The sequence below is a fragment of the Melozone crissalis genome, unplaced genomic scaffold (genome assembly GCF_028551555.1).
Source record: "Melozone crissalis strain CALT ecotype California unplaced genomic scaffold, PUWL_Pcris_2 ptg000005l_1, whole genome shotgun sequence".
Taxonomy (NCBI): Eukaryota; Metazoa; Chordata; class Aves; order Passeriformes; family Passerellidae; genus Melozone; species Melozone crissalis.
This window is the reverse complement of record NW_026535783.1, coordinates 36,978,950-37,051,038: the sequence shown is the minus strand read 5'-3', so window position 1 is coordinate 37,051,038 and position 72,089 is coordinate 36,978,950. Positions and strand designations below refer to the sequence as shown.

Below are 72,089 nucleotides of genomic sequence, written 5' to 3'. Positions count from 1 at the left end.
TCAACCCACTGAGAGGCAGTGTTTTTCTGTGCTGTGAACAAAGCCCCATGAGCCCATCTCTGATGATAAAAGAGACCTTTGTAACTTATGCATTGCCAGCAATGGATCTGACTGATACAGACCTAGCAGTGGGCCACTAAATCTTGTCAAAAGCAGATTATCTGATTGCAGCATATGGTTTTACCAGCAGTTGAGGACTACACTGCCCAAGTAACATACAAGTGTAACACATTCATACTCTTGCTTAGGGAAAGAGGCCTGTCATATTTGTATTGTGCTCTGTGTTGTATTATTAGTGGCTGCTTAATTTGTACTGACTTTATGGTAGCGCTTCTATGATCACCATTGCATGCACAAGTGTCTGTTGATGCCTTCAGCTCTGCACATGTTCTTCTGTTTGCTCCATAAAAATCAGATCAAAAGGTCTCTGTAGTTTGGTCTATTTCTTTCCATACTGTAGACTAAAAAGGAGGTTAGTGCCTGTTTATGGTCCCTGATAAAGTAATATGCTCAGAATTATACCAACTGTGTATTAGAACATGTTTTGCCGGAAACAGTGCCATCAGACAGAACAGGTACCATCAACATAGTCTTATTTTGTCATAATCAGGAAAAAGACACCTAGTAGCAGGTGTTTTGGTGTTTTGATTTTTGTTTTTTCATTATTTTCTGTGGCATTGTTGTAGTTTAAGCCCGGATGGAAATTAAGCAACACAGAGCCACTTGCATGCTCAACCCCTAATCTCTCCCTATGATGGATGCCAGACCCCGTTCCACACACAGACTCCTGGCGTCTCCCCCAGTTTGTATACTGGTGTGGAATATCCCTTTGGTGAATTCAGGCCACCTGTACCAGCTGTGCTCCCTCCCAGTTTCTTTGGTGTATGGCCTAAGTGGCAGAGCATGAGAGAAGAAACAAAAGGTCCTTGACTCAGGATAAGCATAACTTAGCAGAAACCCAAAGCATCAGTGTGTTATCTACACCACTCTTATTCTGAATCCAAAACACAGCACTGTAACAGCTGCTGAGAGCAAATTAGCTCCACCCTAGCTGAAGCCATGTCAGGCATGTAAGCATAAGAGAATCTTCCAAGAATTATAAATGAGATCGGTTTTACAAAGACAACAGTAAGGGTTCCCAGAGTCACCATAATTGTTCCTCAGTCACTTGTATCAGCACCTTAGGATTCAACTTTCTCTCTTTGAAATGTCTATATTTACAAAGATAAGCTGCAAGTGGAAGATTTCTTGTATTTTTAAAAATGGTTTCTTCCATCTCCCCTACCAAAATAAACCAAGAGAAGAATTAACATTCTCCTCTGCTTTGGACAGCATTATCAAATTTGGTTCAATGGAAGGTTTCTTTGGTAGATTCATGCTTGTCAGATAATGTGGAGGGGTTTTTTGGGTTTTTTTTTGGGGGGTTTTTTTTTTTTTTATTGACTACTAGAGCAGCTAAGTCAAATAGTTCTCAGGTATTAGGCTCTCTCTCTGTTTGATGGCTAAGGAGTAAACTACCTGACTGGATTTGTGTAGAACTATAACAAATGTGTCTGGGAAAGCATAAAGCATGAAAAGAATGCAGTTCACCAATTGTGGTCACCTAATGCAGTTTTGGTTGGGAGTCAAAGACTTTGAAAAATACTTTTTTGCCTAAGCACATGCAAATGAGCATAGTGCAGAAGCCATTTTTGCCTGATTTCTGTGTTCTATGATTTTGGGAGATGTTTATGCAGACCAAAGAACTTGTCTCAGAGAAGAAATAAATCTAGATGCAGCTGAAACACCTATTGCTATTTAGGGATTGTTTAAAGAATAATGAGGGGGTGAAGGTAACTTGTAATGCAGAAACAAATGTGGTACGTTTTTAGCATTCTTTGAATCCTTAAAGATCTACAAAGGACAAAGTCTTTATAGATCAGAATAGCAATGGCTAGATAAAAAATTATATTTTTATAGTTATTGCAATATACTCAGATGTGGAAAAGGAATTCTTCCCCTTGGCATGAATAATTTGGAGGAACCTTAGGGAGCAGACTTTATGGAAAGTAAATCTACTTCTATTTAAAATCTAGAATTTCCCTATTAAAAAAATAGAAGAAATACTATTTAAAATAGAGAAAATACTATTGGTGGATAATATCAACATTTTAGTTTTTTTTCCTTTTGACCATTATTTGAAAAAGTCTTCTTTAGAATCAGTCAGGTTGAGGTTACCAGGAAAAAAAAAGGACCAAATCTGGGTGATGCTTGTGATACCTTAAGTTTTATCTTTCCTGTTTTTCAGATTCTGTGTTGCCTTGGTGTGTAACTCTGAACTTCATATTAAGTGTTAGCAGGTTCTCTTCACAGGGTAGGCAGACAACACAATCCTTTTCCAGGTTGAGACCAAGGACAACTGCTACAAGCCTCGAGCTCAAAAAGCATAAACAGTGAATTGAAGAGACCAAACGAGGATGGGACTTCATAACCTGAAGCTGTAATTGGACAATTAACTCCAATATGTAAATAGATCAAAACCTATAAAAGTCTGAGACCCCGTGACTGGTTGTCCATTTTGTGACCATGTTGGGTCCATCTTGGGTGTAGTCCTGGTCAGGCTCTTGTACTGCCCAAGGTGTATCCATTGAGGCCTTTTAATAAATACCTACTATATTCTTTTAGCTCTGTCTAGTCTTCATTCCAGGTCAGCCTCCTAAGGCATCACTAGTAAGAGCAAATCCACCACCCGTCCTGTACTGCTCCCAACAGCTTCAGTTCATTCTGTTGACAAACATACACACCAGACTTTATAGAATTACATAAGGAAATATGAAGAAAAGCTAATGCAAGAAAGCCAAATCCATCTAGGCTCTTAACAGTACATTGTTGTTGAAGGACTTTGAGCCCTTCAAGTTTTTTGAGAGTGTTTTTTGGATGGTTCCTGAGGAATATGTGCCCTTATCTTCTATATGCCTTTCCTGAAGTTCCCATTAACAGTCATAGATCTGAGAGAGGAAGAACAGCCCAAAGTCAGTAGCTGCTCTCTCCTGTTGTTAGATGAAACCTTTTACAGTTGGAGTGAAAGTAATGGTGAGACATTCTTATTTAGGTATTGAGAATACTATACCCATCCAATCTCTTTTAAGGAGCCTTTTAAATTCTGTTGAAGCTCTTGCAATGCACTGTGAACAGGTTACTGCTCTGAAAAGTGGATTACTTTGCTGTATTTAGAAGTATTTAAGCTCTTGAATAGTGGCTCTAGTACCTCTGGAAGGCAAGGAAGGCCCATTGTTCTCCCCTCTTCCTTGTAAACAAAGAGTTTGCCAGACACTGCAACAATCAATACTCCAGAAACAAACCATTTACTTGAGTAAATGAGTACATCTCATAAGGATGCCTTGTCATTATTTTCTCCACAATGAGTTTCCCTCTCCTTTCCAAGGGCACCATTTTCTAGGACTTCTACTCAAGGTTTTGTCATTACTAGTATGTTTGTCTGAACCCTCTCTCCCACAGTGAGATGATTGCTCCTGCTCACCCTTACATCTACAAGACAACTAAGGAGAACTTTATTGTTGCCTGGAATAAAACACGTATCTTTCCCAAACAGCATTAAAATGATTATATATAAGCAAATCCTTAATTGAAAGGCTTTCAAGGTGCACAATATGGCAATATGCATACATAGTGCTTCTGCAATTTTTTTAGGCCTAGTTGATTTGTATACCAATATTGTCCAATTAGAAGAACAGTTCCCTAGGTAATTTCCCCTGCATTCTGCCCCAATAGAGTTGTTGCAGGGGCTTTCTTGTTTTGTCTTTTAAGTTCTAGTGGAAAACAAAGTGTCCTGGCTAGTCTAAAAAGCAAGACTAAGCAGAATTCCAAGAAGAATTCCATATTATCTTGGAAAGTGCAGTTACTAGGTTAAAGTGACAAAGAGTTAGAAACTATACAGCTACACGTTAAAATCTGTAAAACTACAGATATGCACAAAATGCTAAAATCTTTAGGCATCAATATCAGCTTGCAAAAAGCCTTATTGTTTCCAGCAATCCTGAAGGCAGAGGACAAGCTAAGAGGTGCACTGGTGGTGGGGATTACAATAAAATAGACTTTGGAACAATTATTGCTGTTGCTATTCTAGGCCATGCAAAATTTTTAGAAACCTTTAGCCCTGTATTACCTGCAGGTAAAGAGAATGAGGATTTTTTAGCAGGACACACAACCACCCTCTTCACACCTCCATCTTCTGCGAGTTCTTTCAGCATTTAAATTTTATGTATTCCATAATACATTCATTCTACTACTTTCTCTAAGGTTACTACAGACAGGCACTAAACAGAACCTATAATGGTAATAAGAAATGTAGGGCAATCAGCACACATCATTTTAGAAAAAGATGATCTTCAGGAATGCCTGTGTGGCAGTCCAGGAAGCGGAGCTGTAAGGTGCCCAGAATGGCCCCTTAAAAGCAAACCGCATTAGGCTAAGCATATCACATTTTTATATGAAAAAAAAAATCCTGAAAGCAGGGTAAAGAAAGTATTTAACCTTACATTTTGAGCGACAAAAACCCCAAGGGGACCACCCAATAAGTAAAAAGGCTACATGTATCCCTACCTATTTTCTGGGGAAGAGGTTTTGCTGGGTCTCTTCTGCCATCTAGTGACCGAACAAAGGAAAAATTCCAACATTCCCGTGGTGGTGCGTGAAATCAAAATAAAGGCGATCAAAATTAACAGGTACAGAAAGCAAGATGGGAAGAATGCTTCTGTAAAGCCATAGAATGATCAGAGTAAAGAAGAAGGGAGGGAAGCAAGATGCATGGGAATTCAACAGCTACCTGGAAAAGGAAGTCAGTCTGGGCTCTGCTGTGGTTCTGTTATGGCAGTAAAGTAGCATAGGGGGCAAAATGATTGTTATGGCGAGATCTCTTGTTTTTCCTACATCTGGTTTCAGGTGAATCCAGGTCCCATAATCACTTATGAATGGAAAATGTGCATAGTACAGAGGGTACCTTAGCTGACTTCAGCTGAGCAGTCTGCAAGAATAGCACATAGCTGCAAGGATCAGTTCCTTTTCTGAAACACCTGAGCATGGTTGTTCAAAAAACTGTACAGGGTGAATGTCTTCCATGTGGTATTCCTGGACTGAAAATAGAGAAAGTCTTTTTTTAGTGGCTCTTTGGGGAAATACCTTTAACAAAAAAAAAAGTATTCCAAACAAAGACACAAGATACTCCAGACTTTTCTTATGTAATAATTATTGTAATATGGCCACATAGCCAGCTAGAGTCAAATGACAGTTTTGTAAGACAATTTCTGTTAGCAGTTAATGAAACTTGGATTATTTAGGGCTATGAACAAGGTGGAAGACAGGTGAGATTTTGTGATGTAGCTAATTGTTTGGTATGGACACCAAATTTGTGTCCCTGCTGTTACTTGAGCTAAGATGCTGCAGCAGTCAGAGAGTTTTTCTTCAGAGAGAGGAAATAACACTGGTATGAACCTATCCATGGTCTTGTCTCTGAACCAGAAACAACAGCTGTTAGCTCAGGCAAAGTACTCTGCTGGTGAAATTATCTGTTTCATGTATAAAAGAAGAAACTAAGAGTGTAATATATAGTTTCTCCTTGTTTTCCAGCATAGAATCAGGCAGATGGATTTCCTGGGTGTATAATCCCACATCTGCAAAATTCCACTCTCATTTCTGATAACAACTTTTGTTTTAACACGACTTACAGCAATACACCCAGGTAACTGCTTCATTTTACAGTCAGGAGCAGAGATGAGAAACTTTCCCAAGTGAATCTGGGGTACAAAACTCACAAGTGGACACAAATTCAGCTTTATTATATTAGTTATAGGGCTATTCTCCCTAACATGGGGATTCCAAACATTGTAATGCAATTAGTGTTGAGGTAGGAACACCTCCCTAGCAAGTGGAAAACAAGTTAACAAGAAAACCCAAATTTGATATTTCTTACCTGTGTTTAATTCTGGTAAAAAGCAAGATTTTGCATATAAAATTTGAAAATTTGCTCATTTCATCTAGACAAATGTGATCCTTAGCTGCCATGTATATTTGCTGTCAGGGAGCAAGCAGATTGTCATGCAGGGTGCTCCCATCTCCCTCATATTTCTAGCCACCTGACATCAAAGGCATCAATCAATATAGCCAAAATTAAATGTGGCAGCCATGGCAACACATGTATTCTGATCAATGTCTTATGATGTAATGCACTGGTTGCTACAGTGAATCCCTATGCTGCAGAATACCGTAGCAACAAGAAAATGCTTTGATTCCCCCCCCCCCCCCCCCCCCCCCCCCGTCTAGAAAACCGTTAAGATCCAAAGAGTGAACTGGTTTTCACCAGTTACATTTTCTAGTTTTGTATTCTCATGCTTCAGATGCATAGCTTCACAAAGCAAAACAGAAGCTGTACACATACAATACACAATATTTTATCAAGTACTTTCATTGGGGAAACAACTCCTGTCTGATTAATGTTGTCATAAGTGTATGATAACTCCAGCTTCAGTGAAGATCCACCAAGTTTAGATCCACACAAATGAGAAGAGAATTTGATTCAGCCTCTCATATATGAAAGTTTTGTGACCTGATGGTTGGTTTTATGTTGATACTAGAAAACAGCCTATGGTTGCAGCAGACCTAAATATTTTGTGGGTCTGCTTGCAGAATTGAGATGGTCTCACATGGATGAGAACTGTGGCCACAATTGTCACACACCAGCTGCTCCCAGGGCAAATTCAGCTGTGCTGGTGACTGCAAAGAGGGCTGGGTCCCCATGCCATGTACCTCACAAGGACAGGGACCTTCCCTTGCCCCGCACCAATGCCATTGACACACATTTGTCTCCTGCAACAGCTGGTGGGGTGAGGTTCACAGACACCTTCACATCTCTATGGCAATGCTAAGCATTTAATGAAAGCTGTTTGTAGTCGAAATTTGGAAGTCTGTCAGTAATCTACAGACTCAACTTCTAGCACCAATGAATTTATGGCACTGTACAGAGAGAAGCAGACTGACTGCTGCATAGCAAAAAGTTTCAGTCTGTAGAAGAACAGGGATTAATATTCTCTATCTTTGGCATCTTGCCTCATTCTATTCATGACTTTTGTAAGAAACAGGTGGTGCTTATTTTGGAGAACACTGATTTGGCTTCATAACTTGCTGTGTATAACATGCCTCTTTGACTGTGTCCTTGTTTTGGCTAGGATATTTCTCTTCCCAGCAGGTGATAAAGTGCAGTATTTTGGATTTAGGATGAAAATTATATTGATAACACACTGATGTTTTAGTTGTTTTTAAGAAGTGCTTACCCTAAGTCAAGGACTTTAGCTTCTCTTATCACCCCAACAGTGAAGAGGCAGGGAGGAAGCACAAGAATTTGGAAGAAAACAGTCCTGGTTCCAGACAGGAGAGAGTTCATTTTTGCTGTAGCCAGGAGAGGGTATGTCCAGGACCTGGTGGTTACTCTATACCAACTTACTCTGTACCACCTCCTTATTTTATACCACCTCACATGACTGCAGAGGGACAGAGGAAGGGAGTCTCTGCTGAGGTGTTGAGTAAGTGTGGGAGTAAGTGAGGAGCAGTAGGTTAATGCTGATTTCCACACAGAGGGAAAAGTTGGGTGGTTCTGCTTTTGACACTGACGGAGCAGTTGGGGTAGTGTACCTGCACGCAGGTTGAGCTCTGTAGTAATGGTATTTTTGCACGGGACTCACTCCCTCCTTTCGTACATTTTTGCTCTTCATATTGCTGCTGTTACTCTTTGTTTTCTTATCTCATTGCTGTTTCCAGTAAGTTGCTTTTATCTCAACTGTGATCTTCACCTTTTGTGCCTCCAATTCTCTTCAGCCACTCCCAGGGGGAAGGGGAAATTTGTGGAGGGGAAGCAGGAGGGGAAGCAAGCAATTTGTGGTGTGTTTTGGAGGGTCTCAGTGAGAGCACTACATTGAGGAGTACCATTCCTGAACCATGAGCCACACACAGAGCCAGAACAACTGACTCAAGCTGTTTGAAAGGTTATTCCATGTCACATGGTGTCATGCTCAGTTTACAAACTGGGGGAAAGGCTGGCTGGGGGCTGCAGGCTACGGACTGAGTAGCCACTAGTCAGTGGATAGAAAACAATTGCCTTATGTGTTACTTCTTCTGTATTACTTCTTCTTCTTCTTCTTGTTATTATTATTATTATTATTACTGCCTAAAGCTGTCTTTACCTCAACCCACAATTTTTACCTTTTTTTTGCTTTGAATTCTCTTCCCTGTCCCAGGTAGCAGCAGAGAATGAATAGGTGACTGGGTGTTGTTTAGCTGCCTGCCAGTTAAATCACAACATATAGTCAACTACTCACTTGTTCAAAAAGGTACATAGGTTGCAATGGCTGCTGTGATATGTAGAATTGCAAAAAGGTTGTTTCTGAAATGTCCTTGTTTTTTCCATCTGCCCCTTATCTTAGCCAATTAAAATAGAAATATTCATGTTACCTACCAGACATCCCTAATTTACATATTTCAGTACTTTTCTAAATTGGGTCGAGAGAGAACTCAGTCTTACTTTAAGGGTAATTTTCATTGATGGTACATGTTCTGAGCATGATAAAGGCTATACAGTAGATTTCCTGGAACTGTTGCACACAAAACTGCGTAAGTTTTCCTGGAATTATTACCAGTGACTTTTAGTGACTAACATCCTGTGAAAGCTACAGAACAAAGCTATTAGGTATGTACTGACATCCAGTGGGTAGCTTGTGAGGGTGAGAAATTGAGTCATGACACTAATGCTTCATTCACTTGTCACCTTCATTAGTTCCATCCTATTGTGCACTGCCATTCTGATAATTTTAAAGGAAGTTAGACTCCTTTTTTTCAAGACCTTTGAAACAGAGCTACCTCCACATAGACTTCATTATTTATGAATTGACAAAATATTCATTTCCATCTTAGAGCCTATAGGTGTAGAGTGTGTGCTGGGTTTGTGAGGCCAGGTTTGGGTAGTGGAGGAGGAGAGGGAAGTATACTACAGGGTGGCTTCTTTGAGAAATTACTGGAAGCTTCCTTCATGTCCAATGGAGCCAATGCCAGCTGGCTCAGAGGTGGACTTGCCACTGGCCAAAGCCAAGCCCATCAATGACAGTGGTAGTGCCTCTGTGATAACTATCTAAGAGATGGGAAAGAATCTCAAACAGATGAGATTCTTCTCCCAGGCAAAAGAGAAGAATGAGCAAATGAGAGGATAAGTCTCCCAGGTCAGTGGAGAAGAAGGGCCAGGAGCTGGTCCAGATGGAGAGCTGAGATTCCCCTGCAGCCCATGGTGCAGCCCAGGGTGAGGCAGCTGTGCCCCTGCAACCCAGGGATGTCCATGGGGATGTAGAGATCCACCTGCAGCATGCAGAAAAGACCCACCCAAGACCAAGTGGATGCTCAAAGGAAGCTGTGATCCTGTGGGAAGCCCATATTGGAGGGCTCCTGGCAAGATCCATGGCCCCATGGAAAGAGGAGTTGGTGCTGGAGCAGGGTCCTGGTAGGTATGTGGAGAGAGGAGCCCACACTGGAGCAGGTTTGCTGGCAGGACATATGATCCTGTTTGTTGGGGACTAGCAATGAAACAGCCTGTTCCTGAAGGGCTGCACCCCATGGAAGAGACACATGCTAGAGCAGTTAATGAAAAACTGCAGCCTATGGAAGGACTCAAAGGACTCACATTGGAGAAGTTTGTGAAGGATTGTCTGCTATAGTAGGGATTCCACAATGGAACAGGGGAGGACTGTGAGGATTCCTCTTCCTGAAGAAGAAAGGGTAGAGACATGTGATGAACTCACCACAATCCCAATTCTTCATTACTGTGGGCTGCTGGGTGGTGGGGATGGAGGCAGAGAAAATCACGAGTAAAACTGATCACAAGGCACAGAGGGAGATCAGGGAGAGTGGTTTTAAGATTTGGTTTTGTTTCTCTGTATCCTACTCTGAACTGATCAATAACCTAAATTAATCTTCCCCAAGAGGAGTCAGTTTTGCCTATGATGGTACTTGGTGAGTGATCTCTCCCTGTCCTTATCCCAAGCCATAGACCTTTCATTGGATATTCTTTCACCTGTACAGCAGAAGAGAAGAATAGAGCAACTTTAGTGGCACCTGGCATCCATCTCACCACAAGGTCAACCCATCACATGTGCTAGCAAGCATTTGATAAAATCAAATGTTTCTTTTGAGGTCTGTGATGCAGATTTGTTGCTGCTGGTATCGTCAGAAATGTGTTCCTGGGCACTGATAGTTCAGGGTCCAAGCTGCCAGGGTAACTCCAAGCTGGTGAACTCACTATTCCACTTTTTTTTGTTGAGAGAAACACAAAGAGTTCTACACTGGACTCCTAGCACCATCAGAAAGACAGAGAGAAGATAGTCACCGGAACACATGATGGTACTTGGTAGCAATTCCCTCCTGCTTTCACTGCTGTTTTGCTACACTTAAGATGTAATGTCCCACATATATTGTCTTTAGATCAAGCCATCATCAAACCAGGTGGGCAATCTCTTTGAGCAGGTATAGAGAACTATCATATATATTCTGCAAAAATTGCCTTCCATCTAATCCATCTATAGAGGAGTCTTAAAAAGGAAAAGAAAAACACCACATCTCTTCTGTGGGAGGAAGGCTTCAGCTCTATGAAAAGCTTTTTTAGCAGTTTATACATGATTGTATTTACTACCCCAAGCAGCCCTTTTACCCAGCATACAATTGTGAAATGGAAAGAGCAGCCATTTCAAAAGACTGATATTAAATAGGGCATGGTAGGGAGTAGCAAAGAAGAAGAGTGCCTGTGATGGTTTGTAAACAGAGCACATGGGGTGTGCTCTTTTTGACAGCTAGAACTAATGTTTCTGATTAATTTTCCTTGAAATAATATGTTACTTGGCTTCAGACTCTAAACTTACTTGAAATCCAAACTCTGCTCTAACCAGCATGCTCATGGACGAAATCCATGCATTTTCTTTAGGATGGATTCACATTAAATATATGAGCATATATCTGACCTAATCAGCATTATCAGCATCCTTTAAAACCACTGAAAATTAAGGATGACATTCCTAGGTGGATGAGGCCAAAGAAAAACACCTAACAATATAAAACCAGAGATAAAAAAATCACAAGTAGTAGCAATGCTGACATTTATAACTTTTCTAGGGATTAAGTTAATAAACTGAGCTTTACAGGAAACTAGCGCTTTCACAGCAAGTTCAAATAAATACCCCCTGGAAATAACTGTACTGGCAGCTGTCTAAGTTAATGAACTTGGATTTCCTGGAAAGGATTCTGCAGTAATTAATGGAAGCTCAAAAAATTAATAATTGCTTTTCCTGAATAGACCATCTGCACAATTTTTATTTGCAGAATGTGTCAGAATTTTCCAATGTTCCTGTAATTTAGTTCTGACCTTTATTCCCAAGCCTTTAGCATTAACAACATCATAGGCTAGTAATCACTCTCTCTCCCTACCTCTGCACAGAACTTACCAGTTTTTGAGTCCATGAAAGTTCTGAAGCTTAAAATCATAACACACTTTCTTCTTCAAAGGGATCCTGTGGAGGTGTCCTAAATTAAGCTTGCTTGACAGGGAATAGTCATGGTATGGACCTGATTTTTCCTGCATTTAACAGAGGTCAAATGTGTATAAAATTCCTTGTTGGTGACTTCATGATCAATTTTCACAATGGTTAAAAACATAGATTTAAAAGAATTAATATAGGAAATTTGGAGGCTGGACATTTTCATTCATATGAGTTAACTGTAAAGAGCGACCAACTTCCTGCACTCTCCTGTGGGCAGAAGGAGGACTGTGGCAGAGTTGCTAGCTCCCAGTTTGGGTGCTTCAGTGGCCAAGCTGATGAGGTAGAACAGGTTTGCAGTTCAGTTCATGGGCAGCTATAGCTACCTAGGTATTGGTAGGAATATATATATATGTATATATCTATATATGTGGATGTATAGAATTATGTCTGCACAAAATGCAGATCTCTCTGCAGAAAAGTAATTTCTCTGCATTTTCTTTTGCAGAAAAGTAATTTCTCTTCATGCAGTAAAGACTTCTTTGCCATCAAAAAGGGCAGAAATAGTATTAGAAATTGATGGTAACTCTGAATATTATTTCTAGTTCATAGCTATCTGTAAGTGGCAGCCAAATCTTCTGAATCTGATTTTCTTCATGTTTATAGCAATTTAATCTGGCAAATTAGTTAGTTTTGGGGTAGAAATAAAAGCAGGAGACTCAGACTTAGAAATGTTCTTCTATTCTGTTTTGTAGTGGGAGAAGAGTTCTGCAGCAAGAGGTGTCTTCCATTTATGCCAGTTTAATTTATAAATAATTCCAGCCAAGTAGAGGAATTGGGCTGGTAAGAGATGAAAAATAAAGATTGCATGGGGAAAATTCACACTCATTGTAGTAAAGCAATTTCTTTATTTCCTCTCTTCCAAGGAACACAGTTCTTATTTATGATCAATCCTGTCAAAAAGATTCAAACTTAACCTAAGTGCAATGAAAAGCAGGTTGACCGAGTATTTGGCAACACACTTTCCAGGAATTGAGACTGTAGTTTCCTCTGGGAAAGATCTCCTCCGAATGATTTGCACTGGGGGAGAAATAAAGCAGAAATCAGATAAAACTCCTTTTCACAGAATCACAGAATTTTGTCATGAGAATCTCTCTCTGCAGTATATGTATGTACACACATACACGTACATGGCAACACAAGCTTTCTCCAAAGCAACTTTAGATGTGTTAAAATTTTCATGAGAAACAAAATAGAGAGAAGACTTTCCCAACTCCAGCCAAGTGCCACATCCAGATGTTCTGCCTTTCTATCAGGATAACTTTTGGTTTTTTGTAGCAAGTCCTCATGCCTCTGGTACATCTACCTAGATAACTGAAATGATTGAGTCCTTCATTTCCCTATTCAATATTTTTACATTTTCAAAGCATCTGCTTAACACTGATTCTGCTAAAAATAGAGCAGGTTCTTGCCTTTGTAGCAACATGGTAGACCTGAAATTAGTGTTATGAGGAAAAGTTGTAGTAATGAAGAAATGACAATGATTGAATGTACCCAGACCTGATATCTGTTGTGTAAGTTCTTCTATTTTCAATAGCAATAAAAAAGGATGAATTAAAAGCATTTATTTCTAAAGTAATTAGTTTTGAAAATAGAAAAAAAAGGAGAAAAAAGAAAAAAAGGAAGCATACTAGGACAATTTGAAAGGTTCTTGCCATAACCTAAATACATAGACCTTTGGTTCATTGTGAGATAGTGCTAGATATATCTGAATATATTCCTTTTTTAGTATCAGTATTTCTTTCTTCTCTGCCTTGGATAGAGAGTTGTGAAATACAATTTATCTTGAAATATTTTTCTACTTTAAATGCATGTAAAGTTTTCAAGATAAACAAGCCTGATTATTATTATCTTTAGTCACATTATAGACAGAAGAGGGAAGGAAGGGAAAGGCTCCTGACTTTTTTTCAGCTGTTGCTAACCTCAAATACTAGGTTAACTTTATTTTAGTTCAAATATTTGATTTATTTTCTTGTTAGTGTTTGAGATAAACCAAGAATCATCGAGGGCCAACTCCTGGCCCTGCACAGAGCATAATCTCCAAGAGTCTGAGAGCATTGTCCAAATGCTCCTTGAACTCCATCAGGCTGGTGCTGTGACCATTTCACTGGGGATCCTGTTCTGTGCCCAAACACTCTCTGGGGGAAGAACCTCTTTCTAATACTCAACCTAACCCTCCCCTGGCACAGCTTCAGGCCATTCCCTCAGGTCCTGTAACTGGTCACACCAAAGAGGAGAGATCAGTGCTTGACCCTCCTCTCATGAGGAGATTTCAACAAGATTGTTGGTTGATTCTGCGGGTGTTTGTCATGCAACAGAAAAATGCCCCAAGAAGAGGAAGACAATTCAAAAGCACTAAAACAGCCATTCCTCTAAAAGACACTAGTTCACTGAAAGCAGATGCCTAAGAAAAAAAGCCAAATACAAAAAATAAAAATAACATTTGGTTTTCAGAGAAGATAGGAGCTCCCTAAATTTTACTCCCAGAGGATAAAGGGTTCTCAATACCTGGTGAAGAGTTGCTGGCAGCATTCAACTAGCTCTGTGCTGTTGGCAGGGAAATCTGTGAAGTTGGAAGCATTTCCCAATAAGATGTGGCAAGGAACTTCCAGACTAGGGACAGTCAGCATTCCTGTGAAGTAAGTTACAATTTTCTTAATGAATAATGAAGAGGAAGATAAGATTTGAGAATGTGAGTCATGAAGCCATGATCAAACAAACCATTCTGTCTGACGCAAAATCACCAGTTGAGGTGGTTATGTAAAGGTACAAGGTCAAAACCTTTGAACTGCAGGACTTCTAATCTGAATCATTTTTAAAAACTGAATTAAGTAGCAACCACAACAATTTATCTACTTTTTATATGTAGGAACTAAAGTACAGCAATGTGTTACACTTGGATACATTTTGGTTTTCTGCCTCCTTTAATGATATTAATATTGTGTAGTAATGCCTTTCTCATTGCTGGGTCAGTGTGTTTTCATTAATTAAGATGAAGCTATGCTGCATTTATAGAAGTGCAAGTAAATACAGAACCTCTTATTTTGTTTTAAATTGAGTTTGCTTTGCTACATATTCTTTAAAATTTCCTACTAAAACTAATGTCATCAGTCACTGGAATAATGGAAACACAAAAGTATGAAAGTGATAGCTCCTTCTATATGTAATGTTGTAGAACTTGGACATGTTTTTAATACATTCTTATCTTAACTGGGGTAATAGATATTGCTTGGCTTTTCTACTTTCTCCTGAGCGTAAGAAAAGCATTTGCTGTGGCAGGAGTGGGTGGAATGCAATTTTCATTCCAAAGCAGATTCTATTATTTTAGAGAGATTTTCTCAGTGGCTGTTCACAATATTATTCTTAAGATCAGTATTGTGAAATGACATTTTAGTAGAGCTTCCTTGTTCCCCAGTTATGCAGAGTAGTGTCATGTATTAAAATATTATGGACAGCTATGAGACTAATGTTATTTCAAGTTTGTTTGTTCTGTAGCCTTCAGAAAATAGTGTGGGCTCATCTTTAAAATCTGTATGTTTCTGTTGCTACCATGAACACCAAGGCACAGAGAAGTTGGGGTAGAAACGGACATAGTGGTTTTAGCTACATAAAGTACCAAGATCTTTCTTCACTGTTGAAATATGAGTCCTTTAACTTTCATCATTCCATGTCATACCAATTTTGTATACCACATGTTCAGGAAAGAGAGCTGGAAAAGGGATTGTGAAATACTGAGGATAAATTTATAATCTACTGAAACATATCAATGAATTAATCTTCTGAACAATTACTTTGTTCTTTTTAATTTACTCCCTTAAATGTCTGTTGCATTGTGACTTTTCACTCAAATTAAAGCTGAAGTTTTGAAAATAATGATCAGCTGTGGAGTCCCATTTTAGGACCATTTCACAAGCCTAAGTGCTCTGTGGAAATATTATCCCCTCAAAATATTGACTTAACATTATGACAAAGAGTTGTTCTCCTTTGCTTACTCTTTTACACTCTTTCATTCCATTTTCCTGTTTCTTTTCCAAATTTAGTTCAAAAATTTCCAAAACTGGTTCTCTATTCCTGTGTCTAGTGGTGCGGAGGAGGGATCGCAATTCATCTACAAATTGCTTTGTTTATGAGTCACATGTTCTGCACAGACAAATAAATCAACAAAAAACCCACAAAACAACAACAACAACCAACAAAAAACCAAAAAACTCCCCCATTAAAACACCATACCCCCGTCTCCTAAAAACACAGACATAATAGAAGAACTGAAATATTTACATCTTTTCAAATTCTAGTTTTCAAGAAACTTTTGTCTCATATCAACTTTTAATCCTGCCGAGCAAAAAAAAATTTGTGTCTGAGTGAACTGAGGCAGCCTAGAATGATATAGTATGGTGCTGGTGCAGTGCCCCATGGTGGTCACTGGCCATAGGGGACACCAAACCTGAGCACTGTACCTGCCACACAGGCTGTCATGAAACAGGCCACCGTTCCTGCAATCATCGCTCTGAAAGCCCCATCGGCTATTTCCTTCTTTTTTGAGGGAGCAATGCTTGCTAGAAGAAATACAAAGTGTATGTCAAACAGAAATACATATAAGGAAGGTGAATCTACCAGCTTCTGCCCCTGCAGGAGTAATTTCCCACCCTGCAGTTTAAACTAAGGGAAACATGGAGGAAAAATGGGACATTTTTTAGTGGGTTATTTGAAGGCCAAGTGTTGGCTCTCTCTGTTAAGAGGATTGCTTATATTTAAAATTGTAACTTTTGTTTTCTTTGGCAGTTTGCACATCAGTGCTGGATGATTGAGCCCTTCAGAAGAGTCTGGCCCCATAGCTGGGTTTTGCTGCTCTACGCTGCCCCACTGCTGAGCCCACTGTGGCTCCAGGGCAAAGATGACTGGCAGCAATTCTGGCTGCCTGGTGAGGAACTCACATGGTTTTTCAATTTTTCTTTTTTCACTGAGATCTGAAAACCTTCTTTAAAAATTCTTTCCCTGTAAGCTTACTGCAGATATGGGATATATTTACAGAAAATAACCAAATTCATCTGTCTCACCAGCATGCTATGGAGTTGACCTGCTCATGGGCAATAGTGGCTCAGGTTCATGTTTGAGGTCTAAAGAGGGAAGGCTATGAGAAGGGCTTGGTTCCTTCCCCTTGTCTTCAGCACCTCTCCCAGTACTTCCCACCAAATCCTGTACCCCCCACTCTGGGTGGCCTTACATTCACAATTGAGGGCTAGGTTTTGGCAGAGCAGCTGCTCAGCCCCTAATGCTGCTAAGCTTCACCCCCAGCCTTTTCCTTTTGGTGCTTTCTTTGGGATTTGCTCAACAAACAAATTGTCTGTGAGAGTGGTTCTTACTCAGGCCTCCTATTACCAGTCCCAGGGAGCCAAAGTTGGCAAATCCACAGAGAGCATAGGTAGCAATGACTTCAGAGCGAACCTGAAAAACAAAGACACACCTCTGAGTGGTTTGAAACAGTTCATTGTGATTTAAAGGTCTAAAAACATGGCACTGTGGCTCTGAGTACAAAAATAACTGTTTTGCTTGGTTGCTGCCCAAGGTGTGGCTTTCAGAAAGGTAGACTTGTTCCCTTGTTAAATGTCACAGGCTTTTATACCCACTGCCCATGTGAGGACTGACAAACTATGCAATGATTTTATCTTTCACATATATTGTTGTGCCTTTTTGAAGTGAGTAGTAGTAATTAAAGGCAAAAAAATCTTATCTTACTAGTGGCAATTTAACTGCTGTTTTCTGAAAGTATGAGTCATAGAGCAATAACTCAACTTATTTTTCACAGCTGGATGCCTCTATAAAACTCTTTTGAAACCTCAAGTTTTGGTATGCATCCCTGAATTCTTTGACCCTGAAGAAGCAGAGGGCTCTGTACAAAGCTACTTTGTGCATTCTCCACCCCATGCAAAGAAGACAAATTGGTCTCCTAGGAAGCGCGTGTTGACAGGCAGAGATTGACATTATGAATTTGGAATCCCCATTAACAGCTTATTTCTGTACTGACTTCTGCCACCTTTCTCCCCTTGGGTAACACCAACTAAGCCTGGACCTCAGAGCAGATACAAGGTTGGCCTTTGCCTCCAGGGAGGGACCCTTCACAGGACACAAAATGGTCCTTTAGGTGAAATCAGAAGGCTTGCAGAAGGTTTGTAGGCAAACCTTGCAAGCCTTCAGATAAATGTAGTTCAGACATTTTGAGAAAGGAGGCAACATATCTCAGCAAATGGATTTTTGTCCCCCTGGCAACTCCGAATTCCTATTTACTGTGGTTTAGGTTAAAATGAGTGAGTGTTCTAGCAGGTTTCCTGTTTATTAGAAGTTCCTCTGGTTTAATTCCTCTTTTATGAACATCAATTTGTAGATACTTTCAATCAATCTGTACAAATGCAGGAAAATGTTTTTCAAGTACCCACTCTACCAGCTTTTCCTAGAAAAAGCTCTGTGTACCCTGCTTTCATTTGCACTCTCCTAGCTCTGAAAACAGGAAGCCATGTAATTAATGACTCAGGTGAAGACACTTGTTTGCTCAGTCTGAGAGAATATCTGTGTGCGAATGAATTAGAGAGCTCTGAAACTGAAGGGAAATTAAAAACAGATGCCAAGCACACCTTCACCTGAACTGTTGTACTGTAATTATAATGGTTTTCAGCCAATTTTTACCAGTGTTATGAATTAAAATTGTTTATGTTTCTCAGAGCTTTTCACTATGGAAGTTAATACAGCTCCTTATAGGTATTAGAAGTGAATGTGAAAGTCCTATATGACATCTTATGCAGGAAAAAAAAAGTTAAATAGAGGTCCTAAGATCTGTGTTTTGAGGCTGCATTCCATACTAAAATAAACCCTTATTCACTCATGCAGGAATTCAGTGTCATTCATTTAGTACAAGGATGCAGTTATAGCAGGGCACATCAAAGATCATTCTAGCCCAGAGTTCTATTGCCAGGAATTCCAGGAACACTGGTAGTGGATGCTCACACGAGGATGTGAACATTTGATCGGACCACCTGGCTTTCTACCTCCACATGTGAATTATCTTCTGGTAATTGGGAATGCAAATGATCAGGAATTTGTTTTTGGTTTTTAATATAAGATGTTCACAGCATCCCATCTGATTCAAAGTATCATGTAAGTGCTGTACAAAATACTTTCTAATCTAAAGGATTTCTCTACAGTGACAATCTGTCTTGGTTTAAGAAAGAAGGGTCAATGGATGCGTAAAGTTGGATGTCATGGGTTTTTTTGCCTGTGCTTAGGACGAATTCAGCATGGGCCGTGTGTGTGAATGCCAGATAGTAGAGCAGCCATGTCCACAAAGGTCAGCTTTGATCACTGAATGACCTTTGGCCCCATGCAAACATGCAAGACGCCCTTAGCATTGCCTTTCTCAGGGTGCTGTAGTAGGAGCTACATGTCTGTGGGGCAAACTGTGAATGAGAGGTGGAACAAGGCTGAAAAGCTTGATTGAGACAGACTGATTGGACTCAGTGTTGCAAGGGGGGTGTATGGCATGTACTACATCTTTTATTACTGCCCTCTGCAGAGGGAACAATAGTTTACAGCAAAGGTGTGCCAGTAATGCCACCTGCTAGGGCAGGAGGATCCTCGAGTTCTTCCTCAGGGTTTTCTTGGGAGAGTAGCTCATAGAAAAGTATTGAGAATCAGGAAAGAAGAAACTTGCCTTGAAGATAGCCTCTGTCTTAAGAGTGGTGTCCTGTGGGACACTGCATGTTCCCTAAACCCACGCCCTTCTGTCTCTATGCTTGTTCAAGACAGCTAGGGCAATGAGAGTCACAGCAACTGCACAGAGCAATGCTGCACTTTCATAACTTAACTCTGTTGCTCAAAGACATATCTTAGAGTAATATGCAACCATTTTATGCCCATATTAAATAATAAGTCATTTCAACGTTTAAGTATTTGATCAAATAAATCTGTAGGACAGAAAAATGTTACTTACTGTCATATACTGTTTCATACCATTAATGTACATGCTTCCACCCTTTTCTCGGTTTTGAATCAGTTTTGAAAGGCGCTCATAAGCCAAAAATTCATTGAAGAAAGTTTTGTAACCTAGTAGTCCACCGACAATGAAACTGTCTTCCCAGTCTACTCCCATCATGAAAGAGAATGGCATGAAGACATAAGCACAAATGTTCTGCAGAATGTATAAGAAAAAGCAGGTCAAAATAAATGTCAGAAAGCAATAGCAGACAGTAACTTTTCTAAACTTAAAATAAGGATGGTTTTATTTTAGCAGAGGAAAATTGGCCTTCAATTTTTGCTGCCATGAACTCTGGGAGAGTTTTTAATTGTCAGGCATGCTTGAGTACCTTTTAAAACATTAATCAAGATTCTAGATATAACAAAATATTTTTATGTCCCTAATTTTATATGTAAAATAAAACAAAGGTTTCTGTGCCATCTTTTCACTCAATAATGGCTTCAAATTGGACACAGTGTTTGACAAAAAGAAGGAAGATTGAACTAAAAGGAGAACTGAGGATTCTAATTCTTCTGCTAGATTAAATCAAATGTGTTAATGAACACGCCTAATTATCAGGTTATTGGACTCCAACAGCTGTAAACAAAAGAGTTGTCTCTGCATAAAAGCTGTGCATCTGACACAATTAAAGCTGGACCTATTTTTCCCTGGCATTATAAGATTCATGCAAATTGAAAAAGTAATCCCATATCACAGTATAGCTTGTTTCTATATGAGAGAAAATAGCTCCAACTGTGAAAGGTTTTGGTCAGATTGTGGTCAGAGAATGTAATGGAGGTCTTAAAGCAGTTACTATTTCTGGCCGGTTTCTCTGCTCAGAGAAGGTTATGCATTAGTGTCTCCCAAGGGGAGATTGACTGCATGCATCATGTCTGTGTGTCTCAATTCCATGTGGACTATCTGCCTGTCCAAATCTTACACCACCCAGCAGTTATGAAAATACCAGCCCCTGCACAAGTCTGCCTAAGGCATGTGTACTTGTGACTCTCCTCAGCTGTGGGTGTCTGGGGTGCAGTGAGAGATCTCTGAAAGATTAGCAGGGTAATAACTTAGTGGTGCTGAAGCCATATCTGTTATGAGTGGCCATTCACTTCAGCAGCACCTTTAACACAAGTAATATCTGTGTTTCTCCCAGGGCTTTTATTAGGGTCTTGCAAAAAAAAAGGGCCATAACCACCGAAACTAGGTGATTACATTGGGTCAAAAACAACATATTGACCTAGGTTCAAACATTTGCTCTGTTGAGTGATTTAGGTATGGTTTCACTTTGTAATTGTATTGAGAACTAACTGATATGGAGTCAGTCTGGTTTCAGGCAAGTCTGGTCTTTCCCCAGCGTCCCCATATTAGTGAAGGCAGCAAGCATTAAGGGTTTGATGGGACCTTTTGAAGATAAAGGCACTTTTATGTTTAGCTGCAGGAGATGTTAATGGCTTGGCAAGCATGTAGTTGACAGATGTGCAGCACTGCCAAGTCAGAGGAGGCAGGTGCTAGCCTGCTCTGTATAAACATACCCTGGGAGTTAGCAAGAACACCACAGAGGGAAACAGCAGGTGGACTAAAAGAAACAGAAATACTTAAATGGCAACAATTTTACTTTAACTGTTAAGAAATTGTTCAGAGCATACAAATAAAAGATGGATTTAGATCATGTTAAAATACAAAATGAGAACAAGAAACAACAACAAACAAACCACACAAGCACTTAAATTTGAGAAACACAAATTATGCATGTATGTCAGCTGCATGAATAACCTGGAGATCATACCTCAAAGGTCAGCTGTGGATAGTCAAACAAGTTGCCCACCCAAGAAAGGGCTGAGTCAAGGAAGCTCAGCAGGGCAAGGAAGGAGATCACGCTCACGGCGATGTTTGCTACCAGCCCGATGGAGGTAGAGGCACCCTGGCTGGCTGCTTCTAGAAGATTCTTTGATTCACTTTGCCAAGGAAGAGAAAACCAGAGTGTGAACATCTTTAAATTCAAGAACAAATAACAGAACTAAAACGTACACGCACTTGATTAGAATTCTAGTACTAAAGCCATCTGTACACTCATAGAGAAAATAATGAAGAGGAATGATGATGTGAAGTAGGCTTTTCCTGTCAATCCTCATGGCAGACACTTGAAGCATATGCTTGTGGTGCCCTGAGGATGAATTCTGGTACATTCAGGGTTGAGCAAGATCTCAAAACTGTAGCACTGCTTGTATTAGGCAATGGACACTGCTCTTCTCCCACACAGCCCTTGCAGAAATGCTTGGGTCGTTCAGAAGGAGATCCTTATAAGCCTTTTTGCTTTGCCTGTCATTGCCAAGAGAAGTGTGCCTGCAGATGGGCAAAATATTTGCTGCTGTTGTGAAATTATTTCTTTGTCTTTGCTTTTTACATGTTTGCATTTGCAGATTCATTACAGAAAAAAAAGACAATAACATTACAAAAGGGAAAACCTCCTGGCAGGTCACCTGAGGTAGGCATTTCCCTCTTTCTTTGGAGTTTACAGATTGGCCCAGGTCCTTGGCATATGTTAGATTGTAATGGGGCACACTCACCTGAATTCATAAATCAACCATTTGCAGCATTTAGTCTTTAATTAATTTCTTGCTTGAACATCTACCACATAATGCTCCTAAAATTTATGTGTGAGCAGTTATTATCCAGACCTCATTTTTGCAGTGGTATTAACTAGTACCTAGATCAGCTTACCTTTTTGCCATTTGTATGCCACTCCTCAGAGTTACCAGGGGCTTTTCAGTTTCAGGCCAGAATAATTTGGAGACAGCTAATGATGCTGGCGCTGACATAACAGAAGCAGTCAGTAGGTGGGAGGAGGAAACCTAGAAATCCAGGTGAAAGAAAGTACTCCATGATAACCATATTATGCACAAACACGTAGGAATGCTATTAATTTTTTTAGTTGTTTGTATGATTTCTCTACAGGATGTCATTATAAGTTCATATTGCTCATAAGGAAATGAAGAGAATGAGCTGTCAGAAGACCAAGGATTTTTGTGGCTAATTCCTTCAGAGACAAAAAAACCCGAACAGTGGGAATGATTGAGGGATACTTTCAAAGCATTGCAGCTGGGTGAAATACTTAAAAGATTTCAATAAACCATTTATTTTCTAGTTCTATTCCCCTGTCTTACCCCAAAAGAAATATATGCTCCTAAGACACTTCCAGCAATCGTTGAGAATCCTGCTGTCATGACTGCATGGAGTTCAGATTTGGTGATATATGGTAAGTAGGGCCGTACTAGGAGAGGAGACTCTGTCTGGAAGTGAAAAACAAGCACCAAATTAAGAAATCCTTAATAAAAGCCCAAATATTTATTTTATTAAGGGCAGAAAAATGAGTGTCTGAATCATACTTTCTTGGGTATCTTTGACTAGTTAATCCTAGTGCTAGCAAGTACTCCAATTTCAATAGACTGGGGCTTTTTTATCCCAAGAAAGAGAATGTCTGAAGACAACTCTGGCTGGTTCATTCTGCTGTCTCCCTAAAAAGCACAATGAAGCTGCCAAGAAATTCTATTCCAATTCTGAGTGACTTAGGGACAGTCACAGGTCTGAGCACAGATAAGGCTGCTAGTCAAGTGAAACACGCTCCTCTGGCATGTGTGTGAGCACATCCTGGAGGCACTGTCATGCAATGGTGCCACTCTAAATCTTGAAGCAGTGTGATGTGGTGATGCACCACTGCTAAATATCATGTTAATAGAGCATTTGGGCCTGGATGTTAATTGTTGATTTTCTACATTTCTTCTAAGCTTGGGACCGACATTATTGTAAATGTGAGTTTAATACATTTCCCATTAAAGCGGTCTGTTAGATGCTGACCACTCTTTTTGTGAACAAGGTCTTATACTGCTAGCCCTGGATCTTAGTTTTCCTCATTGCCTCTCCCTCCTGCCCTTGCCTGCTTTGTGTGCCTCTCTTCATACCGCTTGCCTTTTCAACCAAAAAAAAACCCCCTGAAATTGTTATTTCTTCATAGCTTTGGAGTAGTCTAGCAGGGAGATCTATAATCTACATTTATGCTTGAACTTCTCTTGGGAAAACATATTGCTTCCCAAAGCCTTTCCACTGTGCATCACTGTCAATATATGAACATACTGCAATTTTGGAAACCGATCATCAGACTTATGTAGTGGAACCCTAGCTTTGAAAGAGATTGTTTTTCTTAATAAAGTGTTCAATGAGCAGCATTATTTCCCTAAATTCTGTAATATTGTTACATGTTAGCATGTTTCTGTGTGCTCCAGCTCACCTGTCCCACAAATATGTTACCCGCAGCTACCAGAGACTCAACAGGAGTTGTTCCCATGAAGACATGCATTATCCAACCAACCTAAAATGATTTTAAAAAAAGAAACAAAAATTTGTTCTGCCTGTTCCATGCCTTTCTCCAGTTAACCATATCAATCTAAGAGTTCAGAGACATGTTACAATACTTTTCCAGTTAATGATTTCAGCTTAAAGGTACAGCACATTCGTGTAATTGGTACATGCTAAAATAAGACAAAAGAGAAGTAATTTAACAGAACTGAAAGCACTCCAGGCTCCTCTGGGCATAAAAATGTTTAACTAAATTAAACAAAGCAGATATTTTGATGTGTTCTTATTACTTATATTCTTGTCCAAAAATACTTGGATCATATGAAAGGAAAAAATGTGAAACTTAGATTAAGGCTAAAAATGCCACATTACAATTTTAGCACACTAATGTCAGCTAGGCGATGTTCATGATGCCTTTATAACAATCATGTGAATGTAAAAGGCAAAGAACTTTTAATTTAAGAATATCTTCAAACTAGGTTTAACTACCACCATAGAGGAAGATCTTTTCCCTCATATGATGGGTTTATTGGACAGAGACGACAGAAAGTGGACTTGATCTTATATTAGTAGAAAGTAGCACAAGACATAGATGCTGACAGGAAAGAACACTTAGAGAGTGAGGTGAAGAACCTGCTTTGATCTTATCTGGGTATCTGTGATAGGAAGGTATATGCAATTGCTACTGAAATACTTAGCAGAAATCTATTCTCTGTGATTTAATCTCATCCTGCACTTTAAGGGCTGGGAGAAAGGCAGGCAGAAAGGAAGATTTAAGCAAATATAGCATCTGAGTAACGCTAAAGCTAACCAAGCAAATCTAACAATTAATATGACGTAATCAATGAAACAAGACTGAGAGTGCCAATCAAGATTTTGCAATGGTAACATTTGGAAATATTTCCAGGCTATGGCTCCTCTGCACGTGTTCAAAATATTTCCCACACCAGCCAAATGAGCATCTAATTGGCAAAAGTGCATACCTTTCCAACAAGCCACTGCATGAATCCAACGTGATAAAGCATAGACATAACCGTACTGAAGAAGACCACAATTGGCAATACCTGATGACAGAAGACATTGAAGACAGAAAATCATTAAAACTTCTACAGTGGTTTCCTTCCTGACCTTCCTGTTTGTGCTGTAATTAAATAAACTTCATTTATCTGCATAGCTTTCTAACACAACTGTGATTGTTTAGAAACTGTTTAGCTTAGCATAATATACCTGAGTTTTTAGCCATGTTTAAGTCAATTTAAACATTTACATCCTTTAAAAAGAATCTATTTAAAGGTATATACTTACTAAATACAAAAAGTGAATATAGGTCTCTCACAGTGGATTCTGAAAAACTAACCTACTCTCTGATGGGCCTAACCCACTCTCTGATGGGCTATCAAAAACCACTCTGACTGGGTTTCATCCTGAATAAAACCAATATAACCTGATTCTCAGCTATGTGAAATACACAGGACACCACCACTTCTGTCCTAGTATACAACAAAAAGAAAAATCTGCCCCCAAAAGGTCCAAAATAGTCAGACAGATTAGTTACAGCTAAAACAGTACCACTGTCCTGTGAAAAGGGGAGGCTTCCTAGACCCATAGTGTGGAGAGATTTATTTGCCCCATAGCATTTAATTTGTCTGTCAGTGCCCCAGGAAAGCCGAGACCTTTGTAGCTGACCAGTTTTTCAGCATCCCTTTAGGGAGACCCTTAACTGAGCAGTCCTGCTGGATTGGAAAGTGGTGTGACTGTCTTGGAGAAACACACCTCCAGCATGAGGGAGTCCTCTCCGTAGGTCTTGCCCTTTACTAGAGTGTATTACCCACTACCAACTGCCAGTACCCATAAAGGATTCACACTAATAATTTCAGGAATAACACTCTTATTAATATAAGATTGTGACATGTTAAGTTTAGAAGATTTCTGCTGATTGTAACTGGCTGCAAAAATATACTTGAAGGAATACACAGGTAGGCTCTAATCCCAAGTAAAATATTCAGGGCACATAGAGCCTGGTTCTTACAAGTTTACAGGTGTCCCTATGGGGAAGAAGACAGGTTCAGCCCATTGACTGATCCCAGCAGTTAAGATGGAGTTTTCCTTAACTTTCCCCTGTTCTCAACTTACTTACATATTATTTCTTTATATTTATGTGGAGTTTGAGTGACTCTAGTCATACATACATTTGTTACTGATTAGCATAAAATTCTCTCCCTTTGCTTTTAAAAATACAGTGAAAAAGAATGTAGAGTGCATTCCTGCGAGGGTGTTTGTACATCAGGAGCAGGTAACTTTGACATGGAGATGTACATTAATATAATTATTAGGCTTTAATGAAGAAAGTTTGTCCAAGGAGAGGGATTTTGCCACAGTTGCTGGCTCAGCAGTGGGACATCTTCCCCTCTTTCCCTAGTATGCTGTTTATAAGCTGTTATGTGGTTTATCAGCTACAAAGTACAATCGACGTCCCTTCCCTGCAAGGATTTCCACAGAATCTGGCTGTGGTGCCTCCACTCCACTCCACCTTCCATTCCATCCCCCTCAACAGATGATGGGGAATCATTCTGGAAGGGTTTCAAGTAATGCATCAACCGTATTCCATCCAGAAAGCAGCAATTGTGATTTACCCTGTAATACAACTCCTGTTCAAATGCGAACATAACCCCTCAGTTTCCTCTAAGTGTATCCCCAGTTACCATTGCACAGGGCCTGCATTCATTTTCCCACAGCCACGAACACTAGGAAGCTTTCATGTGTGTTCACTAATGATATAATGCATTATAAATAAAATCAAGTAACAGAATGGAAAACAACAAACCACTTTGTTAGTTCAGATCTTTTCAATACATAGACTCTGTGTCTTTCTAGAGGAGAGTTGGTCCTATAAACAATTTTGATAAACATTTAGAGACTCAATTTTGATGATCAGAGCCTTTCACTGAAAGGACGGAGTGCAATTAACCAATACTGTCGTGCTGCTCAACAAGTTAATATAATGCTGCTTTCTCTGGCATGGTTCCTTGAACCTTTTTCAATTCTGCAGGGACAGTTTGCCATGCAGTAAAGCAGACAGTTTAGTGTAGTAAAATTAGTATCTTTCTCCCCTGCCTTTTCTTTTGTTATTACCATACAGAGGAGGAAGTTAAAATTGTTGGCTGCCCTTAACTCCCCTCCTGTTTGTGGCTTGATGTTTAACTTTTTCCCTATTTTCCCTTAAAGAAGTTGCTATTGAAGTTTAAGAAATATCTTGCTTTTTCATACACTCCTAAATTTTGACCTTGAAAGCAAAGCTTTTCTCGGGAAACCATAGTTCTCCTGGTGTAAAAAAGAAGCTAGAAATTTAACAGAAGCCTAATTTCATTCTTGCTCAAAGCAAACTTTGTCTTTTGTAGTCAACAGGATAGAAGACTTAATACTAAAAGGTCTTTTCCATTTACTTGAGTACTTGGAAGTGCTTATTTATGTGGGCAAGTGGGTATTTTTTCAGAACTCTGAAACTCTGCATCTGCCTGCCCAAATATATCTTTAAAATAAAACTGGTTTATGCATGCAAATATGTGCATTTTTGACTAACTAGTGCTTCCAGAACCGTGTGCTCAAAGACACTCTGGGACTGATAGAACTGGTCAGAACATATACACAAGTGTGCATATGCACAACGGGGATGTGTCCACTCTGGTAATGTGTCCACTTCACCTGGCAGAAAACTGATGTATCCCTGCATATTGCTGAGGATGCAGCATGGATACAACTGGACTCTGACAGACATATCCTGTCCCTCATCTAATCCCTGGGGAGCTAAGCATTGTCTTATGGATGATGCTTTGAAATATCTTGGGGCAAGATTCGAAGAGCTTATCACTATGTGCAAACCCATAAAATATCTGAAAGACACAAAAAAACACTTTGGACCAACTAAATGTCTAAATAAATAACAAGTGTTTCAAGAGAGAACAGGCTGCTGTCACTCACTGTTTTTGGAAGACGGAATTCCCTGTCTAGAGAGGAAGGAGATAGAGCACGTTTTGATATTGCTGTACACTTGTCTGCTATTCCATTTACCATATTTATATTTCATTTACTATACATATATTCTTATATACATGCAGCTCTGGAAACCAACTGGTTTTCTTGTTTTTCAATATAAGAATAATCTACTTGTACCTGTTATAGAAACAAGGTCTAGAAATTCCATGGTTTTGCTGGCTTGAACCATAGGACAAGACTTATATATGTTTTCCTACATAGAAGCAAACTTTTGGCTGTCTAGTCCCTAGTTATGGCTTTAGTACGCAAAGTATTTTGCATTATCAGTGAGTACTCAGAACCACCTTGAAAAGATCATATTCATAAAGCATTGCCAAAAACCATGAGAAAAATTACAGGGGGCAGGGGGGAAGGGGGAGGCAGGAATTAAATAATTTCATCCCTAAAACATGTAGTAGAGAAACAAATATTTAAGCACTCAAATAAGTAAAATAAATACCTCCCAAAGTAAAGGTAGGAACACCTGGAAAGTGAAACAAAAGGTACAAAAGAACTGCTCTTAAAATATAATTCATATTTATTGATAAAATGCCTAAATTTTTTTCCCTTCTAAAATGTCCTGACTGTTCTTAGTAGCAAGCTATTTTACAGATGGCACCTTCTCTCTCAAGTAATGAAGGAGCGAAGTTTGCAGAGCATATAGGTTGGAATATCACCACAAGAAAAAAATAAGAAAAGGCATGTAAGCCCATGGTCAGATATCTGAAATATCGAAAGAATGATCTCCAAAGTAAGTCCTAATACATTTCTCATATTTGTTTGACGTTTCTTTATTTGTTATTTGGGTTGGTTTGGGGTTCCTTTTGTTTTGTATGTTCTTGATTCCAGCCTAAGCAGGCATAGTGGCATGAACTTCTGAGAGCAAAACCAGGAAAGATGCTAGAGCAGATTACAGAGCACAGAGCAGATAAACTGTATTCCAGCTATTTCCCAATAAGGTCTCTTAAGAGAGAGATGGGAAATCCCTCTGTGATCTTAGTAATATCATGTAATTCTTCCTGCTTATGCAGCTTCCAGCTCTTCCCCCAGGCATGAATAAATACACATCTGACCTCTCCACTTCTTCAGGGGAAAGTCTGTGAAGCAGTGGTCTGTACAGCACTTAAGGGTACAACAATGTGGCATGGCAGAGCACTTTTAGTCATGGAGAGATGGAGAAGATAGGCAGGAGGTAGTATTTCTGTCAGTGGCCAGGAACAAGCCTTTTAAACTATTCCTTGTAGAAAAATATTCTGAAGTTCTGTATACATGCAATATATGTTGTTATAATTAGACTAAATAAGTGCAATCTAACTCAGTGTTTGGCAGTGAATGAAAGTGTTCCCAAATTTTCTATTCAGAGTATCACATAATAAGGAATAGTTTACCTGTTGATTTCTCAGGTGACTACATAGGTATCACAAGCCACACAATTTATTTCCCAGCTATACTGTTCCTCTTACCATTGCTTATCTGCCACATAGAGTGTATAGCAACCATCTTACCTTAAAAGCAAAGAAATGATCCGTGTATTTGTCACCAAACACAAACTTGGCACCTGCATCAGAGTACTCCAGAAAAGTCTGGGGACAGAAAGCAAAGTAAAGTAGCCATAAGCTCTGGGTACCTGCCAAAACCATACAAAGTACTGCTAGTTGTCTTGCAGAAATATGGTGAGGTCCCAGAAGCTTAAGCTCTGATTTGTAGGGGTCCAAGCCTTGCTGGCTTTATTTGGCTGAACTGAGGGTATCTGCTCTGTCCTGTTGAGTACCCGACACAATAGAGGCCATAAACTATACTGAAAAAAAATCACTTTTTAATTCCAATACTGTGGTGCAACTCTATGCTCCATCTGATGCAAATAAGTACAATTAATTATATAGCTTAAAATGGAGATTTGACAGCTGAAGTAATGAGTTTTGAAAGGTGTAGCTAAGAGTAGCCTGAAGGAATCTTCTAGTTCAAATTCTGAATTTTTTTACTTCTGAGGAAAATATATGCATTACTGATGCAGTTTAAAATGGAGTTAAAGTACAGTTTATAATAGCTACAGTAATTAGTTTTGACAGGATAGACTGTAAGACTTGAAAACATGAAGCTATCAAAAGGGGGCACCAGGCCTGCTTCACTCAGAGACTGAGAACCTGGTGACAAAACCCAGATGATTCTCACTGCCTGTAGATTAGACAGACATCAGATCTGTGCCTTTGCTCCTGCACAGAGACAGTACATTCTGCTCTGTCTGGTTTTACATGTCCTTAATTACCTGTGAAGAACAGCTGTGAGAATAGTATCCCTGAGGTGAAAAGTCTGAAAGTCCTTCAGAATATACATCTCTGATGTATATTTTGGATATTGCTTATTCACTACCTTGCAGTAACTGACTTTTTAAAAACTTTGTGTCTGCAGGGCTGCCTGCGAATGGACTCTGTCCGGTTTCCAGAGACCCCTTCCAGCATGCAGATTTGGATTTTGCCACCTGTATATAGCTGAATTAATTTTCTTATACGTCATCAGGACTATGAAATGTCTCTGATGCCAGGAATGTTGCTGCTCTGAAGGTAATTAGGGTTGTGCCCTGAATCCCAAGGCTTTTCAGCATATTGTGTTTATTGCAAGGATGATTTGGAGTTGAGCTATTTCTAAGAGTTCCTATGAGTGCCTTGACACAACAGAAATTTGTGTTTCAAGAATGCCAATTTATAACTTCAGCCCAATAATGGTAAAGCCATTAATAAAAGGTATTACTCTGACCATTGTATTAACTGAACAAAAAAAAAAAGAGAAGAAGGTTGAACTCAGGAAGTCAATAATCTTTCTGAGAATCCAGTTTTTCTCAAGAGAAGAAAAAATCAAGGGACAAACGGATCCTTGAACAGCCTGTTTATATTACGTAAGACTCTCAAGACAAAAAATTATATTAAAACAAGCAAGGATTTTGCTCAATAACTTACCTGGATCTGAATGCCTAGCCAGTTAAGTACATCAAAACCCACTTTGGTCCTCAGAATAAGAATCCCAAGAATAAACTGCATTCCTATTCCTGAAAATACTGGTCTCCAAGCAACCTAGATAGACAGAAAAATAAGGAAACTGCTTGTTATTTAAATAAATAATAGTTTACTTTGGATGTTTGTTTAAATAATGTATGGGGGTAGCCTGACTATACTGCAGAATGGGAGCAGCTGCCAAAATAGGTTGTAGGGGACTTGAATCTTCACATATCTGGACAGAGCATAAGGAGATTTTGCTACAGGGTTTGTCCTTGGGTAATTTCAACTCTTCTTATGTCCCCTAGCTTTAAAGACTTTTGATACTTGAGAACTGCTCAGTTTTATGTTGTGATCCGTCTTATAAAGGCAGTCATAGGAGAAACTGCGGCTGCTTATGATGAATTCCTCTTCACTACATTGATGATTCCTGTTCTGCTGCCTCAGAAAAGATCTTTGTTTTGTGAAAATTGAATCAAATCACTTACGAAACAAAGAGTTACGATGGCATTCTCTAATTTAATCAGATCATATTTGAATAACACAAACCAATTAGTTGCAATGAGGGCTCATGGGAGAGCACAAAGAATTTCGAGTATGAGTTTCACCTCAGTTGGGGACAGCAGCAGTTGCAAAGGATATGGCAAGTTCATTAGTCCTTGTTGAGAGGACTTCACCTGTTAGGAAAGTCTCAGCATTGATGGAAGTCATGATAAGTATTGGGAAAACTTGGTGACCTGGACAATGTATGTATGATTAATGAAAGAATGCAGAGGTATATGAGGCATGCAAACAGGAGTAAAAGCTGAAGTGGTAATTGTGATGACTGAATGAAGCCCTTTGTAATACCACAGCAAAATAGAGCGGACATTTCTCATGGAAAATTGAAATAAATGGCATTTTTGAGCCTATGGGAGTGGATGAGCAAAAAGTGAGGACATCAGCTTAGCCCCAGGTACTGAATTTGCAGTGGAAAACGAGCTTGTGAAGGGCTAAGAGCTATATAAGTCTATCATATCTCTGGTTCCAGGCAATTTGTACTGATGTGATAACAATGTCCTCAAATGTGACTGTGATGCGCTGAGGAGTGTGGTGAGGCTCCTGTGGGTGAAAGCATGGAGAAGTTTCCAGTTTGAACTGTATCAGAGCTGGAACAGAAGGTGGACAGCAGGTTCCCAAATAGTGAGACAGGTGTTGGTACAGCCTCATACACGGTCCTCAACAGCAAAATTCCTTTCTCAGAAATTAAACACAGTGCTTGGTCTCAGGCAAGGCTATATTCTTACTTTCCCACATTCTGTTACTCTTACTAGACTTGGTGCTAGGGTAGGGGAATAGCTTTTTAGACACAGAATAAAAAAAATCCCAAAAGGTGCATCATGGAGTAAATACTCACTTGGGTTGGATATTTGGAAAAGATAAGCATCAGGATGACATACATCACAAGCCCACCAAAAGAGATTAGCTGACGGGATCCTTGTTTCGTCGTGTCAAAGATGAGCCAGCAGATGATCATTATAATAAGAGCTGCACACAACACCCTAGGAAATAAAAAGCATCACAATATCCTGAAGAAGATGTTTGGGATAATCATTTCTCTTCCCACACCCAGAACATTTACATCTCTGTTTGTGAATAAACTGTATTGCACTGAAACTGTAGCTCTACACAAGCAAGAATCTGCCTTTGCTGATGTGCCTCTGGCAATATTCCTTGGTGGCATCTGGAAGAAAAGTATGGGAGGAAACCCAAAAAAACCATGAGTGACTCTAGTCTGAGTGGAATTTCTATTAAATGAAATGTGAAATCTTCCTTTCTCACTTCGTCTTTCTTTCCTTTCCCTTCCTTTTCTTTGTTGAATCGTTAGTTCTGGGCAAGAGAGGCTGTGGTATTTATAATTGCGCTGTGCTGTTTAGCTGGTGTGCCTATGAAACACACTCTACTGAGGAGCTGGTTATAAACAGCTCTTTTCTTTGTAACCATTTGTAGTCTGTTCAGCTATCTCAAAAACAATGACAGGTATTTCTGTGTTTCAGTGTTTCTATGGTTACCACTATCAGAACCACATTAAGCTTATTTATTGAAGGTAATTATTGTAACAGTCTGGAAGGCACCACAATATATCATCCCTATACAGAGAGGAAGCATTGTCCCAAGTCTTTAATGCTAGTTTTGTCTAAGAGTAAGGTTTCACTGATTTTGGTGGTACCTAGATACATAGGTTTGATCTTTAGATGGGGATTAAAAACATTGCAAGAAAATTCCTCAAAATGGCTTGGCCATTGCAATGCTGAGTAACCCTTCCTACACCTGAGAGACTTTCTCTCTATTGGAAGAAAACAGTTAAGCACCTAACCTGTGATATGTACAATTTAAAGAGTGCAGCCCAGGTAATACAGCACTCACTGCCGCCATTTGTTCCATCTGTTCCTCAGGGCTCTCCTGCTCCTTTGGCTCTTTCTCCCAGAGAGGGTGCCAGATCATCTAATGGAAATGCCTCTATGTGACTGCTCTCTAATATGGCTGCTGAGCAGAAGGACCACAATCTTTAAAACACCTTTCTTAGCAAAGCCATTTCTAAATCTGAAGAACAATCTAGGACATTATCCTGAACTGAGAATGACTCCTCCTTAAAACTCTTTCTTTCTCAGCTAGTAGGTGACCAAGCTGAAATAGATGGTAGCTGGCCAATTTTGTTTTTCTTTTTAATGATATTTCATATGTTTTTTTTTGGTCTATGAGACCCTTTTTTCTCCTTATTTTGCCAGGGATAACTTCAAGATCCCCAGTCACTGCTCAGGAATACTTGAAATAAGTGTCTGACAGGTCTAATTATCTACTATATATCTACCAGATGAATGTCTACTATCCCAAAGGATAGGTAAGGTCATATAACCTTATTATGACATTAAATCTGGCTGGCATGTTTTGATTCCTGAAGGTCAAGTAAAAATTTCTCGGGGGATATGTGGAAAAACAGTGTCTAGATAATAGACTCTAATCTTTAGCAGTTTGTAAATGTTAGAATTAAGGTTCATATGAACCTAACAGCTCTGTGAACAGTGAAGAACTTTCTGGTTTTCAGAATGAATGCAAAAGGCTGCAACACACATGAACTTCTGTGAACATATTCTCATTCAACCACAAACTTTTCCCACCTCAATTTGTGGTATTTCTTCTATGCTTTCTGCCAAGACTTTTGATCCCTAGCTACTGCATTGAAATCCTGAGTGTGTTTCTGATATTTCCTGGTAAATACTGAATTATTCTGTGATTTTTATGAGATATGTGTGATTTACACATCTCCCTCTTCTTATGGGGAAGTAAGCTGACATAAAATCAAAGGGGTAACCTGACTAGTGCATTGTCCTTCTACATAATAGAAAGTAATTAATATTTACCATTTCAGCCAAAACCACTGTTTTTTCAGATATCGGTCTCCAGGGGAAAAGAATGCAGCAATTCTGTCTTCATACTTAGCTATACAAAAATCCCAGCAGATGAAGAAGATGGCTAGGACAGTGATGACAAAGAGTGGCAAAGCTCTCTGAAAATTCAAAGTGCAGGCTGCAATAACTACTGCCAAGTATGCTGTCACAGAAACAAGAACATATATGTCAGTTAGGTTGGTCTTTTTTAAAACAGGATCAAATTTTAAATTTATAAGAGGTGATCAAAGTCAGGCCTGTGTTTATCTTTTTGGTGCTTTTCTGGCTCTCAGCCTAAATACTGAAAAAATTTTTGGATATTTTTGTTACTTATGAGATGTTCATTGATATGAAAGGTGGCTTGCATTCTGTCAAAGCAGATTATATGTTTTTGCCAAGGTAAGTTCCTATGAAGCATGTTAATCACTCAGAAAAGTGAAACCCATCTACAAGAACTTTTTCTTGTGTAAAAGTTATGAATTAGGAGCACGAGTCATGCTCTTTTTTTTCAAAAGAGGATGAGTTTATCCAATAAAACTAGAAACAAACACTATAAACATATGTCATTTGACTGATTTGATGACCTCAAGTAATTGTGAAGCTTAAAAGTAACTTATTTCATAAAGTATCCATGAAATTATTTATTTGACAGGTTCACTGCACTGCAGCTAAATGCTGGCCAAAAAAAATCCGTTCTCATAAAGAATGATTGGATTTTATCTGTGGCAAATAAAGAGGAAGGACTACTGATTTTTGTAGTCCAAGTTGGTTTTTATGGAATTAATGAAATCCTGACATATTCTTAGAAGTCACTCACTTTCTGGAGCCAGAATAAGTCTGTTCTATGATAAAGCAAGACAAGATTAGTTATGAGGGCAGGATACTCAACATGCAAACAAAATTTTATAACCACCTCCTGGTGTACTCATGGACATATTTAAAGTGTCTGTGTTCTCAGTGTTCAAGTAGGAAGACCTCAAAAACAAACTTGGTGAAGTAGAAGGAAACAAAACAACGTACAGGCTAATTAGGAAAGGGAGAAAGAAGAATATCTGAATGATTTTGCAGTGCATACTGTCATAAGTACATTTACTCCAGAAAAAAATTGCAGTGAATATGGAGTGATATGGGTGAGCAAAGAAAGCTTTCATTTCCAGCCAGATGACTTAAGTTCAGTCCTATTTGGTGCCTGACAGTTTTTAAAGTGATTTCATGATCTTGGGCAAGTTACTGAAACTGTAATTTTGGAGTCAGCTGGTAATGGAGTGGACCCAAAGTCTGAACTATGCTGCTATTGCAAGTGTAATTGCTGGTCAGATTTTAAACATGCTGGAGAAGCAGTTTAGCAAGATTTGTGCTTTTGTTATGTTTGAGAATGAGTGGAGGTTTTGCAATCTGGAATTTTCTCTGTGACTAAATTCTTAACTACTTTGAAATACATTGTTAAAGAGAGTCAAGAGTTTTTATACTGGACAAAGACAGGGCAGCCTATAACCTCATACAGGTAAATAAATAAGGCTTCAGCAATCCTGGGGGTAATATACTGTACCTGTTATTAAAATTCCGTAGACCACATAATGAATTCTGGTTTTATGTTTCTTGCAAAATTCACAGACTTCATCATACCTTTTTTCTAATTGCCTAGGAAAAAAATCCCAAAAGAATAGACATGTAAGCTTTTGCAGAAGAAAATTATGTAAATTGGTCAAAATTTCTCCACTGAAGTTCATTGAATTTGGAGAGGATTATATTTGGATCTCGAAGTGACAAATATAAAGTTCCTTTTGAGAGAGACTTCTATGGGTTGATATTGGACAGGTGAAAAAGAAAATATGGCAGATATCTAATGGGATAATCTGTCATCTACATAAAGGGCCAAAGTCAGCAGGCCAGTTCTGCTACCCTCTGAAGTGCAGCTCTTCTGTGAAGAGATCTGTTAATAGGGTTGGTGCAAAGTGAGTGTGTAGTTATAAGATTCAGTGTCCATTACTAGAGCCACAAAATCTGTTAATACAGCCAGCCCAGAATTATGATGTGGAATAGGGTATTACTGTAACTGTGAAGGCCTAAGGCTGCATTTGTGTGTGTGTAAAATAACCAATACCTATCTAAAACCTTACTACAGCGTGCATAGATGTCTCTGTACCTTTTAAAATTTGGTTGTTATTGCACTAACTTTTCATCTCATCATCTCATGGAAGTTAAAATGGTTTATTATATTTGAATGTCATGCTCTAGTATCAGTTCTTCCAATGATAACATATTTCACTTCCTCACTAAAGGTAACAGCATGATTTCATGAAGGAGGTCGAAATTTAGGGAAACAGCAGTTAAAGGAGTTAATTCAACAGAGGTTTCCAATGCTAAATGTGCTGGTAACGTGGACTTCTATCAATTACAGAAGCAGTGGCTAAAAAAACACCTTCGTATTGTGCAAGCTGGAAAAAATTACAGCTATGTCTCTTTCATCTCAGAGGCACTGCTTTAGAGAGGCACATCTCTGAAGCAGTCTCTTGCATTCCCAGTCCATAAAGGCAATGTTATATTTAGAGATGCTAATTATCCGGACTGTACTTGTTTGGAAAATAAATGCAGCTGGAGTTAGATGCACACTGAAATCCAACATGAATACTCTTATTTTCTGCACTCAAAAAACCTCAATTAATGTAAAATAAATTTGAGAGAAACAAGAAATAATAATTTAAATTATATCAGTACACTGAAGAACAGAGCAGGAGCACACACCTTCACAAGTACAGAGAGTAATAGGTTCTCGGAGAAATCCTGATTGCTTTTGATGCTTCAGTTTCAGTTCTGGGAATTCCTGTAGCTTCACAAATCAGAGCACTTTTTTTTCTAACTTGTAAGAACATTAGGTTATCTACCCAATCTCAGCAGAAAGATTAGATACAACAGGAAAAGGAAAAAGGAGAAATAAGTGACAAATAGATGAAAAAGGCAGCTACTTTATCAAATTTATGGTTCCATCACCCAAGAAAAGGGGAAAAATACTGTTACTGCTACTTATGAGCCCTTTGGGATTTAAAATTCTTACTTTCAGATTACAATTTTTTGTAATTTCTTCTTTTATCTAACATCTTTCTCTCTCCTTTTTACTTTATTAATTTAGGCTTTTATGACTTTGGTACCACAATATCTTAAAATATTTAAGCACAAAAGTCATGTTCTGAAAAGTGGCAGAAAAAATATGTTCCTTATGAAATTTGGTTAATTTACTAAGGAAACATTCTTTTCTAAAAGCTGATCCTATAGGCTTGAAATATAACTGAAGACGTTGAAAAAACAGATCTCACTTTAACACATTAATGTAAAATATTTATATATGTCAAAACTATTCTTGCTTGCATTTTGTAACTCAAATCAATTTTCTGTTGTGCATGCATTTAAGTGAATGCTAAAACCTTGCACTTGCAGTGAATCTGTTATCAACAGACTGATCTTTCAAAAGGGCCATGTCTTAGACTGCAGGCTATTCAGTACTATTTGTTGAAAGAAATCAGTGACACACATGAACATTTAATATGATTTTAAGTATTGTGTCTTAACTTTTTTAATGCCTTAAAACAGGGTTTACAGCTTTCACAGAAGTACCTAATCCTCAAGTAAAATGTGGATGTATGCTTTCACTCTGTGATCACTTGGAAGTAGAGCAAACACAAAGCAAAACTTTTGTTCCATTAAAATGGCTTTCTTCACAGCTGTTCTGTTCCTACTTTGTGCTGGAGCAAATGGCTATGCAGATGAAAGACACTAGTGAATCTTCAACTTCCTGAAAGAGACCACTCTTTAAGACCTCTGTGTAAAAGACACTGCTCTAGAAATATTGGAAAAGAAGTTATTGTACAAGAAAAGAAATATTGCTCCCTTAATTTGCCAGGCTTTAAAAGGATAGTTCCACAATCACAGATGTCATTTGTAAGGTAAAATAATTTTAAACAAGCTGTGTTTCTGTATTACAAAAATTGCTAGGCAATACGAAAGGTCTGTGTAGCATAGGGGCATGGCAGTGAAATTTAGAGCTGTCACTCCAGAAGCATAAACACTGGCAGCTTTTTGCTTAGGCCAGGATGGAGTGGAAGACGTGCTCAGCCAAAAACACATTACCCTTTCAGGCGCGACTGCTCATCATCCACGGAGGCACGTTTGTTTTCATGCAAATCACTCTCAATATTGATGTATTCATCCCCCTGGAAAACAGATCAGTGTCGAGGTTGTCAGAAGGGTTTATGCTTCTTAGGTAAGGTGCAAAAAAGCATCCCCATTGGCAGCTAGCTGAAGCAGCCTCTAGAATTTCCTGTCTCCACTGCATTCATGGCTCCAGCACTCCCACTGCCACCAAATCTGTGAGCAGTGTTTAGACCAGCTGAGGAGTTTCCCAAGCCATCCATACCATTTTTCAAAAGGGAAACAAAGGAGGGAAAAATACCAGCATTACTCAGCATTGAAGAGCGCAGGGCCTCATAGCTGGAGGCCCTGTACTGCTTACAGGTTGAAAAGGGCAAGCTGTGAATTAGCCAGCTTGCCCAGCACCTCCTATAGACACCCCCAGGTTTTGTTGCTTGTCTCTTTGCAGAACTTGAATATGATGGAACTTTTGTATATGGAGACTGGTTAAACTGAGCAATGCTCAGTGTTTTAAAAATTTACCTAAGCTGAGAACATTATTCTTAAAAAAAAATTGTTGCCCGAGTCCACATAATCATGGCACTGTTAAAGCTTTTTTACGACTACAGGCTGCCATACACATGATCTGGGCACTGCCTTGAGGGCCAGGAGGGGCACAGCCCCGAAGCTGCTCAACACACCCGTGGGGGCGGTCATGCCCACGCTGCACCTCGCCCCCCGTCTCACTCCAGTGGGGCACAAGGATGGAGCTTGTCCCATGCCTACTTACCTCCATGCTCATGGTGGGGCCTGCAGAGTGGCCAGGGCCTGGGGCAGGTGACCATTGTGTTCAAAGACAGCAGCTTACCTGCATGTGGCACTCACGCCTCTCCCTTTGAGCACCGTGACCGGCTGAGCGGCCTGGAGCGTCTGGCCATGACCAGGGTGATGACAGTCCTGGCCTGGCCTGGCAGACATGTCCTACCCTCTTCACAAGAGTGGCCCACAGCACTCAGCCACTTTTGGAGCTGTGACAATCTGCAGGTGAGTTTACCTTTTGTTATTTTGTCACTTTAGTTTACGGTAAGTCAATTCTCTAGTCTGTTGTGGAAAGCAAGGCCCACCAGAGACCTTGCCCTGGCCCCTGCATTCTGGCTGTCTGTCCTGCTGCAGGTGCTGCCAGAAGCCCTGGAAAACTCTCAGTTAGTTGCCAGGGAGAGAGACTTGAACCACAGAGTCATGGAATGGCCTGGGTTAGAAGGGACTTTAGAGATCATTAAAGATCAGAGTCCCATGGGCAGGGACACCCCACACTACACCAGGTTTCTCAAAGCCCCAACCAATTTGACTTTGAACACCTTCAGGGGCATCCACAACTTCTCTGGGCAAATTATTCTGGATCTCATCATCCTCACAGCAAAAAATTTCTTCCTGATATCTGATCTAGACCTACCCTTTTTCCATTTAAATCCATATCCCTCATGTCCTATGACTACATGCCCCTATAAAGAGTTCCTCTTCCTTATTTTTTGTGAGCTCCCTGTAAGTGCTGAAAGACCACAGTGGGACCCTGGAACTTCTCTTCTCCCAGCCGAACAGCCACATTTCTCTCAGCCTGTCAAGTATCTTCAGGCTTTAATGATGTCAAAGGCAGAACCTAACACAAGGTGAGATCAGGGGAATATATATATGGATGCTGCTGTTTGTTCTCCTAGGGAAAGCTCAGCAAAAGACCAGCAGGAGTCTGTTGGTCCTCTTGACTGCAGTTTTTGCAGGGTGCTATGGAGCTGCACTGCAACATATGACTGCATCTTCACTAAACTCAGTTTCTTTGGCTCTTTGGTCTTGACCGTGAAATAAAACAAACCTGAAAAATGCCTACTAAGTTACTTTTGGTAACTGGCAGTACTCTTCTCAATGGATGTACAAGGTAGGCTTCTTATCTGAGGGACATTGAGTGGTGATAATATGTAAATATTCCTGAGACTAAATTGGGAATATATTGCATACCAGCACTTCTCACAGATTTTTTAAACCTACATTATAAAATCCAGAGAGTCCCAGCCCTCTGGGTGGAAGCACCATGCTTTCACGTTCGCAAGCAGCTACACTCCCTTTGGCACTGTGTTGACTCTCCTGGTCACAGCTTGAAGCTCGTGTCCTACAGATATTGCTTTCAACTCCACCATCATTCTCACTGCCACCACTTCTTGCACTGCCTAGGCCAGGTCATGCTCTTCTATCTCTTTTCCCCATGCCACAACATACTCCCTGTGCCTGGATCACCCACAGCCTGAATTCTGACTCTCTGAATTTCTGAAATGTATGGTTTGTTTTGAGAATATAAGCTATTTTTTCTTTTGAAAATACAAATACAAAAGCATCAATCTACATCTTTTCACATTGCTCACAACATATTTAATATGTTTAGAATACTATTATGGCACTCTTGTCACAAATGCTTTCCTACAATGACATTAAAATGTGAGAAAATCTGAAATCAAAGACAACTTTGCGTGAAAGTTGTCATTTACAAATACAAAAGGAAATTGGAGAATGGATGCAAACCCCTTTTATTTTTTTCATGGCCAAACATGATACCAGGTCTGGCTCATGCAGTGTGTTGGCCCTTGCTGAGAGTTACCTAAGGGCTATGTGGAACATGTAAACTTCTGCAAGCAAAGGAAGACACTGCTAAGTCCATACTGTAAAGACCCTCAAAATAAATTTTTATGCCTCTGTCACAGTGTACCGGAGAAATTGCTGGTGCAAATATACACATCTCTGATAGATACTCTTGCACCAAGTAGTGGTAGAATGTTTTCAGATGAACTTTTTCAGTGGGAAATTGGTTTCTCTGATAAGAAAAAAGCTTTCATAGATGTCAGTACTTTTCTCCAATTTTCTACAGTTTCAATCAGTTCTGAAAGTCCTTTTTGAGTTATTTTTGTTGTTGTTTTTTTTTTTGTTTTGTTTTAACAATTTCCTTTTCCCCAACTTTTTTGAAGTTGAAGGTATAGACACCATCTACCACCATTCTCTCCTAGGATCTCAGCTTCCAATCTAGTTTCCAGGAGTGCTTATCTGGACAGTCTAAGTGATTATTTCCATCACTGTATATCTGAAATTACTTCAACTCTGAGAGCAGAGTCATTACTTTGCACCATGCCTTTGTTGCCTCTGATCATATTCAAGAAAACAATAGAAGATAGAAATGAGTACCCACTCTATCAAGTATTTCTTATATGCTGCTTTGAGTACCACTACCAAACTTGGCAAGTAGATATGATTTCAACAGAATAGAATTTTAGAGTAGCAAGTTATTTCTGGAGTGAGGATGTGAAAATATTAATACCTAACAATGGGAAATACTTGTGGATTTTTTTAACCTGACTCTCATGTTTTCATAGTGGGATACTCAGTATATGGGCTTGAACATACACACAGTCAAAAGAAGTCAAAATAAATATGTTTATTATTACAATAATCTGCATTGTGCTCTCTTCCTCTCTGGTCAGTTTTACACAGGACCTATTTCCTCAAATTTGTGTTTGTCTGAAATTTTCCCTATTTAGGATGTTTATCTAATAATCCAATATTAATTTATTATTAGATATTTAGTAATATGAATTCTTTGTCTGACTGAAGGATTTATCTCTTAAACCAATGATTACAGATTCTCTTTTTTCACCTTCTTATGAGAAAATGGGGCAACTCTGGGGCAACTCCTAATCCAGTCTTCCCCTTGATTACCATTTCTGGCGCCTCTTTTGTATTGTGTATGAAGCCATTATGACATTGGAGTACATTTTTTCTGAACCCTACACATGCTTTTTTTTTTCCTTTAATGTATTTTTTGAGAATAGAACTTGCCTGTCTGTTTATACATTTTAAATTATATTCAGATTTTGTTAGAATATCTGCCTTGGATATACTAGTACATTGCCGACATTAACTTTGAAGTTTGCTAATTTTCATTAGGTTATTTGGAAGAAAGAAATAAAAAAGAAAAAACATACCTGATTAATATGCACTGTTCCCTTATTTTGTGAATTCTTGATTGTCTGTGAATTGTCTCCAAGGCCTTTCAGATTTGTAACATCCACACCATCATCACTGTCATTCTAGGACCAGAAATTACATTGGTTCAAATAAGAAGCTGAAAGCCTTTCTGGTGTACAATAAGAACTGATTTATAATCTGAGGCCTGGGCTACCATGGAAGCAAGTGAGTGGGTGACAGGAAATGGCCTCAAGCTGCACCATAAGAGATTTAAGTTAGATATTGGGAAAAATTTCTTCACTGAAAGGGTGGTCTGGCATTGCAACAGGGTGCCCAGGGAAGTGATAGATTCATGCCTGAAGCATTCAAAAAACCTGTAGATGTGGGACTTTGGGGACATGGTTAATTGGTGAACATGGTGGTACTAGATTAATGGTTGAATTCAATGATCTTACAGGTCTTCTAGTATCTAAATCATTCTACAATTCTCTGTGCTACTTTACCACAACAGGGAACCCAAAACTTGGTGTGCAAAGCTTAGCAGTTCAAGTCCCTGCACTACTGCACAAAGGTGCCTTGGCCATGAATGGTGCTCAACTAATGAATCTGCTTTCTTCTTGACTAAAGTCACATGTCTCCCACAGTGAATTGTCCTGCCCATTTCCTCAGGACTGGTTCAACAAGTTCATAGAATTCCAAGCCTTCTCCTCACCAAGGGCAAAATGGACTATTTGGGGCCTTCCCCAATTGTTAGTACCTTTGCTCCAGTATTTGTGGTCTTTACACAAAAGGAAAAAATGTAAACGTGTACTTATATTACTCAAAGAATAAAACACTCAGGGCATCTTTAAAGAGAGGAGTTAGCTTTATCACACTAATCCTCTGAGTTGTACCTTTTATCAGAGAGATGATGACAGCCATAACCAGCCCAATTAATTTTAATTTTTAAAATAAATCCTGAATCTCCATTTTCTTGTTTCTTAATGCTTTGAAGGATAAATTAACTCTTTTTAATGGTCTGAGAACCTCTGGTTTTGTAAGAAAGCTGTCTAAACAAAACTTCAGATAACTTACATCTGCAATTGTTGTGAATGTTTTGTATTTCAGTGATTTCTTATGGCAGCAGCTACAGTATGATAATTTCACTGGGCTTTATTGCATGCAGTATCTCATTATTTGCATGATAATAAACTCAGTAAATTAGTATTTACAATTAAAACAATCACTTCCACATGAACAATACAAAATAACCTGAATCATAGTAAATTCATAAAAACTTCTAAAGACAGAAATAAGTAGTACTACTAGAAATAAATTGAATTTTGCCTTTTTGCAGAAACATGCCCTTAGAAGCAACTAAAACAATGCTTACTGACACTTTTCCTTAAAGATACTTTGCCTCTAAACGTCACAAAAGAAAAAAAAATCAGTTTTAGTCAAAGTGTTTTTGTAACTTTTTGTGTCTCAGAGAAGAGAGTCACAAGAGGTTTTTTATTCCCTCTTGACGAGCTGTTAATTCACCTACATTCACAACTACATTCATTCACCTAATTGCACAACTACATTCATTGATCTTCCCTGCCGTCTCCTCCTTGATTTTGAAGTAGGATGGATTTTGCAAAGGGCTGTGAACTTCTATTGTGTTTTTAACAATAGTAGACACTCTGGAGTAGATGGTGTTATGTTAGCTCATGCTAGTTAGGGAGGAAAATAGGATGGCCAACATTGCATTGAGGCAGCTGCTTAAACTGTTTATGGTTTAAGGGTGGGTTCTTACGTTATATTGGAGATTAGAATCAGGATACTCAAGGAACTGACTGGAAAACAGATGCTTCAAAAGAAAATAGTTCAAGTTATAATGTCGGATTCTGCTGCATCTCAAGAGATTTTTTTACTGTATTTGCCCAGCAGAAGAGAAGCCATCTAGTTTACAGTTTAAAACTTGCTTTTCTTTAAATATTCACCTACCCTGAACACCATTCATCTAGGTTTTCCCTAATGTACTACCTTTTGTTAGCCAGTGCCATGATTCTGGAGTTTAAATGCATTTTAAATATTGAGGAAGAATTTATTTAAATTAATAATCACAGCACTCATAGATACCTGTCGAATTATAAAACTCAGTCTACAAGGCAGGAAGGATGAATGTTCATTATCCATGTACTAAACTACAGCAAATGAGTTGTATAAACAACAGATAAGATAAAGGTTCTGCCAGATATAAATTTAGCAGGCTACATCATCGTGGGCTGTTTTGAAAAGGACTGTAAATAAAACTCCCCACCTCTGAGTACATTGTTGTTTCCTTAAAAAAATTTAGGTTTTCAGGGTAGGATAGTTGACTATTATCCTGAAATGTAGGGGCTTTTTAACAAAAAAAGAAAAAAAAAAAAAAACCAAACAAACTAAAAAAAGTATGGCTTTGGAAATCAAGTTTTGAAAATGTGGAAAAGGATTACATAATTTCCTGTCTGGATCTGGTTAAATAATGCAGTGCAATGCCACCTCCATTTCTAAGGGTAAACATAACAGGGATGCTCATGAATATAAGTTCTGAATAACATCTATAGTCTTAATTAACTAACCACACAAGAGTATCTAGGAAACGGTGAAAAATAGCAATAAACAGAAATTGTACTTTTTAGGATATGCTTTAAGCTTGTTTGAATGAAATGGATGCACACCTTATGGCAATACAAATGCCCTATGCACTGTGAGCAAAGGATGGAATATTAAAGGGGATCCTTCCTCAAGTCAACTTCTTAAAGAGTGCCAAGTCAACTTCTTAAGAGTGTTTCTGTACCTTATACAGAAACAGGTACAGGCTGTTTAATGCACTAGGGATAGGAGGGCAGTGAACAATAAATATTTATTAGCTGTTATACTCCCTTTGCCCTGTATTTATATTTCCCTCTGTGTTGCTTTTAACTGTAGGGCAGTTTATTCATCCCACCAACTGTTCCTTTTTAAGATGCAGCTTTTATAATTCTTTATGGAGTAAGTGTGACTTGATGTTTTATGTTATCAGAGATCTGAATCATCAGAACTGATTAGATAAAAGTTTTGCCTCTTTAATGAGGGCTAAAGACAAGCTAGGTAAGTCCAATCTCAGTTTTAGGGTTATTATTAGTGATACAGTTTTGGAGCAGGAAGCTGTGGGCACGTTGTAGTGGTCCTCCAGCCAGCTGGTGCCATGTATGAGAGGTTGACTGAACCACCTTGAAGGCAAGAGACACAGCAGCATTTCCACACATTATGTATGACATTATTGTAGCTATAGATACACAATCTGTTACGCTGGTACATAGACGCTTAGCAGGAGCAATTTTCTGAATTGAGGATAATGATTGATCTAAGTTCCTGAAATTACACAACATTTTTAAGAGGTAAAAAAATTAACAATCTGAATTATAAACAGTGCAGCAATCTATAGATTGTACCTATGAGGCAGCATCCAGAGCAGGCAACTTTAGCATGTAGGTCTTAACAACTGCATTGGATTTTACTAAGTTAAATACTTTATTACTGAAGGGTAGGAACATGGTAGGGAAAACTGGCAGTATGGGTAAAGAAAGCTATGTATCTTCTTAAAACGCATAGAAAAAGCTCACCCATTGTATTACACCAAGATGGCTGTGGGTAATTGAGATATTCCTAATATCAAAAAGAGAGGGACAAAGAGGGAAACTGCAGAGGTGTACGTTTGGGATTTATCGTCTGTTGTCTTTTGATACCATTTTGAGCTGTTAATAAGGAGGAAAGTTGCTTCTGCGTCTCCCAGGTACTGGCATTATCACAAAGTAACAATGCAGGACCTGCAATTTCAACATTATGCTCAAGTGGAAACTGCATAGTGCACAAAAGAAGTAGCTGGTATTTTGCAGAACCAGGCATTTTTAAAAATGCAATTAATGGTACTAATGTAACTTCATGCTGCATGGATGCAATCCTGTCTGAAAGTTAACATTTGTTAAATGAGGGTGTACTACACTACCATTGAAAATGGTGATGCAGTGAAAATCCTACCACAGTACAAATGGATGTGTGTGTTTACATATCAATAGCAACCAGCAACCGAGATTTTGAAAAGAGCTCATAGTTATCGCTCTTTGACCATTTGTGCAAATCAAAAAGCAGACTACTCTATATTACTTCTTCATCCCTTAAGCATCCCTTTTCAACAGAAAGAACAGTGCTTCTCGTTCTTGACTTAATAAAGGTCTGATATGTGATCCTTTATCGATCATTTTTTAGTTTTGAGCTGCTTTGTATTGCATTCAGAGCTGTTTTACTAACTTAGTCTACTTTACAAATCGCCTAACTCGGATTTACTTGTCTGTTACTTTATCCCTATGTGCATTAATCATTAAGTGGTTCAGGTGTATCTGAAGGTACCTATGGATACTTAAAATGGTACCTACACAGATACTTAAAATTGTTTAAATTACACCTTTTCCAGAACACTTTTTTATTTTGTGGTTTAGGTAAGATATTCATGGCTTAATATATAAAGACCCATTTATTTCCGAGGAAGTAAATGTTTGCTCTTTGTGCAAGGAAAGCTTAAACACAAGAAATAGCGGGACATGATGAGACTGTTCAGTTTTTAGTTGGTTCACAATGGCTTTTAGTGTGATTTGTTTGTATACAGAACTTTACCTATTTCCTTCTGTGTCTTATTTTTTCGAGGGAGTGACTTACATATTAAAACAGAGATAAGACAGTGTAGAACTAAATAAAAATGGCCCAGGTAAGCTAGCTGCGTAAGGCAGAGGGTTAACCCGGGTTACTATACTGTGCTACACAGATCTCTGAGGAAAAGGGTGATTTTCAGCTTATGCCATTTAAGAGAGTTCAACACCGAGCTTTTGCAGCTAGGGACTTCTCCTTTTTGAGTTTGTAAGTACAGATTTAGGAAGCGGATGACACTAGTTTAGTCACGTATTTTGTGTGAAAACACAGGATAAAACCTCTTATCTAGCTCACTTGAACTGACGGAGACTCAAGTTCAAATTTCTTATCCATCTGCTCCGAAGCACAGATGAGTTGAGAGCGCTCTGATTACTCAGGAAAAAGGCCTAACCCTGGGCTATCTTGTTTTAAGAGTTAATTCTCTTGCCTACGTTCTGTAAATATTCCCTGACAGGCTTCTCTGTCCGAATAGCGCAATGAATAAATATACAGAGCAGCTGAATGTCGGTGATGTTATGTAATAGTCCACATGCTTAGCATCTGCAAAGCCCCTTCTGTGTTATTTGGATAGCGCCGGCAGATACGCACATCAGCTGCACACTTCCTGCTAGCTGAGATCAGGAGCAGCGTAAGGATCGGAGACTGCAAAGGAGAGCAAGGAGCTGCTTTGTTCATATAGCCCTCTTCAGAGTATTTCACAACCACTGTCTCTCCCCGACTTATTCTACTTTCAGCAAAAAGCACAGAGAGCCAGCCCGGCTGCGGGTTCGCAAGTTTTTGTTTGTGTCTGCTCTAATTCCAGGGAAAGCACAGGGATGCTGGGCACCGGGAAATAATAAATAAATACCTTTGGTGGGTTTTGGTTGGTTTTTTTTTTTTTTTTTTGGTGGTGTTTGTTTGTTTGCGGGGGCTTGTGCTTCCGCTTATGAAATCTGGGTTTTTTAAACGCCTGTTAATATTACTTTATGCCTAGAAAATGCAAAAATCATCTGGGTTGGGCTCCTTCTCTTTGCGCTCTTCTCGAGAGCAGAAGACAATTGTGAATACTTTATGCATGGAAGAATGCTATGTGCCACTATGTTACATTATTACTTTACAATTTTTCTCATATTATTAAAATACATTGCTTTGATGAGTTATGCGTCTGCTGCATAATGCTGACCTTCTCTTCAACAGAACTGTAAATGACCTATCCTCAGAAAAAATCAGCAACTGATAGAGCAGATGGGAGCCAGCTGAGAGATCCACGAGCCTATGAAATGTTACCAAGTCAGGACACTTTTCAAAGCTAGCTGTACACCACTGAGGAGAGCGTATTCCTGAATAAGTCAATTGTCTCAGCTTTTTTTTTTTTTTTTTTCCACAAAAGCAGAGTCCTTTGGCAGGGTATCAGCACGTAGAATGTTGTAAAATACCTGCAGGCAGAGCGCAGAAAATGCTTTTTCTTTGTTCGGGGTTTGAATTCAACATTGCTCAATGATTTTAACTCCTTCCTCTTCCCCAGAAAGCAAAGGAAACCAAACTTACCTGGAAGGCCAAATTGTGCACTCCTGGGTGATCACGGTTGGTCTCCGTCAGCTCCATGTGCCTGGTATGGAGTTTTTGGGTGAACGTTGGAATACTGGAAGCTACTTGCAGCACAGGACAGAATCAGCCAGGACTTGGTTAATCCATCTACAGGACCGGCACTACTTAAAGTCAAGTTAGCTGGAGGCGTTCTCAGGTTACCCTTACTCGCACTTAGCTCCACCTTCTCGGTCTGCTAGCGCAGCCCCTTTTGGCCGGGGTGGAAAACGGCCTTCGGGGACAAGAATGGAGGACACCTGCAGGCCCAAAAAACATAGCTTACACAGGCAAATGTGTGTACTTATATGACTTCTGTCTTTCCTCACTTGTGTGGGATGAAAACGTCCATGTACAGATTTTGAGAGGCCAACAAATTTACGTCCTTTTTTAACAGGTACTCTCAAGCCATTATTTTTGTGACATTATGGTAGCTTTATTTTTCATAGTAGCTGGGGACTTCACCTAGCAGGAGAAAAAAACGAGAATGTGAATAACACTCAAAACTCTGACAAGTCTGGTAAAGCTCAGTTGGCACCTTGTATTTCATTGAACAGAGTCTTTTGATTATCTGTCCACAGATTACTCCCCTTTAACTGAAGAGTATTTATGATACTTTTCAGGCTTGCTATTTGCAGTATTGAAAATAGGTGTTCTTAAAACTATCAATTGGACCTCTTACCCATGTTTTTTGTTGACTATGGACTTTGTGTATACAGCTTGTTCTGTGTAAGTCCTGAAAACACTAGCACTATTACAGACACCAATGTCAGAGAGGATTTGTGTGGATAAAAGTTTTGCCATTAAGAACAGCAAAAATGACAGTGTTCTGTTTCTTGGAAATACAGCAAAGTATATTTATGAATTCATTAGCTGCCTACATTCAGAACTTTTTACATGCAGATGGAAAATATCATGAGTTATGTCTCACCTTGTGAAAAGCAAAAAACTGTGCCCTGTTTTACGTAAAAAACCAGAATGGATTGGCGTGATTGAATATATCATTCAAAATAATGAACAATTACATGAAAAATAAGATGATGCATCTTTCTGAGTAATCTTCCAACTGTTTTACAGTATTATAAATCATACTGTTGGCAATATGTGCTTTCTGAATATTATAACTATTGCTCAAAAGGGAGGACTAGCTGGGGTTTTTTTGGCCAGGAGTGCATGGCTTTTAATGATTTTTAGGCTTGCAGTGTTCAGAATATTTTTGGAGACCCAGGTTTTGAAATCAACTTGTTTATTGGTAATTGTATTTGCCCTGTGAGTAGAGGACATTTTTTGACTAATTACTTCTTTCTGCACAATAATCTTCAGCAAGAAATAACTGCAAATATCTTTAACAAGTTTTTATACAATTGCCTGCTGATTTCTGCATACCTCAGCTGCTTTTTCCCTTCCTTTTTTCCTTCTCTCCCCCCCCCCCCTTCCAAGTTTGAACATGCTTTTACCACAAGAAGGTAGAGGAAACAATGAAATGAATAATTTTCAAATCCAGTCTATGCAATCTTAAAATCTGTCATCTACATTTGCATGGATGGAAGAAAGTTCTACCATCCTAACTATTAAAAGACAGTTCCTTGTCCCCATTAGATAACCCATTAGATAATTTTTAAAACAATTTTTCTCATTTAAAAAAAATTCTCAGAATGACACTGATTCGATAATTTCAGCATGGTTTCCTCCTTTGAATTTTATTTTATGTTAGAAAATTCACAGCATATTTACAACAAAAATACCCACACCTCCAAGAAAAATCCTGAATTCACTATAAAAACTATGAAATATTGTTATTTTTTGGTGGACAGAGGACCATGCATTTAAAGAAAATTAGATAACTCACTGATATTATTTTACATGATCAGTCAGAATTATATTTAATGTTTGATTTACATTACACCCTTCCTGTTCCTGGTTAGTTTAAATACTTACTTGAAGATATGGTTTTTTATATACCAAGAGATGTTACGTGTCTGAGGAATATTGCATGTCACCATTTCAACTGATAACCAACCTGGACATCTGTTTTCCTCTTATGTGATTCTTTTGGCTGCGAGAAAGCATTAAAGACACACATTCTTAATTTTTAGTGTGCTTTTACAAGAATGGATTAGTTGCTAGGCTGAAACAAATATGAATTGCCAAAATTCTACGGACAAATAGCAGAGAAAAAAAATTACAATAATCTTAGTGTTGTTTCCAAAGAACAGTGATAAGAAACTTTATGTTCCAACCCACTATTTCTGCATAAACTCTGGAATCTCTTTGTGTTATTTAGAGGAAGACCAATCAAAAGGCCTAGTTGTCTCACTGAATTTCACATAAATATATGACATTTATATTTTTCCTAATGTGAAAAATACATGGAGGAAGTTTATTTTCATTTGAAGGAATAATTTTCCTGGGTGCTTCTCACTTCCATTTTTAATGGTAGAAGTTTATGAATTTATTGAAAGAATGCTGCTTTTCAGTTGGCAGGCCTGAGAAATTAGGGAAGAAAAGCATTCTATTGTATTAAAGCAACAATCTGGAAAAGCAGAAACTACTTTTCATATACAGACTAAAGAAAATTTAATGTTAATGTGTTGGGTATTTTTACAATATTATGTAGAGCTGACACAGCAAACTACTGTTATTTCATCATACCTATGACCAAAATGTAGAAAATGAATGAACTTTTGTAATTAATATTTTAAAAAATCTTTGAATATAACAAGCTATTTTCTTGAATCCTTTCCTCAAAACATGGGAAAGGTGGTTTCTCTCCTTCCCTGGAAAATTTTTAAGGGAGAATAATGTTATCACACCCTCAGAACGTTTTTCCTTGTATTCTAATGCAGGTGAAGGAAACAAGAAGTCTTGTTAGCAGGAGAGGTTTTCAGCTGAGCTTTTTGCTTAGAGGTCTGAGCGGCAAAGATATGGAATACTGTGTCAAGTAAATAAAATATTTTGCTAGCAAATGAAACCTTACCGCTGCTATATGACTCCGCCATGAAACCCTAGTCACATGATAAAGCATTCAGAACCTCTTTGTTCTTCAAGTAAGAGCACAATGCTCAATTTGCTCTGAAATTGGCACACAAACTGGTGAAAGCCAGAAAGGTTTTTTGGGTAATATAAAAATATTGACCAACAGCACAGCTTACTGTACACACAGCAGGCAAATATATAGCAACGTGATTCTTAATAATTTGCTAGGTGCATAGAGAAGATGAGCAGGACTATGAAGAAATGAGTAAGGTATCTAAAAAAGTAAATTCATGCTGGGTTTTTTTGGTTGTTGAACATTTTTTCATAGTTAGAACTTGCAAAGTTCAAAAATTCAAAATTTTTACATTCTTAATTGATCCTATTCATTATGTATAGTTTTGTTAATATTACTCAGCTGTGATTTCAAGAACATTTCAGGTAAAAATTTCAAAAGCATTGAGATAATCAAATCCCAATTTTTCATATATGCCCTGAGGAAACTGCGCCTCAGAGGAAAGGTGAATGAAAAAGATCATGGTTACCATTGACAAATTGTTGGCAAGTAGTTACATTTTGCTATTTATCTAGCCAGTCCTGCTTATCCCTCTTCTGACTTCTCTGAGTGAAAAAGGTGCCTTCCATATTTGAAAAAACTTGGGCCAAAAACTTTTTTTTTGTTGATGTCTATAACCTACAAGCTTCAGGTGTTTGCAGTATGGCTTATTGAATTTTTAGAAATATTATCATACCAGTGTCAAAGATAAACTACAACCTCCACATCATCTTGAGAATAAAGGGTGAAGGGAAGAAACTACTCTCTTGGGGACAGGAAACACAATTTTTTATGTGGGTAAAATTGTCCCTCAACACAAACTTTCCTTGGAGAGTGTGACTTTGGAACTTGTTTTTATGAAAAGGGCATTTCCCCGCCATTTTCTCAGCTACTGCTCTTACATTTTTAAGGGAAAAGCAGACAGTGAAAAGCTCTTAGTAAGATAAAAACAGTTAAAAAAAATCAAAATGGTGCCAAGTTCGATGAGATGTGGACACAAACCCCTGCATCTCCATTTTTAAACATCGTTTTGTTTGTACAAAGTGACTGTAAAGGAGGTGGCTGAGTGGCCGGGTGCTGCCTCCATTTCTCCCAGGCTCTGCTCTGAGTTCAGTTTTTGATTCTTACTTGTCATAAACTCTGGCCCAGTAAATCTCCAGTTCTTACTCTGTCTTGCAGCTCCCCTCTGAGATCTTTTGAAATCAGTATGAATTTGAGCAGACTTACTTTCTTCCTTGTTTCTCTTGGGTTTTTTCACTTCCTCGTTTTTCTGTGACAGTAGAAATGAAGCATTTGCATACTTCCCAGCTGAACTAAAGCTGCCCCTTCACAGAACGAAAGCACTGCAAAAGAGGTGCATGTTTAACAAAAGCAATGAATTTGGGGGGAAAGACTTCTCAGAGGAAAGTCAAGGGCTTTGAGGGCAATTGTGTTTGACCTTGTGGCAAATACCTGTGTAAAGTTAAAAAAAATAAAAAAAGGAATCCTAGGCAAGTGTTTATTTTTAGTTTATAATAAATTTACCTTTCTGCAAAATTTCCATCCCAGTGGGATGAAATGCTACAGTGAGTCAACAAGACAACCAAACACTCCTGTTGTGAAAACTAGACCTCTGAGGAGCAAAATGAATTACAGGTACTTGTTGCACTTCCTGCAAAAGCAGGTATGACCAACCCCGTCAGGAAATCAATTTATAATCTTGATATAAGGAAGAAATTCAAATTCTTTCTGTGATTCTAGGGGTAGTGTAGGTGGCATTTGCAAGGGCTGTGTATACAAAGGTGTGCCTCTGGGTGTACCTGTAGTGCTTCACGGGAACTTCCCAGCTTGTTTCTGTGCCAGTGAGAGAGTGGATTCGTTTGTGACACATTGCTTCACCAAGTTCCTAGCTTGCTTTGTCTCAAAGCAACTGCCTAGTTGACACTGGATCTCCCCAGGTGCTGGATTCCCAGAGCGTTATTCTGGCAGCCTCCATATGAGGCTGAGACACGTTTACAGGCGCTACCTGCACATTGAAAGGTGTCAATGGATATCCTAGGTGGAGGAACTGAGTAATCTGGAAGCTCCTCTGGGCCAAAATGTGCATAGATAAGAAAATTTGAATAACGATTAGAAACTGTTCCAGCATATGTAGGAATAGTAAAATCTTTTGTCCACTGCCAAGATAATTATGTTTGTAGGTACTTAATATTAGCCCATAGGAATTTATTGTGCCCTAATTAGGGTAGTTATCCTGCTTACAGGACTAGAATCTAGCAGGATCACTAGGGTTGTAAAAATTTATCTCAATTACACAATTCAGGAGTCTGATCTGATCCAGTGAAGATGCCATTGCAATGCTTGCAATGGGGAGTCCTGCACCATCTTCATAGTGGCTGAGGGTCCTGTTTGAGAGATTTGGTCCTCCATGAAAGCGTTACATTATCAGTGCAAAAGATCACAGGAAATCATTTTTGTAACTAGCACTTGGTCTGTGAATGTGCATACAGGTCTGAGAGTGTTCCTAAAACAAAACAATTTGGTATAAACCAACATAAACTATTACTACTTGTTTAAAAGTGAAGTGAGAATCTGAGAAGTTGGTGGTTTGTTTTTTTCTTCAGTACCTGTTGTGTATTTGTTTGTTACTATTACAATCCAAACAATGCTACTTACCTACTTCTTGAACTGTTTTCTATGTAAGTAGTTATCCTGCCATGCAGTATAAGCCCAAGTGTAGTATCAATTTTTAAGCTTTAGCAGCACAAATTCACATTTTCCTTATGATAAAGAATTTAAAAAGGAGTAAAAAGAGGACAGCCATAGATCAGAAAACAAAAAAACCTAGCAAAAGTTCTGAAAGTGTTTACATGTCTGTCTACAAGAAAAGCTATATTCATAACACAAAACTTATTCTTCTGTGTGATTATTGCTGTCTTTGCACATTTAATAGGGTTTCTGGAGCTTGGAACTGCAAGAGGATGATGATAAGTAGAAGTTTAAATCAGGCAGTGGGAACCATCACTGGCTGGGGAATGAAGAGAGAGTAAAAAAATTCTGTATTCACTTTCCTTACATTTAATGATAAATCACTCACTGTTATTGGATCCAAGGTAATTTACTGTGAATATACAGTGCTCAGTGTGGTTCTCTATGGAGACACTTATTATGCAGACAACAAAGATTCACTGCTGTCAAAATGGCGACTGGCACAGTTTATAGAGCTGGAACCATGGAAGTGAGTTAGAGAATTTTTATACAGCACTGTACCTTCAACTGCAGTCCAGGTTGCTTAGATTTGAAAAACAGCAGCATTGATGAGAGATTTAACCTTGAAGTCTCTGTAAGACTGTCTTAACTGCCAGCAAATGGCCCTATTTTTCCTTTATTAAAAATCATCACCTCGTCACACTGGCAGTTCAGCAAGTTTCTATTTTTGGAATAACAGAGCTAAGGGTTATGCTCTAATTTACAGCACCTCTAACGTCAGGGGCTCCTTAAGAACACAAAAGCGTCATTAGAGGTAGAGGATACCTGCTAGTCTGAGTAGCTTTAATTTGGTGTACTAGTACTAGAAGTACTTTTTATCCAGGACAGGTAACACGGCCTAGCCAAGGACGTGCAATGCTATACAATACAAAATCTTTTTGGGCAAGTTTCTTACTCACTAACTTTTACTTTTCGTTTGTCTGTTTGCTTTGGTTGAGTTTTATTTTGTTTTTTTTGCTTGTGTGATGCTGATACTTCCTCTGAGAGAATGGCAAATACTCATACAGTTCCACTAAACAATATTACTTTAATTACATACATAAATTCTGGTGGAGTGGATGACTTGAAAGTGGTGCAAGCACACGCTGAGGTTTTGATCTAATATTCCAGAGGTCTACAGCAAGAGCAAATCTTCCAAAATGAGACCAGCATGGAGGATAAAGTCTTGAAGAAAAATGAGGTTGAATTCTAAGTTACTGTACTAAATCTCTCCCTCATACTGGTTCCCTAGGTGCACTAGAGATGATACAGCATCTCTCTGCTTGATGCAATGGGAACACCCAGCATGATTCTATTAAAGGTCATTTCTTGAGTGCTGAATGCAATTTGAAAGGAATAGAAGCATTAAAACCTTTTACAAGAAAGAATTCTTCTCTTTGAATATTAAGAAGTTGGTTCGTTGAAATACTTAAATATGATTAAACACCCTTTTTATATTTTTTCTATCTGTGTATTTTGAATTTATTGACCAGATGCAGAAGTCAGAGTAAAATATGCTTCAGAATAGAAAATATATTCCAGGGTTCTGAAATACTACACCATCTAAGGACAATATGTGCACTGGGTTTGAACTCCATGGCATTTTTCAAAATTGCTGCCTCCAGGGGAGGGAGAAGCACAATTTAAAATGATCTTTTGAATTGTTAATGGATATTTAGAAGTTCAAGCCTTTGTAGCAGCTGAGAAGTGTTATGAGAAGAGGTCAACAGTGGCTAAATAGCACTCTTGACATACTGCTGTTAACACAGATAAACTGTTATCATCCTGATTGCTTTCAGGCAGGACTCGGCTTAGAGAACAATATGGAAATCTCTGGGTTGCCCCTGCGTCACAGCAGAGCTTCCCAGACCAGTTCTTCCAGCTGAAATCTACTGACTATTGAAGTCTGGAGGTGTTTGTGCCCTGTGTCATCCCAGCAGGACCGTTTCACCCGCCCCGTTCACTGTTTGGCTTATCTCGGAAACAGTCAAACTCGTCTTGCAAGACAGCCAGCCTGGAATTATGCCTAAGAACATGTGTTCTACGCACGGTTTAGTGTAAGGAGTTGCAATCTCCCACTCCTCACTAAGAAATTTGGGATATTCATGTTATGAACAAAATTTAAGGTTCAAGAGACACAAAACTACATCTTGTCTGTCAAGGCAAAGGGCTTAACAGGGCATAAGTGGATTTGGACAGCCAGTACTGTGAATTATTCCTCCTTTCACCAGTGGATCCGGTGTTTGTGCAAGTAATCTGTTAGTGGGAAATCTGGATTTGCAGTCTCATTTTTGCAGCTCTCGTTTGCCTGTGCATAAAAAAAAAAAACAACCTCCAAAACTTATTATAATGTTTCTGTACTGCAGGCTATATATACTGCTGGTTCATTAGTACATTTTCATCTAAATATTTCCTGACCTAATGACCTTTTGAGTCTTTTAAAGAATACTGCTTTATAGAGTAATCTGTTCATGAAACCGACACAGCATATCCTAAAGACATTTTTTCATTGTGTTGCTGACAGAAAAAAGTAATCTATCTCATTTCACCCTATCACTAGTGTAATTTTTCTTCCAGATTTTTCAACAACAGAGTGCTGTCTAGCAGATTTGTGTGACCTAGATCCAAAGATTGATGACACTAGCTTGTTTATCTAGTTTGAACTAAAAACACTTTAGAAATTTGGTGATACATATGCACAAAGCTTCCACACAGAAGATTCTGTTCACTTTAGTCTTCTTATTTCCCATACAGTTCCTTTGAATTTTGGCAGACCTCATGCAGGTTGCAATTTCTCCACGTCTTTAAATTTCATGTGTTTTGTCCTGTACAGGCCTATGAGATCCTTGAATGTTACTGGTGGATAAATGGGACCTTTTTAAGAAGTGAGAGTGTACCATGAAGAAAGTGAAATTCTAATCCTTCAGGACCCATTTCCAAACCTCTGTTGAATATCCAAACACAATATAGTAGAGTGAATCAGGCATATTCAGAATGTATGAAGAGTCAAACCTAGCTTAAAAGTAGCGAAGGGGAAAATAATTTGTTTACCATTGGACTAAAAAGTACATAATTAGTTTAAAAGCAGGAAGGAATTGCAACCTGAGGGCAAGATGTTCTAGTTAATTACGGAACCGGGTGCAGAGCATAATGAGAGAAAAGATATTGTGTTGCAGAAAACTAGCAATTGCCAGTTCAATAGTGAATACCACATGGGGAAAGAAAGTAAACAGCTTGTCACAAGTCCCTTTAACCACTGAAAAAGTACTTGCTACTTCTTTTTCAAATATTGCCTTCTTTGTGGATTTCTTTCACATTAAACAGGCTGTCCATTGACACCCTCTGGAACTGCTAACTACCATCCAAGTCAGACCCTCTCTCAGAAAAACTGACTCTTCAGGCCATGCATAACCAGTAAGATAAACACAACACATCTGTTCCTGACTAGCCAAGTCCTCTAAGGACAGCTCTAATTATTTGTGATGGATTATTCATTTTACAAAGCATTACACTTAAGTGCTTTGAAGTATATTCGAAAATTCCACTGGAAGCAAATTGCCTTGCAGAGTTGTCTTGCACTAGCTGTGTATAAGATTGTTAGGCAGCACCATACCACACTGTGTGGGAATCATATTACAGTCCTCGTAGTGATTGATGTGCAGAACTATGAAAGGTTAGGTGCACTTCCTGACCCCTTCTTTCTTGGAAAGGGGAAACAAGCTCTAATAAATTATGTAATTTTAAGCAGAGGAGTAACATTTCTTGGTAGTAGAAATACAATATATATGTGAGGTTCACCAGATAGGCCACACACCAGAAACTGTCAGAGCAGGAAGTCTGTTTATTCTGAAGTGACAGTGTTAGCAAGCACTGGTCTTTTGAGGTGTCTTTCAGGTCTGAATAGTGAATGCAAGCATTATTCTCCTTATTTCTCGTGATTCATATGTATACACTGATTCCCTGACGAAATAATGAAAAAGTATCTGGTCCATGCATATTGACACGTGCATTCTTTAGTGTACATTCATATCCGTTTTCCTGCCAAGAGTCAAAGTTTGACTCGAAAAAGAGTGCTAGATTCCCCTGCTGCTTGTGAGAGCTCCCAAATAGAGAGGTCATCCTTGGTCCCAGATCCTTCATAGAGACACAGGAACAGCCAGCTCCCTGCCCACATCCTCCAGTGACATTGAAATCCCACCTTGTGTTTTGCTGTGGTATCTACACTACTTGGATTAACTGTAATCTTCCTTTTTTCACCACCTATATTTAATCACTCCTATCTTGTTTATGTCTAGCCTTCCTAAGTAAGGATTTCCTCTCTTTGTCAATATAAGGATCCCAAAGCTCAACTATGGCCAGTAGTAGTAATTACTATCATCCAGATAGTGAATACACACAGAATAATTAACCCACTGTTGCCTATAAAATTATATTCTTGTTAAGAGTCTTGGATTCCATTTAGAGACATTGATTATCTGATTATCTTCCTATGTCATATTCAGGCTTTCAGTCTTCACCTTTATGTCACATGTAATATTGAAGCTATGTATTCTAATTAATCTCTTCTATGTTTTTACCTTGGTTGCTCCATATAGTCATGTTTTGCTTTAATCTATAGCTTTATCTGTTGTAAATTCCTGATAAATTCAGTTGGCTTTCCTAATCCTTTAATGTCACAATTTCTTTAATCTCTTTCTCTTCATTTCAACTTCCTAGACTCTGCCTGGTTCTTCCTAAGCTTTAAGAAGCTGCACAATTTCTGTTCACCATCAGTCTCCTTCAAGCCTCTCTGAAGACAGTTTAACCAGAAAACTTTCTGGGTCCTGCTTTTTGGACTGATTATTGTCGAATAATATTGCTTGAACACAATTCCCTCAAAGCTTTTATTTACATCGTTCATATAGCAAGTTACACAGTGGAAATTGACATCATCGGAGGAAACACTTTTTTTTGATGAATGCGAAGAACTCTTTGTACATTACCTGATATGTGATAAACAGTGAAAAATTGAAGTATAAATATTTTTAATGAGAAAGCATGTGTTCTCTGCCATTTTTATGAATCAACCATCTCACAAGATTAATAAAACTCAGCTAGTGTTTCTCTTTATCACTGGAAATCACCAATTTTCAAAAACTACATACATTCAGTTAGATTTTGTTGCAATTGAGCAGTAAGATCAAAAGATAAAGAGGGGAAAAAAGTTTGTTGCCAGTGAGTCAGAGAGCCAGGCAGGCAGTGTGGTGTGACCTCCAAAGTAAATAGGAGGGAAGAAGGGATAAGGCCCAGGAGCTGGTTCCTGACTTTGGGTGAGCAGTGCCCTGGGGGTGTCTTTTGGGCTGGGAGATTGTTTTGGATGTTGTAGGGTGTTGTTGCACTGTGGTCAGTGCATTGACTAAGATACCCACATTAATGGCAGCCCATGAGGGTGGCAGCAGTGATCCCACATGCTTAAGTGCACTTTCTCCTGAAGATCTTGATAGCACACCTAAGTTCTGAACCAAGAGAAAACACTTAAATTCAATTTTGAGGCATTCCAGGAAATAGAATAGACTGTACAGCTACAGAAGCCCAGACACGGGGAGAATGATTTCCCATCCTGGCTACACTTTTTAGACTCTAATGTATCTCTGTTGTCCCCAGGAGAATAGGTTTCCATTGACATGTACCGTCAGATTGTTAACCGTTTGACTTTTTACCAGAGAGAATTTGTATCTGAATATCTACCACCAATGTCTGATGTGAGTTAACACCCTCATCTCCATGAGCAGATGTAGATGGAAGAGTCTGCACTGTTAACAGGTCTGTTGGACACTTGATGGCAGTATTTGCTCTGGGTTCTTCCATCGGTACCTCCATTAGCTCTGTTTAATGCAATCTCCGGAGAGTTGTAGGCATTTTGGAATGGGGGTGCAGGATGGAAGGGAGTCACAGAAGAGGAGTGGAAGGACAATAAATATGATTTAGTCTCTTCAGTGCTAATGCCACGGCTGTCAAAAGCTATTTTCCTTTAACTATTTCATTTTCCTAGTTATTGTTGACTTTCTGCCTTGGGAGCTCTCACTGACCCTGGCTGTTCGATCTCAGGACAAAAGTTACGTAAACAGATTTGAAATCTATCACAGTACAGCTAATAAAGTTGATCTGGTTTCTATTTATTTAAAGTGAAGATAGGATTGTTGACCGCATTAGCCTCTAATAATTATTGTCTTCAAGGGACTACAATTAGTCTGCAGTGGCTGAAGTACTTGTCAACTTGCAGGTGCTGCAGATATGAATGGTATGAATGCTTGCATTCATATCTGAACAGGTGAGTAGGTGAGAGCAGTCCCCAGGTGTAATGAGCAGCCTCCTACACAGCTTCCTGCTGATACTTTGGGAAGCAATTATCTGAGAGCGTCTAGCCTGTACAGATGACCAAACCAATCCCCTGCTAATGCTGCATAGAAATGGCAGAGGCAGAAAGGTATCAAGAAACCATCTAGGGGGAGTTGGCAAGTGCACCTTGGCTCAATACAAGGGCTACGGTGTGCAGGAATGCAGAAACCACCTTAGCACATATATATCAATACCTAATTTCGACCACTTCTGTGCTCTGAAACTTGCATCAAACCTACCTTATTATCAAATAAAATTAGTGTAAATCCTTGTGTTTCAGTTTTGTTTTGGTTTTGTCTGTTTGTTTGTTTTTGTTCATATGAACAGCAGATTAAAGCAATGCCACTAGTAAAAGCTGCATTCTGATGCCCCAGTAAAACTGAGCAATGAAGTATTCTGGGTAGATATTTTCTTTCCTTAATGCAATCAACTTTTTGCAGTTAATTAGAATGAAAATATATTTTAAGGTCCCCCTACTCCCAGTTTCAGTTCTGCTTTTCCTGCTTATTTCAGAGGAATGAATCTGTTGGTCTCATGAGATAGTTTTTACAATATCAATAAATTCATGTTACATTATGGCTTTCTTCACAATGCTTAAAATGCTGGATTTTTCTCCTAACAAATGACATCAAGATTTAAAAAAAAATCGGTCCAGAAAACAACTCAGTCTCCCTCAAATGCTAAGAGAGGTCTTTAGTTGATAAAAAGCAGTATATATTTGTTATTGCTTGCTTTTGCAAACCTGATGCACTCATTAATAATTTTAGTGATGAGGCTGGGGGATTTTCATGTCCAGTCAAGTCAACCTTCCATATGTTTTCATTTGAATAGCAATGAACAGAAATTTTCCTCTCCTACAACATGGGAAGTTCATTCTCCTTCTGGTAGTTGTTGTTTTTATCACGCTGAATTATTCCTCATCCCCTTGAAATCCTTGGTAATAAATAAATAATTTATGCTAAGTGAAGCAGTACTGCTGGGAGCTGGGAGTTGATCTAATCAGAATTCAAAAGTTACAGGGCCCATTGAAAACATTTACTGAAATCACTATGGCTCCAGAAGGTATTAAGATATGCGTGTGTGTGTGTATGTGTTTGTGTGTGTGTGTGTGTGTGTGTGTGTGTGTCTGTGTGTTTGGAGAGAGAGGAGGGCTTTGGCCCCTTTTTCATTTCCCAAAGGAATGACTAGCAATTGCTGGATTTAGGAAGACAGCAATGCACTGAGTAATCTTGCTCAGAACACTCTGCAACTGAAATTCCCCTCCATGGAAATTCCAAAAAATATTCTCTTCTCTCTGGAAAAAGTAAATAAATTTTCTAGCATTTTCAGTGGGATGAAGAATTTGAGGACCTTTAGTTAGCAGTGATTCAAATAATTTATTTAGGCTATAGTTGTAGAGCTCTTTTATGATTTCCTTTGGGAATCCACATTCTCAACTTGGCTCCAGGTCTCCCAGGGAGAAGCTAGATGTTCTGAAATGTACAGTTGCGGCTCTCTCCAGCTCTGGAGAGGTAGGAACATGATACCATCCCGCAACTGCAGCCCATGGTGATTCTAGTGCTTTCCGTGAGCTAGCTGTTAGAGTCCAGAGAGGATATGCCTGTTTTGTTGGACTCTGTTCATGAAGTATAATATTAGTTTTTACAGTTATTATACAGTATTTTTTTAAACTGTACTCTGTGAAAACTGTACTCAGTTTTCACAGAGTACAGTTAAAAAAATTATGTGAAAATCTATTTCCCGTGGAAACTCCTGGCCAACTGTTTTCCATAGACTGGTCAATATTGGGGATACTAGAACAACAACACAGAAACAGTGGTTGCTGTTGTCTCCCAAGGCACCACTTCTAAATAGTGGATTATTGCTTCATACTGGAACTGTAATGACTATGGCCATTGTGAGACAAACCCACATAATTTATTAAGAGCCATTATATATTTATACCCTGGTATCTCATGTAATCTTTTCTTGCTCTCCTCCCAAGTGGGTCTATATAGCCAAGCCTCTGTTGCCCTGGGTTGCATGGGTAAAAGCTGGGTTGTTGCAGGTCCTGAACTGTGCATTCCAAGGTACTGATACATTCCAAAAATGAGCTGTAAAAGCTGAGATTGGTTTGTAATGTATTTGCTGTGGGTGACAGGAATATTTTTGTGAAATACAGTCCTTTTTTCAATTTAGTCAGATTCTCCACTTTCTAGTAAAACAGGAACTCTCCCCCCAGCTCTGATGCCCCCACCCTCCTTAAGACTCCCAATCATAGAAGATACAAAGCTGCTCACTGAGGAAAAAAAAGTAATTGCTCTAGTGAATAAAGAATTAGTCAGGTGCAGATGGTGCTCCAGAGTATGTAATACTATTTGTTGCTTTATCCAAACAGAAAAAATTCATTGCAATTTTATGGTAAAAGGGATTTTTGGAGGGACTGTGCCATTATCTTCTTGAGGGAGTGTCCCATTATCTTCTTGAGTACACACAGGATAATGACTTCATTTGAAAAGATGTCCACTGTATGCATCTCCCAGTAATTTAAACTAAAAGTGCAAAACTGACTCATAAAAAATGGCTGTAAGTTTTTTAATGACTTGGATAACTTAATTTACTCAAACCAGATTCTGTTCGTGCCTCTAGGAAATACAGAAATAATAATAGAAATAAATAATTGAGTGCACATTGCCCAAACAATAGAACAAAAAACCAAAAAAACAGTGCAAACAGAAACAATTCAGAGAATAGAGGCTACAATATTTGCAGGGCAAATATCAGTCCTGAACTAGTTCTTTGTTTTCCCAGTTTTACAAACAGAAAATAATCTAATAATCTACAGATTTAAAATTATAGGATTGGTTTTGGATTGCAAATTTTTGTGAGCGGTTTGTTTGGTTTTTTGTGATTTTTTTAAAAAATTATTATTAGTGGTGGTGGTGGTGGTGATGCTGCTTTGAGTTTTGGAGGTTTTTAAATGTGCACTGGGTTCTAGTTTTGGGTTTTGATTTTGGTTTTGGGTTTTTTTTAGCTTTAGAATTTGCACAAAGGACCAAAACCAGCAGCCAGAAAGCAGAAAGCTTTGTCTCCCTTGTCAATTAAAAACTGGTTTGGATGAGCAGAGAAGACTTGTGTTCTTGCAACCACCCACTCACCTGTTCATCAGCGCATCTATACAAATGACAGGGCAGGACTTTTCTTCATATACAGAATTCACTTGACAAAAGGCACCTTTAGTAGTCTGGTTAATTTTGTTTTATCAGTTTCCTTAATCTTAGATGTTAAAGGAGCTGCAATATTGTTGAAATGGTCTAAATGTCTGGTCTAAATGTTGAGATAAAATATTGATCTGAAACTTGGCCAGGATTTTAAACCATGTGTAGTTCAAGAGTTGTTCATCCTAGACATTTTTCTAACTTTGCAGTGATCATTCAAAATTCTAATCAGGGTTTTGTTTCCATTCTACATCAAGAGCAATAGGCTTGATTGCTTTGATTTAGACTCATCCTCAGCTGATATTTTAATCTAATGATAGCAGTTAAGACAAATAATATTTAAGGTAAGTCTAAGTCTTCTGTAGAGTCATCTGCCCCATACAGCATTATAATGTTGATAATAGAAGTGTTGAAATGTTTGATCTTCACAGTGTAATTTCAAAAATTCTTGAAGCAGTGCTCAATCACTGCATTACTTGCATATGCAATCAAACAATGAAACTCATAAAGACATCAGCAATAGAATTTGCTCTTGGCTTGAACTTCAGGAGAAAGCTTTTAGAATATTAAGTCTAAAGAATATAAAAATCAAAGCAATGTGCAAAAATTTCCTTGTGTGAAACTGTGGCCCATTACCGCATTATGAGATTTTTCTAACTCTGATCATTGTGACTCTGGTCCCAGTGATCTCACCATGTTTAATTATCATGGGCTTACCTAAGAAATAAGGCAATAAGGCAATATTTCATATGAACAAGGCTGTTGCAAGTTTTTCTACAATTTGTAGGAATTTCCTATAAATGGTACCCAAATCTTTCCTATGGATTCCATACGTTCATTGACAAACAGGGATCACCTCTCCCCTTTTTGTTCTATGAAATTCCCTTTCCATGTAAGGGGATCTCTTCAAAATCTAGTAGGCATGAATCCTCCTAAAATACGTAAGAAAAAACCCAAAATACCAAACCAAAAAAACCCAAACCAAAACACATTGGAAAAAGCTTCTCTCAAACTGTGATTCCATGAGATGTCATTTTGATGGGCAGTACTTGTATATGGATCAAAAAAGCTGCAGTACTATGATAAAACCTACCAAAATAATATGTTTACCTTCCCCTCACAAAGTGGTTTTAATGTATTTTGCTTGTGGTACTGCAGGCAAATTTTATTTTGGAACAAACATAATTTGCCATAACTTTCTATTGGATCGGGGATTGCTTGCTATGGTTAATTTGATAAAAATACAATTATATATCTACACCTGATTCAAATCAAATTGATAATGTCTGGTAATTCACTAGTTTAAAGCACCAGTATTACTGACTCTGAAACTGCATTTTATATAATGGACAGATGCTCCCTTTTGAGTGCAGCAGCATCAGCTAAAGATGTTATTGTTCACTCCCTGTGGGTATCTTTCTTGGATTGTTTGAAATTTCCACCTCCCACTATTGTGTCTTGTTAAACTAGTCTTGGAATACTTCCTAATTCAGACCAGGCAAAATAAACTAAGTTAATTCAAACTATTACATGAACTGTTGAAATTAATGCAGCTGGTTTGCTGGCAGGGAAATAAGAATCATCCACACACACTGCACTGCAATGGTGGCAACCTACAGCAAGAAAGCATTTGCTAGCACCTGGGGTGTGGAAAAAGAGAAATCCCTAAGTAGCACATCTATGAAGAGCAAAAGTCTCTCTTCAGTTTTTATCTTTAATTTAAAGACTTATCACATTATTAAAGACAAACTGTAGGTGAGCTAAATGCTGAACCAGTACGAAATAAGGTGGCAACTGTTCACATCAGATTTCTCTTGAAGTTTAGTGCTCTTCTGGCATATTCTGTGAGAGTACTATGAAGAGCTGACCTGATGCTACTTAAAATTGACAACTCTAACCAATAAATATGAACATCTGCAAGTCAAACGTGTGGTGCAGGACCAAAATATAATCCCTAGAGCTGTAAGCCCTTCTCTCATTTTATACTAAGTAAAGGCCCTGTATTTCAGAGTGATGCCCCAGAAAATCTGTAACCTGAATAAATCAATAGGGAATACCTGACAGCAGGGATGTGGTGAAATTTTATCTCTTTGAAGAGGAGTTGAGGAGTTGGTAGGGGCTATGTTAATATGTTAGACTAACCTCAATTCTTGATCTTAAAGAACTCCTCCATGCAGACAAGCTTGCTGGTACGAGCCTTCAATCTGTGCTCCTCAACTTTTTGTTTGTCTCCAACAAGTTTTCTCCTGTGCACATATCATGACTGGAGAAAGTATAAAATTTCTCAGACAAAAAAGAGGTAGCTTACTGTTCAAGCTGGTGGGAGAAAGGGATGCCAATTCATATTCCTAATTTTCTCTATATCTCTTGTGATGATATATAACAGGGTCAATTGGGTGTTTTCATGGCTTGAATCCCATCAGAGGATGCTTACAAACTGATTCTCTGATGCCTATGTGACTGCTTTATTTGCGTTTTTTTTTACAAAAATGAGGTGGTCTCTCTTGGCTGTATTTTGAGAGAAAGCAGTGAACAAACTTTGGTTTGAGTCTGTGTGTAAAAAAATGTACTTACAACATTCAACTGGACAGTACTTATCAAAGAATTCTTTCTAGCATGCTTTTGTGGAAGTCAGACAACCCTGGTGAAGTTTAGAAACAGAACCAACAATGTCTTACAAAATTTCAAGTGAAGCAGGAGAGTTAATATACCTTTCCTAGCTTCATTTTCACATCTGAATGGATTCAGATATGGATGCATTCACCCCAGATTTTGGCTATAAAGCCTGCTTAAGTATATCTGTAAGACAAATAGCCCAACAAGGAATTCTGATTTTATATTGGTGTTATGCACTTTGAGCTGAACAAGATGAAAAAAATGGCACAGGTATCTTGTCTTAAAGACATATTTGCAGCTAGAATGTATATTGTACTCTTTTACTCCTCTCCCCACTCCCCATAAAGAGTGTGACATGACTTTAAAATCCTTTGATTCCTTGCTTCATATTTGTTTTTTTTTTTTTTTTTAATTGGAGGTTTTCCATACCTACACCTGCTCTCCTCTCTTAAGAAACATTAAAACACTGTATTAAAGTTCTGAATTTATGGTTGCCAATGAATTTCAAAGTTGGAGACAAATACAGTATAGCCTTAAATATGTCACTGTAAAAATGTAATTAGAAGAAATGTGGAGAGGTTACTGATAAACCATCACAGAAAAAAGATGAATTATGTTGTAAAATACATATAAATAATAGGAATAGAACTGTATTTCAAATATTAATAGATTATTGCCATCAATAAACAAGGGTATCAATCTCACATACTTACTATAAATTACATCCATTAGGTCTTTCTTTCTCAAGCACATAAATCTACACAATCTGAGCAAATATCAGTTTTTAAATCCATAAATATATTATGTAACAGTTCTCTTTGAGGAGATAATGCTTTGTTCAATATTCTGTTAAAATGTCTCAAATGAAGTAAATGGGCTTCTAGAGTCTTATTTATGGAGGCACAGGAGAGCAGAACATAAAACATCCAAGTAAAAACACTTGCAAGCTCAGAGAGCACAGCTCAGAGAGCACAGCACCACATTTTTCTAACCAAACTGAGAAATTGACTGAGTTTCTAGATTTGTGCAACTTACTGGTGTCTGAGAGAATCCTGACTATATCAGAAACTACCCTGCCAGGGGGAAAAAACACCCAAAAAGTTACCTTAAGAAGAACAATTTTTTACCTTTTCCTGTGATGTTTTTTTGCTGTATCCTGGTAGCTGCTATAGAAAGACCAGATTAAAGTGGCATAGATATTATTTTATATTCACATAGGAGTTAGGGCTTCTCCCCTCTCCAAAGTGACAGGACTGATAACTCAACTGAATTGCATGCACACCAATGCACACAGCATGGACAGCAAGCAGGAGGAGCTGGAATTCATTGACATACTTGCCACCATGGAAACAGGGTAGGATAACTTGCACAACTGAAGTGCTGCAGTAATGCTTCTGAAGAGATAGAAAACAATTGAGAATTGGTAGGGTAGCCCTATTTGTCAGGGAGAGTTTTGATATTCTAGAGCTTAATGATAGTAACAGTATGGTCTAATGTTTATGGTTAAAAACCTGGGGGAAGGCCAACAAAGCAGATATCCTAATGGGAGTCTGTTAGACACCGTCCAGCCAGAGCGAAGAGGTAGATGAAATATTCTGTATACAGGTGGGAGAAGTCTTGTGGTTTCTGGCCTTTGTTCATGTGGGGGACTTCAACTCACTAGATGTCTGCCAGAAACAGGCAGAAACAACAGAACAACGAGGAAGCAGTCTAGGAGGTTCCTGGAGTGTGTGGAAGATAACTTGCTGATGCAGTTTGTGAGGAACCCAGCTAGGTAAGGTGCTCCACTAGACATGCAGTTGTTACTATACTGGTGGGTGATGTGGTGACCAGCTTAGGCAGCAACCAAAATGATGGTTTTTGATTCTCAGAGAAGGAGAGAGATCAGCAAAGCCACTGCCTTGGACTTCTGGAGGACACACTATGTTCTGTTCAGGATGGTGGTTGAAAGAATCCCTTGGGAGCAGTTCTTAATAGCAAAAGGTTCCAGAAAGACTGGACATTCTTCAAAAAGAAAAACTTACAGGCACAAGAGCACAGTTGTCCCTATGTACTGAAAGATGAGATGGTGGAGAAGAAAACTAACTTAAAAGAATAGGGAACTTTTATAGGAACTCAGGGGAAAAAGGAGAATCTACTAGCTACTAAGAAGAAGGGGCAGGAACTCAGAAGAACTACAAGGGTATTGTTAGGTACAGGGAGCAAATTAGAAGGTAAAAGCCTAGCTGGAAATTGATATGGCCATTGCTGTAAGAGATTGTAAAAAATGTTTTTATAAATACATTAGAATGGAAGAAGGACCAAGGAGAATCTCAATCCTTTCTTGGATACTGGGGCTAACACTGCAGCAAAGAATGAGGAAAAGACTGGGGTACTGCCTTCTTTGTATCAGTTGTTAATAGCCAGACCAGCTATCCTCACAGTACTCAGCCCTGTGAGCAGGGGTTTGTGAAAGGCAGGTCCTGCTTGACCAACCTGGTCTTCTTTTGTGACAAGTGACCTGTTCACTGGGTGTGTAAAAGGCTGTGGACACTGTCTCCCTGGACCTTATTAAAGCCTTTTGTCATGGGAATGCTATTCTCCAATTTAGTATTCCTACTAAAACCACACACTTCTTGCCCTTCCTGCCCACCCCCCAAGCTGGAGGCACCAAATGCAGAGATCATGGGTTGACATTACAGGAATTTACTGGAAACAGCAATGTGATAAGAAAACAAACAGTAATATCAACATTAATGACAAAATGTATAAAAAAGAAAGGATTCACATGGAAAGCCTGCAACAATAACCAGTCACCAGATGGCTTCCCCCACTATGTTTTCCTGACCAGAAGGAACCCCTTCTCCCCAGAAGAGTGTCTTTTGTCCCCACCCTTGACAATGATATGAGGTAGTGTAGAATAATCTCTGTCCTGGTTACTGCAAAAACTAATCCTGGTCAGAACCAGGACAGCCTTGGCAGCATTTTTCTGGAGAAAGTGGCTGTTCATGTTTTACGCAGGTATAATCTTTGATGAGTGTGGATAAGAGGAAATTGCCTCTTGCCATGTTATAGGGTAAGTTTAGATTGGATATTAGGAAATATTTCTTTAAGGAAAGAGTTGGAGAATTTTTGAACAGGCTGCCCAGGGACATGGTTGAGTCACCATATGTGTAGATGTGGCACTCAGGGACTTGGTTTAGTGGTGGATTTGGCAGCACTACAACTGTTTGACTCTGTAATCTTAAAGGTCTTTTCCAAACTATATGATTCTATGATTCTGTAAATCGGTAGCTGAGCTGCAATGAAGATGCATTTTCACTGTTAATGCTTGGTGTTGTGTGAGCAGTAGAGATTCCAGTTATGGTGCAAATGTGACTTTAAGATATACATTACCCATGACATAGTGAGGGGAGTTAGGAAATTAGTTAAGCAGAGCACAAGCTACTGATTCAAAACACAATGGATTTTCTAAACAGTCCCTTTCTTTATGTAGATCTATATAATACAGGCTCTCTCTGGTTGCTTTCACTCATAATAGATAAGAAATACACAGTAATTAAGCACTTCCTTTCTAGTATACCTGAATATTACATCAAGTATTTTGCTTTCTGTGGCAATAACATCAGGATTTCCAGCAAGGAGATGGTCAAAAGCAGGCTCCCATTGAAAAGCCTGAAACAGTTTTTTGAGAACTTACTGACAGGTTATATAGTTACGTGTTTCTCTGACCAAATGTTACCACCTTTGTGGTTGTGTCTGGCTGTGTGGCAAACAGAAAAAAATCTATTTAAATAAGAGGTTATTTTTCTACCAGGTTTGTTCCCTGCTCTGATTTGCTGCATAGTTGCTTGTGCTGGAAAAGCGTATGGGGTAGTCTTGGAAGAAAACTAGAAAGCAGGTAACTGCTGTGGGGAAAAAGGAGGAGGTCAGTCACCTAAGTTGGTTTACTCACTTCAGCTAAATATATAATCCTGATTTAAGAGATAGGAGACCACATAAGAGCACAACCTCATTGCTGGGACCATCTCCAGAATGACCAACAGTGCTGCAGGAGAACTAATTTTTCATTTGCCTCCCCTAATAACATCATAATGACCCTAAACAGGATATTGACTGTTCCTATGTGCCATATTAACTACACACAAAATTCAGTGTTGCTGTAAGGATAAAAGTTCATAGTAAAGTAGAATCATAGAATGGTTTGGGTTAGAAAGGACCTTTAAAGATCATGTGGTCCAATGTCAACATATTTCATTAAACCATGTTTTTCAAAGCCTCATACACCATGACCTTGAACAATTCCAGGTATGAGATATCCACAACTACTCTGGGCAACCTGTCCCAGAGTCTCACCACACTCATTGTAAAAAAAAGTTCTTCCTTCTATGTAATCTAAACCCACCTCCTTCACCTTAAAGCCATTTCTCCTTGTTCTGTCTTTGCAGGCAGGCCTTAGTAAAAATTGTCTCTCTGTCTTCCTTATAAGCATCCTTATTGAAAAACTTCTCCAGGCTTGCAGATTTGAACCTGATCTTCAGCAATGGGAGGGATTTCATCTTCCTCCAGTCCTTATTTAAAGATTCGGGGGCTTGAGAGATGGGGGGGAAAAGAGATTACCATTTAAAACTGGGGAAAATGTTTTTGAGTATGAATCACCTTTGAGTTTATAGTGAGTTGTTTTTCCTCTGCACTGACCTGGTGTTGGAACTGGAGCAGTAAAGTCCCATTCATGCCTGGCCTGGCTTCCCAGGGGGCTGGACATTCATGGGGGACCCCCAAGCTCCCAGCAGCTGATGGAGGGGAAATTGTCCCACACACAGCTTTCATGTCATTTGTCACAATCTCTCCTATCTTCTTTTTTAGGGAGGGTATATTTTCTTTGATCGTCCTTTTTAGACTAATGTACTTGTAGAAGCCCTTCCTAATAATTTTTTCACATCCACTGCCCAATCCAGCACCAGCTGTACTTAATGTGATCCAGTATACATCCTGGCATCATCCCTGTATTATTCCCAGCATACCTGATTCCACTGCATATGCATTTATTTCTTATAATTACATTAGGAGGGTCTTTCTAAACCATGCCTGTCCCCTGCCCTCCTTGCCTGATTTCTTATGCATGGGAAAGATGGCTTTTTTAGTCCAAGGAAAAAGTCCTTAAAGATTAGTCAGCAGTTTACTCTGCTTGTCACCCTTCACCCCTGAGGACAGGTTCCCAAAGGGTCCTATTCACTAATTCCTAAACCAATTGTTTATATCAAGTTTGTATCAAGCAAAGATAGAATTCACCTGCAAGTTTGGATAACTTAAATAAGACATGGTTTTTCAGAAAAAACTATGGCCAGTCCTG

The 72,089-nt window shown here is 38.7% G+C and overlaps 1 protein-coding gene across 1 annotated transcript; it reads right to left on the bottom strand.

The window, feature by feature from the left end:
• Positions 1-12,535: 12,535 nt before the first annotated feature.
• Positions 12,536-48,832, bottom strand: SLC28A3 (solute carrier family 28 member 3). The gene is made up of 18 exons (XM_054287355.1): positions 48,776-48,832; positions 42,574-42,678; positions 38,555-38,637; positions 35,979-36,070; positions 34,403-34,592; positions 32,398-32,542; positions 30,966-31,079; positions 29,517-29,594; positions 24,963-25,043; positions 23,912-23,992; positions 22,791-22,916; positions 22,348-22,478; positions 21,413-21,581; positions 19,600-19,797; positions 16,982-17,063; positions 16,076-16,174; positions 14,127-14,250; positions 12,536-12,638 (listed from the first exon to the last, which is right to left on the bottom strand). The coding sequence occupies exons 1-18, from the start codon at positions 48,830-48,832 to the stop codon at positions 12,536-12,538; spliced, it is 2,058 nt and encodes a 685-aa protein (XP_054143330.1).
• Between the last annotated feature and the right edge of the window lie 23,257 nt (positions 48,833-72,089).

Coding starts and splice junctions, on each gene's coding strand:
- SLC28A3 (XM_054287355.1), bottom strand. CDS start 48,832: ATGGAGCTGACGGAGACCAACCGTGATCACCCAGGAGTGCACAATTTG. Junction 23,993..24,962: donor TGCAGTGGCTTGTTGGAAAG/GTATGCACTTTT, acceptor AAATCATTTTAG/GTTGGTTGGATAATGCATGT. Junction 19,798..21,412: donor ATCCACAGCTGACCTTTGAG/GTATGATCTCCA, acceptor TACATTCTGCAG/AACATTTGTGCTTATGTCTT.